The sequence below is a fragment of the Fundulus heteroclitus genome, unplaced genomic scaffold, assembly GCF_011125445.2.
Source record: "Fundulus heteroclitus isolate FHET01 unplaced genomic scaffold, MU-UCD_Fhet_4.1 scaffold_144, whole genome shotgun sequence".
NCBI classification, from domain to species: Eukaryota; Metazoa; Chordata; class Actinopteri; order Cyprinodontiformes; family Fundulidae; genus Fundulus; species Fundulus heteroclitus.
Genome location: NW_023396556.1, coordinates 341,265 through 413,353, shown reverse-complemented (window position 1 = coordinate 413,353; position 72,089 = coordinate 341,265). Strand labels below are relative to the sequence as shown.

The window sequence follows — 72,089 nt, the reverse complement described above, 5'->3', positions numbered from 1 at the left end:
GAGTATCAGAGCTTATCAGAAAGTTACAAAGAGTGGAGCACTAAGGGATTTGGAAATTGCTGTTTTGAAAGATTTTGCCATACTTTGTAATGTATTTGAAGTTGTATGACACATTGGTTACATTTTGAGATAAAATCAAAACAATGTACCATTAAGGAAGAAAAATATATTTAGATTTTTCTACATTTATTGATTCATCCCCTTTTAACTTACTTTATTCCTTTGTTTCTTAGAAATAAAATTATCTTCCATAATAAGTCTTCATAGGGCTTTAAGGGATACACTTCTTCATTAATACTTGATTAAGTATTATTTTGCCATGTTTTCTTCTCCCCCTTTAAAGGTTCACATTTAGGGAAATAGAATTGGAACACAATTTCTGATAAGGATTAAATTATTTTATTTTCCATCAAATAACCTTAATAACCACCTCCTGTGAAGTCCTACAGTCTTTGTCCGGGACATATCTATTAATCATTTACAGACACTTCTTGCACCAACTATCAGAAAAGGATCATAGAAAGGAATACACAGCTCTTTGATTTAGCCTTGGGCAATCTGATAGACTGGTGCCATAGCAACCACAAACTCAGCTCATAGCACTATGTCAGCAGACAAAATAATCTTGTTCAGTTATGTGAGTTTTCATTGAATTGGAAAGCGTATGTCTGCAATTTGTTACAATGTCAGATAACAATTTTAAACTGTGTATAGGGATCTGAAAATGGTTAATGAAAGTAATAACCATTGTAAAATGTTATTACGAGAGAGTGCCATTCCCAAACATTAAGGTGAAAAAGCTACAAATGAAGGAAAAGCAGGAGGAAATATTTTTTGGAGCTTTGATGTACATGTAATTGTTAGATTTGGTTAAGAGAGAAAATAGAATGTCCCTCAGCAAGCAAACCATCTCCTGATGGCCCCCATTCTGTAGTAAAAACACCTAATCAATTCACGTCATGGAAAAATACACAAATATGAACACAATTCTGCGCTTGAATGTCTAATACCACCCCTGTAAACACAACAACCCATGAAAGAAAGGTGGACGTTGTGTCTAATGTATACCTGATGCATCTTTATTTGTAAGCCATAACTGTGGCTCAGTAGACTAAGACGTGGTCTGCTAAGTAGAAGCTCGGAAGTTTGAATTGCTGTATAAACACTGCACAAAAAAATTGACACTTTGAAAACGCATCACATCTCAATTGGGAAAACATATCAAGATGTATATTCAAACAGAACAAAACGATGACACATCTTTTGATGAAAATGAAAATTATCAACCCACAGGGGGCTTATCTGAAGTCACAGAGAAAGTAAAACTGAAAAAACTATGCGGCAAGCTAGTTAAAGTTGCTGAAATATCAATGAAGCAATTCACAAAGGTACTCTGTGGTTTGTATGCCTCCCACATGCTTGTATGCAAGTTTGACAATGTCTGGGCATGCTCCTTATGAGATGATGGATGATATCCTGGGGTATCTCTTCCCAGATCATGACTAGGGCATCAATTCGCACCTGGACAGTCGGAGGCGGAACCTAGAGGCATCGCAATGACCCAAACATGATGTCCCAGAGATGTTCTATTGAATTTAAGTCAGGGGAGGGTGGAGGCCAGTCAGTGGTATCAATTCCTTCATTCTCTAGGAACTGCCTGCATACTATTGCATGAGGTCAGGGATTATCATGCAGGAACCCAGGATCCACTGCGCCAGTGAAGGGTCTAAGAATTTATCCCTATACCTAATGGCAGTTAAAGTGTCATTGTCCATCCTGTACGGATCTCTGGGTACCTCCACGGATCTCTTTCCCTAGCCAAACACTGATCCATCATCAAACCAATCATGGTGAATAATGTTGCAGGCAGCATAGCATTCACAGTAGCTTCTTCAGACCATATACCTTCTGTCAAGTTAGCTCAGAGTGTACCTGCTGTCATCTGTGAAAAGAACCGAGCACCCCATGCTGGACCAGCGTGGGGTGCTCTAGCAAATGCAAATCGAGCATCATAGCACTGGGCTGTGAGCACAGGGCCTCCAACAGGACATTCTAGAGCAGGGGTTTCGTTAGTGGGGGTCAGAACCCTCCGGGGGGTCACAAGACACTGTGGGGGTCATGAGATGATCAACTACCTTCCAGATGTCTGACTTTGCCACATTAGCATATCGATGTTTTAATATAGCAAATTTATGTCTTTGAGTGTGGAAAATGATTATTTATTTCTCATAAATGTATGACTTTTCAACATGAGAGCACATTAAACTTTTTTCTTGCAAATATTTTAAATGGATTTGAAAATGCCTCAGTTTTTCAGGGAAAGTTACTCCACTGTGGCCAATAATGGATTTTATTTAATTTGTTGTGACTCAAATTCGATTTTCAAAATACGATAATCAAATTGTAATATTAAGAGAAGCCTTGCATGTGCAAATGCTCAGTTATCAGGGTCATCGCAAAAGCAAGCAGACTTAAATAGGAGGCAACCAGACATTTGTTCAGTTCTTTCTCCTATCCAGGAGTCTTTGTCAATTCTGGTGGTTCACACTTGAGCATCACCCATTGGAGCAAAAACTCTCTGTTATCAGAACTCTGAGTTACTGGGCTGACAACATTCCCTCTGCCATAGAGGAGAAACAAAAAGAACACAAGCATAACAAGAAATCACAGCAAGCTTGTGGTTGCCCAAAATGGGTCTTTGTCAAATCAGCCAACAAAGCTGGCAGAAAAAACAACACATCATCAAACACAGAGGAGAAAACAGAGAAACACAATAACATTGTCATTCTATGTGTCAGGAGTTTCTGAGAAACTCAGGAGAATTTTCTCCAAACACAATATACCAGTAAATTTCAAATCTAATAACAGTCTTAGACAAAAACTGGTTCAACCCAAAGACAGAACACTCAAACCACAGCTGAGTGCCATTGTGTATGCAATCCATTGCAGCAAGGACACCTACATTGGAGAAACCAAACAACAGCAACATAAACGCATGGCACAGCACACGAGGGCCAGTAGCTCAGGACAAGTTTCAGCAGTCCACTTGCACCTCAAGAACAAAGGGCACTCTTTTGATGACAATGATGTCCAGATTTTGGACAAGGAGAACAGATGGTTTGAGAGAAGGGTGGAATAAGCCATCTGGGTCGAAAGAGAAAAGCAATCACTAAACAGAGGGGGAGGATTGTGCTTCCAGTGTTTACATCTCGGTCCTCCAACACATTCCAAAGAGATTACATCAGCAGTCTCATCATGATTCAGGTGACCAAGTATTCCACTCACACCAAGCAATAGCTTCTAACGACCCAGCACAATGGTAGGTAGGTCACTGATTTGCATCTGACTTAGAATGTGCCTAGGAGAACAGCCCTCTATGTACTTAAAACAGCAGCTCATCAACAGCCGGGGTGCTCAAGTGCAAGACACCAGACTTGACAAAGACTCCTGGATAGGTTTTTAAATGTTTTCAGAAAAAAACTGAACAAAAGTCCGGTTGCCTCTGATTTAAGCCCGCTTGCTATTAAGAGAAGTCCTAATAATACCTGAACAAAGCGGTAATATCAGGAGAATAAAGTCACTTACACAATAGTTTCAAAGTCCTGATGCTAATAATAATTTCAAGCTGAGGAACTACAAAGATTCAGTATTTCCTTAGATTCTCGTGATTCCCCCAGAAAAGACCGAATGGGGTCAACAGACTCTCACTGTCATTTTAGGGTTCGCGGGCTGAGAAGTTTGGGAACTCCTGTTCTAGAGGACTTTCATAATGAATTCTGTTTGTAATAGAGACAGTCCAGTAGTGGCCCACTGGAGGTCACTATGAAGGGTTATGGCAATACTCATCCTGTTCCTTCCTTCACAAAGGAGCACATACTAGTCCTGAAGACGGGTTAAGGACCTTCGACAGACATGTCCAGCTCTACTTGAGTAATCACCTGTTTCCAGGAATCTCCTCCATGCTCTTGAGAATGAGTTAGAAGACATGACAAACCTTCTGGCAATGGTACGTATTGATGTGCCATCTTGGTGGAGATGGACTGCCTGTGCAACCTCTGTAGCGTCCAGGTATCACATAGCTGACACTGATCAACAACCCCCTGTACTAGTTGACTGACCAGATTAATATTCCAGAAGATGAAAAGAGTTGATATTGTATTCTGATTAAAGAGTATTCCTTTAATTATTTTAAGCAATCTATTTTGCCAGTTTATTGCCATACGCTGATTTAATATACTTAAAGAGTTAAAAGAGAAGTTTGTTTTGAAATTGGTGACTGGGATGTTGATTGTACAAATGACAAGAACTATCATTACAATAGACAGACTTACCCTGTGTCTGTTTGCATTGCTGCTTTAGATTGATAATTCTCTGAAGTCTCCACCTAAGTAGTGCTCTGAAGAGCAACATTTTCTGTTTTGTTTTATTGGGTTTACAATGAATGAAAGAGATGCAGCACCATCATATAACTTAGAGCAACAATATGCAACTGACTTGGAATCTGTGTTTGTGATGAGATTGGATTGACTTTTTTTGTTCAATGTCCTGAGATACCATTTGTTGTGAAATGGCAGAATATAGATAACTGATCTGAGTTGACTTGAAAAGCTGATTAAGATTCATTAACATTTGCTCCCCCGTTACAGCCTGATTGCATAGATCACATGGATATGAAGCAAGTTTAATTTTGAAATGAGGCGATGGCACACAGACTCTTATACTGAGCCACCTAAGAGAAGGAGGGTGTAATTAAAATGTGGCGAATTTGTTTACATTCAGCTTTAATTTGTTAGTTAAAAATAGAATATGAATTAACTGCAAGTTTAAATTGTTCACATGAAGAAATTATTTTTGTTTCACTTTAAGTATATATATATATGTATATATATATATATATATATATATATATACATATATATATATGTATATATATGTATATATACATTCACTTTTTATACACTTTTATATATATATATATACACACAATCACTTTATATATATATATATATATATATATATATATATATATATATATATATATATAACCATTCCAACCCGCCTAATCCCTCATGGGGTCGCGGGGGGTGCTGGTGCCTATCTCCAGCATCCACTGGGCGAGAGGCAGGATATTTTAACCCCAGAAACTGTGATTACGTATAAAGGTCAACAGCCAATTTTGCCACAACAGTTACTCTAAGGTCAGTTTTTTTTAAAGACACAACTCACCCAAAGCCCTTTGCCACAAATCACCCCATCCCTACTATTTTGGAAATAATGCATTATCCAGCAGTTTTGAGAAAACATTATGCTAGCTGTATAGACTCATAGTGTAGCTTAAAAGGAAGCACTAAAATACCCAGAAACAGGGGGTAGCACAACGTATCCACTGCACAACGTATCCACTGGCACAAATCATCCCACTCTCCCCTATCTTTTAAGTGCAACAGATTGTACACGGCCTCTATTGTGCTATTTTTTGCAGATGATACTATAAAGCTGACCATTTAACTGCATGTCAATCTTCCTAGCAAAAAGTTTTCAAATATTAGATTGGGAACCGGCACTGTGACGCAGAAAGGTACCAACATTACTATCAGTTGTGTAATTCTTACACAACTTAATGCTTCACTGAGAGATCTTCCAGGAAGCAGGACTAGAAACAATACTTTTATAGATGGTTTGAAGCTTCTCTATTTCTATGCTGGTATAATATTGTACATTCTGAGTAAATATTGGTAAATATGTGTAGATATATACAGTACAATGATGCAATTCCCACCTTTTGCCTTTAGAGAATATAAAATGCACTTTTTCTATTTTGAAATGACAAAAAAGTTAACATTTCTTTATTTGGTTATAGAAATTTTACTGTTACAACTGAAAAGATAAGATTATTTCCTTTTTACCTACAGTATAGCATTTCAAAGGTTATACTAAACATTTAGATTTAGAATGTTTAATCGTAAGATATTAGTCGATCTTACCTTTCTGTCCTTTAACTATCTATAATATAATTACCCATTGTACTATTCCTAAGCATAATTAATAACTATGTATTAGTTAATTTAATAAGTAAAAGTTGTGGAAGCAAAGTTCTGTGGGGCTGTAAATAATATATTTTATATAGTTAATTTAAAAAAAGGACATGTTGAAGTGTCCTTTATATTGTTCTCAGTATTTATTGACATTAAAACAACCAAACCCTTCTTACAGTTGCTGATCAGCTTTTGATATGTTTTGACTGTTATTTGTACGAATTCTTTTGGTGATAACTTCTAGGTGATTGAGGTTAAAATACCACCTTTGCATCAGTCTAAACTCAAGCTCCCTCCAAATAATCAAGTCGGGATTTTGGCTTTGTCACTCCAAAATATTAGTGCAGCCTTCCATTAGAAAAAAACATATTGGTAAAGTTAGGAGTACATTAAACCTACATATGCCAGGGGTAGATGTAGGTTTAAAGTACATCTACCCCTGGCAAGTAAGTTCTGGTCTTGGCATAATGCTCAACTCACTAGAGTCATTACTGCAGAATAATCATGTCTATATTTAACAGATGGTAGCAGAAGTCTTTAAAACAAATACAGCCTGTACACACAACCATTACAGGACAATTTAATTCCAGTTTTTTTTTATGTTTTTGTAGGATTTTACAGTATATATTCCTTCTGTGGTTATATTCCACAGTACACGCTCTATCCTGCAGACCGTATCCTGCTGCTCCTCTTATTTGGCAAGTGCCACTCACACTGTGCACAGCAGGCTTACAAAAATGGGCATGTGCATGCTGATGTGACGGCATCCAGGAGGTCATCTACGGCAAGCATAAATTTGCCTTCCTGATGAATGACTGGAATAATAATCAGAGAAAAATTGATAGGGCGATCCCTGTTTTGATCCAGCCTTATATAGATAGTTTAGAAATAGCATAGTGGAACTGAAAGCGTTGAAAGTTCATATTTGCACTGAAGAGGATACACTATATACACCCCATGAATAAAGGACACAGGTTGTTAGTTTGTAATTTTGTCTGCTTTTTTTATTATTAAAAAACAAAGTATATTTTTCCATCGATGAAAGATTTTGGTATTAGACTGAATTCTATCATGGCTGTTGTAATGTTGCCCTTAGTTGTTTTTTAAGCTGGAGTTCTTGTTACCTCTAAAGTTTTTGGACCCATTTTCTTGTTGTTTACTCAGCTTCAAGATATTTTTGAGCTGTTGTGCAGGCAAGATTTGCATACGGTCTTTCACCAAGGTTCAAATCGGGGGACAGTGTGATTTCGAGGTATGCCTGGCACCATTCTCCTGTAGAAGCCAGTTTCATTTCATTTTTTGGACTGACTGCATAGCATTTGCATTCATAGTTTGTTGATACTTTGCGGAATTCATTACTTTTCGCCTGTGCAATGCTTCCTGTGCTATCGCCTGCTATAACCCAAAAGCAGGATGTTTCAAGTCTCATGCAAAGTTTTACTTTGCATGGTAATTCTTGCAACAAATGCTGATGTTGTTTTCTAAGTTTTCTACAATCTTGTATTGACTTTGAATGTTTTTTTTTTTAAACTAACAACACGTTAACCAGTTTAAAGCAACGTCTTGGCAAGCCTTCTAGGCTTTGTTTATTGTTATTTTTTGACCCTGTAGAAGGCCACAAGGCGAAACGCTTTGGTCTGTCAAAGTCTGCTCCTGAAACTTCAAGTGTTGCTGGAGTTTTCATTGACCAGTTCATTTATGCTCTTCGTGCACTTTAAAAGTGGGTGCAGTTGTGCCAGAAACGTTTGGATCTCTTTATTGTTATTTTATCCTGCTCTGACAAATTGCAAATGTTACGAGGACATTAAAAGTGTGTTTGTCTAGCTGTTTAATTATGATTAGCTCAGGAATTGTTTTTGACCTTCTGCACAACTCCTGTTGTGTCAGTTATTACCTTAACAAGCAACAACAGGTAACGAGTAATGAATCATTTAATTGCTTCTAAAAATATGCAGTAAAATTTGTGGACCTTCAGAAATGTCTGTCCTCCAGCCTGTCTTTAGACTTCATAGTAGCTGATTGCAGTACTGATTGATGGTTGTAGTTCTCTGTTTCATTCCAACACTTAACTAGTCACTACAGCATTATGATTTAAGTTTTGCAGCAGATTGCGATGTAAAGTCTACGTATTGATGTTGAAAATCTAGATGGAAGGATTTTAGCTTCCACCTCACAGGTACATTCAGCTGGATAGAGAGACATTGATTTGAAGGAAAACTAAGGGTGCTTGTTCCCGGCAGGTTACTTGTGCCCAGCTAACTGCCTCCTGAGCAGTTGGTTATGCAGCTTTAAATACATAACAAGGAGTCTATCTTTTACACAATGTCAAGGTAATCATTTTCTCAATAAAAAAACTGAAAAAAATACAAAATGTACCAAATGGAGCCAAATTGAAATCTAGATTTCATGAAGTGTTGGAACCTGCTAGTGATGTGTGCAAAGCTGCTTAATATGTTTCACATACGTATTTCACCAACAAGTGGGAAAGCAAAGGCAAATATTTTCAATGTATCTTTTTTTTTAAACTTTTTTTTCTTTATTCCTGCTCCCTTTGGGGTCTCCTCTCAAAAAAACATCTTCTTCCACTGCTACACAGATGACTACAAGATTAACCTGACTTCAACTCTTGATAGTCCATGCTCCATCCAATCCTTATTAAACTGCATTTAAGATGTGAAGGCTTGGATGGCTCTAGATTTTGGGAGCTTTAACGGAAGCAAAACTACGTTTTATTTTATTTTTTATTCAGGCCTAATAGTACCTCACCCAACCCTCTTATTAATTTTGGTTGGTCTGGGTCGTACATCAAACAGCATGTAACAAATTGGATGGTAATTATGGACTCTGGTTTTAAATTTAATGACCAGTTCAGCTCTGTTTTGCAAAAAAAATATATATATTTTATTTTTTTTACCCAGTCAAGGCAAATAAGAAAACCTAAGCCAGTTTTGTCGAGGCTGCTCTCTTTTAGCTGGTACACACAGATATAAGCACATCTAATTTATCTTTTCTTTCCTTTATTGGCTCCCTGTATGTCAAATAATTAATTTTAAAATTCTAATGTTGGTTTATAAATGCCTAAATGATCTTGCTCATCCGCAACTCTCTAATTTTTTGCAATCTTATCTGCCTTGGCAGGTCCTTAGATCAACCAGCTTGCTTCTTTTAATTGTCCCACAAACGAGGGGGAAGCTTGGAGATTGTGTTTGGCCCAGTGTGTGGCATGGCATGCTCTTCTTAGTTTCTCCATTTTATTTTATAAAAAGTATTTTAATATCTGTTTTTTATTTTTTATTTTTTTTTGGTTTGATCCCTTGTAATTATCTTAGTTGTCTTCTGCACTTTGGACCAACTTGCTGTTTTTAAAAATGTGCTTTAAAATCAATTGGATTTGGGACATCAGATTGCTGTTAATTCTATTTTCTGTTTTTCCTTTGAAAAAAAAATCCAAAAATGTAATAAATAAAAGAGAAGTTTTAAATATTGGTACATATAACATACTACAACATACAAAGATACACAAAGACAGCACAGAGTGGTAGAAATGACTAATGTTGCTTACTTAGATAAATCGCTCCAGTTGAAATCTTTAGCTCAAGATTTATTGTGTGGTGTCTTCTCGTGCCCTTGCGGTTTGACTTCCTCTCGCAGTGCTAAAAGCAGGTATGCAAAGTTAATGACAAATTCTAAATAGCGTTTTTTTAGTGACTCTAGCTATGCATCATGGTCTGTTTCTATGTAGGCTCTGTGATGAACGCTAAATTCTACCTAAGACGCAATCTGCCCATCATCCACACATAACTACTTCAGTTTGTTGGACCTTAAAAGTATGAACAGTAAGCTGGTCCAGTAAAAAGATAGAAAGCATATTGCTGAATTGTTTAAATAGATAAATGTTTTGTTCAGTCTAATTCAATACCAGTAGGACTGATGAAAAGTAAAGACAAGAAAGAACCTTAGCTTTGACAAAAATGTGTACATTAATTACAGCGGTGAGAACACTTGTGCAGTGACTCCATAGCCTACACCTCTATAACTTGTTACCTTGGTAATCTGACACAGAAAGACTGAGAGAAAAATGGTACTATATATATATATATATATATATATATATATATATATATATATATATATATATATATATAGACTGTGACTGAAAAGGTGGGATGAGATACAGACAACGACTCAGTGAATGAGCTAGCCCATTTATGCTGTACATAAATTGAATAGGAAAAAAATATATACATAGTGCTCATTAAGAATTTGTGTTTCATCAAGGATTTTTCCTTTATGTAGGGCACTATGATAAGGTTCGGAATAATATATTCCATGCTCGTTATACCCATTTGCTATACTAACACATCCATTCCTAGTTCAATTGAATAGTGGCATGTATGAGTCTAATGCAAAAAGAAGTAAATCTGGCAATATTCAATTTATAGTGTATAATGTTAAGCCTCTAGAGATCTAATGGGAAAGGGGGATAGTGCAGTTAAGATCGTTATCTTTATAATATCCCTTACAAAGCTGTGGAACTTAATTTATGACAGATGAACGAGGTTCAATAAGTACATTATTGAAGATTTGTGTTGCTGATATCAACTTTAGAATTTAGAGACCTGCCTGATTATTTTACTTGTCTATGGAACACTAACCTCTGTCTGAATATCCTTGCATTCAGAGGGAATTTTGTTTTGGTTTGTTTTTTAGCAGCTGATAAAAATTTGTAAATGCCTTAAAAATTAGTGTATCTCTTTCACAAAGTCACATGGGACACGCTCAATCTCTGGGCCTGTTTACTGAAGGACAGCCTTTATTTCATAAGGTTATAGTGTAGAGACAGGTGGTTTTTACACTTTAACCTTTAGCTTGATGACTGACATGGTGATGTGTTTTAGATCAATATTCTGTAGAAGTGCCCATCGACAACCAATTTTAAGTTTTCTGGTAAAGTCCACAAGTTTTTTTATTTAAAGAATCCTGGTGTTAAGAAAAAAAATGTCATGCTCTCATCATGCGACAAGACATCATGCGACAAGGTTCCCATGATGTTTGAGGAGAAACAGACTCTCCTCATCACAGATCATCATTCTTAGCAGTGGCATGAGGTACTTTTCCACAAATTATTTCTTCATGGTAGACTAAACTTATCTGGAGTGCTTTTTGCATTAAACTCAGCTTAGTCTGATCTGACAAAGCACTTAGTAAAGTCCCAACAAAACTGAGCAAACTCCATTTTTACACTTGTCATTTAGATCTTTTCTTAAGGTTGGTATGGAGACTTGGCTGTCGTTATTTGGGAGCAAGCTTTGTAGATGTATATATTTTTCTACATCGCCTGACATCTTCCCCACAATGTCTAAAAGAAAGGGGCTTCTGTGCCAGGTCATAATTACCCCAGGGCAATAGAAAGTCATAGATTACCAATTTGAAGTTCCTACAAATTATAATCAATTTAATGTATACATTTGAAAAAATATTTAGGTGACATTTAAAGACATTTTAGGTATATCAAAATTCCCCCACCAGTGAATCTGGTTAAAAAAGCAATTTTTTTTAGGTTTCTTCCCCCTCCCAAAGGTAAGATATTTCAATTTGAGATTGTTATTGTGATGAAACATTAATCTATTTTGAGGCTTTTTCTATGAATACAAGACAAACAAACATTTAAGAAAGACTATGTTTTTAAAACACCTGCAATGCAAATATACATAATCAAGTGTATTTTTCTCACCTTTCATCATCAGAGTTCCTAATTTGCATTTTCTCTTTAGCTGTTGTGTTCCATCAGCCACCAAAAAAGCTTATTTTAATCATTAAAACAATTCTCACTTTTTACCCAATTGCTTCTTTCTCCTGAGTTATTTACTATTTTTTTTCCAACTCAGCATCTAAATACTTTACTTTGTTACTTTTAGAAAACCTCTGCATTTTTTAAATACACAAATATCACATGAACAATGTTAAATAATATTTAAAAAGTCAGGGCAAAAAGACTGGGGAGGGGTATCATTCTTTGCAATTACATTTCCAAAAAAATATAATTGAAACTCACTTAGTTAGTGATATGCTTGTGTAATTATACACATAAGACAAAGACTGTAAATGAAGGTCCAGCTGAGTTTTCTCCCATGACCTTACTGATAAAGCAAAAGAATATCCTCGTTGGCATGCCTAGAACACCAAACGGACATTAAACATGAAAGCCATGGTAGCTGAAACAGGAAACAGCAGGTGGTACTGTGACAACATGTTTAGAAGAGATCTCAGAGCTGGTTGGAATGTCACCAAGAAGAATAATGAGCACAGACTTTACACAGGGTCAAATTTTAAGGCAAAAATGGAGAAAGACAACATTTGGGGGCGCAAGTTATTTACTACAACAGTGGCGCAGGAGTTAGGCAATTAATGAATTGTCGATTCGATCCCCCGCTCCGACCGTCTCAGTTGTTGTGTCTTTGGGCAAGATACTTCACCTGAATTGCTTTCTGACGGTGGTGAGAGGGCCTGTAGGCAGCAATGTATGGCAGCATCGCCTCTGTTAGTTTGCCCCATGGCAGCTGTGGCTACTAACATAGCACACCACAGTCAGGGTGTGATTGAATGGGTGAATGACTGACTGTAGTGTAAAGCGCTTAGAGGTCATCGGACTAGTTAAAGCGCTGTACAAGTACAATTTACTTTTACAGTTTTCCGCAGCTACTAATGCATACCTTTACAATAAAATATATACCTGCAAACACTGAACGTAAAGTGATACTTTATCTTTCAGTTTGTTTACCAAGTCCTCACTAACAGGCCTCCTACTGCAGTGTTGTTGATGCCTTCCTAGCATTGTAAGCAGTGTTCACATTAGCATGAAATTGACTTGTTTAAATGACCATAAAGCTCTCATGGATGCAGTGATGGCACTGTGGCCTCTCACATGGTTTGTCTTTTATCAGAAGATATGTCACTATTAATGTGGTGTGACTACAGTGCTGAATAGCAGTGTGAAGGTATAGCACTGTGATTTGTATGTTTGTCTATTTTCTGAAAGCATGGATCCCTGTGTCAGTGTGTTGTTGAGTTGTCATGTGGCGTTGAGGAATGGAGGAACCAAATTAATTGTGACTTGGGCCTGGAAACAGAGACTGAACAGGCGTAACGCTGATTTTGTTCAAAAATATTGAAAGATGCTGCAAGGCAGGAAGAAGAAAAAGGGCAGTCTGTTGAGCAGTCTGTAAAAAAATACATTTCAATTTGTTTGATCAGTTCATAGTTAATGTGCCAGCTTTTACATCAAGGATTTTTTTAACCAACAGAACAGATTTGTCAGACTGCTTTCACATTTATTGTTCATAATTTGTTTGAGCAACCATATATTTTTTGTTGCAACTACACATCACAGCTGTAACTTGGATTCTAGATGGATTTTTTATCTTTAAAATCACCTTTAGATATTTTTTTAGAAGGCTCATGCCATTTAGAAGCAAGGATAAAACAGATAAAATAATCTGAATGTGATAAGTTTTCCCAATTATTCAGGGAGTCCAAAGACAGATGGCAAGTATGATATTTAAATACATGTAGCTTGGTGTGCAAGGGTAGTTAAAATCTAGGTAGTTAAAGTCTAAAAAAAACAGAAAAAGAAAAAAAAATACAAAAATTACCCCCAAAAATATTAAGCAGAAATCTAAGTAATAAAAAAATGAAAAGGGAAGCATTTTAGGCAAGTGACTGTTTTCAACCGGTCTTCAAATCACGCTTGCACTGTCCATAAATATTTACACCAACCCCTAGCTCTTTAATTAGCTTTGTTAAAGCTTTGGTCTTGATTCTTCTTGTGGGTGTGGGCCCTGTTTTCTGTCAGAGTTCTAATTGGTGTAGAGGAGAAAAAAGCATGGTAGGACATCAAGAGATGGATCCACAATAATGACTCGCTAGAGAAGACTCTGGTGAGATGGTGACAGAGAAGGGATAGGAAGAGATTGTACTTTAAGGATAGATGCAGTGAAATGGTAGGAAAACTTTCAACCTTGTTTCCAAGCTTGAAATAAGTTCCATTACAAATTGCACACAGGCTTGGCAGAGTTTTTACGCCGAATGCCCTTCCTGATACAACTGGGATTTAGTTTTCCTTCCTTTTGCATTCTGACATATCATGTATGTTAATAATACAGTCATTAAATCCAACCAATCACAAACACAGACCCAGGAACACTCCGCCATCAAGTTACATCCTCTTCAAAGAGTTCAGATAGAACACAGTCTTCTTTTTTTATTTTTATTCACAGTTTTGGTAAAAGGTTGGTTGGATAAATGGTTAAGTTTGAATTCAGCGTTTGTGTGTTCTTTATCTAAAATTAGGTCATGAAGCAACAGCATAAAATGCCCTGGACTGCACTTCAAATATACATTTTGAATTTTTAGAGAATTATCAGTATCAACCAATATGATTTCTGTTCTATCTCCATATTTTTTTATATAAAGTCAAGCCCTATTGGTAACACACACACATTTCCATTGAAGGTCAGTTTTCAAAACCTTTCTAACTTAATGAAAATATTTTACCTTATTACTAAGCTGGCTTTTAAGAGAATTATAACTAAAACTGTGACTTTTTATAAGATTGTGTGTATAATCACGTTTTCCCCTTTATAACAACATGTAGCAATAGACCATTTGTGTCTGAATTTGGTCAGCTAAAAACATGCTTTTGTCATATTTACCCCAGTTAGAAAACATACAATTAGTCGCTTTTTTGGCACTATAGAGTTAAGTTTAACTTTACCCTGTGGTACAATACTTTTGTACTCAAACGTGAGTAACTTGAGGACTGAATTTAGGAGGTGAAGTCATTAATATTACAAATGTACTGCTACAGGATTGACTTTACAGGCATAAGCTATATTTGCATCACAGAGGGTCATGCGACCGGCAAAGTTATATCTTCTGCAAAGCTTATATCCAACAAGTTTCTGTGTCCTGCCTCATGTCTGGAAAATTTGCCAATTTCTTTTAATTCTTAAGTGTACTAAATGTGGGAGGATGATGATTAGGAAAGTTCATACTTGCAGTTTACACTGTATTTAATATATCTATTTGTTTCTCAAGGTTGACCCATATAATCCTCCAGTTTTTTTGGAGTATTTGGAACATGAGAAAAAAAGTTCAAGTAAGGAGAACCATATGCATACATTTTCTTGGATATGAGTTCCCAGTATAAATATCGCCTGGTACTCTGAAGCAGATTGTGGAAACTAAATAGCTAAAAAAATAATAATATTGTGAGGGGATTTACCTCTCTTTCCACAAAAAAGAATACGTTTTGAAATGTTAGGGTAGAGGCATTACAAGATCCAGAATGGCTGTGGCCAAAATAGTCTTTCATAATGACAAAAATAATAAAGCTTACAAGTAGCCTTTGCACAGGGTGAACAGGTCATAAAGCACAGGAAATAGAATAGGCAGTTATTGGAATCCAGAGCAGAACAATGGGAAAATCCAGCAGAGAATGCTGAGAACAAGTGCGCTTAAATACAGAGGCAGGGGTGGATAAATGACAAGCAAATGACAGAAGTTCAATCAGAAGTGATGTAGAACAGCTGTGGCAGAAGGAGAGCGAGGAGGCTGAGGGAAAGAGACTAAATAAATCTAAACATCACACAAGAATTGTAGAGAAATATGCTAAATGTTTATAAAGAAATCAATGTTTCACATCTTCTTGCCAAAAGAAGAAGAACTACAGTGACTGTTTAGAAAAGGAAAAGTATGACAAGAAAGCAGGTGATACAGGTAAATAATTATAGTATGAACCAGTATCTCCACTGTATCATTCTGTGGACAAGGGGAAGAAACAACTAGGAACCACACAGTGCAAAAGTATTTAAAATATCTGAGAATTTCTCTAAAATACTAAATAGTAGGAAAAGAAAATCAGGTACGTTAGAGAAAGGATAAAATATATAAAATGTTCTGTCAGCATAAGCCCTCAGCTTCTTCCTCTCATGATGGAATTTCTTTCTAAATACATGAACTTTGACTCAGTTCCGCTTGTACCTACATCATAGATGGTAATAAATGGAATGTCTGACACATCTGTGTAGTCCTAGTCCTGTTCCTGCATGCTGATGGCTTTTTCATAAATTGGCCCCAAGGCAGCCAGATTATCTGTGAAATAGGATAAAATAGCTGCGGGTGACATTCCATTTAGATTGTAACGTGAGCATACCAATCTGCTAATGACCAATACTTTATGTATAGGGATATGAACTGACCTCTGCTTAACAAGGGTGTGGCAATACCTAGGCAATACACAATACTGGGTTCATAAAAGTAAAAAAAATAAAATAAAATTACATATTTTTTTTGACAGCCAAAATAATCTCAGTTTCCTTCGGAACAAAGAGTAAATGTTTTGCAAGATGCGACAAGATGTATTTTCAAGAATGAACACTGGCACAATTCGGTCCAGGGTCAGATAGTCCATGAATTGTTGTTTAAATGCTTGTGTAATTCAAAGTTGGTCTTAATGCAAAAAAAACAAAAAGCATCAAAATCTTTTTTTGTGTTTCCGCAAAAAGGTTGTATAACTTTCAAAATGTGTTTTAAAGAATCTGTGGTAGTATAACTATCTAGTTATCATTATTGCTATTTTGTACCAGATATAACCAAATGCAGCCTAGGCTTTTTGACTGCATTAAAACCTGGCAGTAAAATGGGTTTCTATGCGAGTGATTCGGTCATCCACTAACTACAGCTTTGTACCCATTTAAGAAAAATGTATCATGTTTTTCCTTAGATGCCCTCCAGGGATGACCTGGGGCATTTGTAACCACATTAGCATGGTAGTCTGACTGCAGTCCATCCTTGGATGCATTACGGGATGCAGTGTGTTTTTAAATTCAATGTTGTCAGCCAGCAATGTCTTTACTAGCAAACTATCAACCCAAAGAGGTGCCTAAAAAAAAAACAAAAAAAAAAAAAACTTCCTTTTATACTTCACAGTAAGAGTTTCAGATATAAATCTGACAGGGTGCCATGCTTAAAGCATACACATTCACATCAAAGGCTCAAAATAGTAAGTTATACTTCCTGGCCCAGATGAACTCACACCCCGGCAGTGGCAGACAGACTTAATTTTGACTAGAAATGTTGTGGCTTCTCCTGGGATCAGATCTTGATACACTTCTACTGTTTAATATGATCAAGAAGATGAACATTTAATGGATGGTAAAGGGTGATCTTGTGTGCTCTCCTTAAGAATTTACAATAAAATTGTGTGTGAGTTAGGTGTGTTGGATGCCAAAGTAGACAAGGCTTGTTATTTTTACCTCAAGTCTCTTGTGTCATTACTGACAGCTTTTCATTGACAACACAGTTGCATTTGGTGGAGCACGTATGACCTCTTTGAGTTGAAAACTCAGCATTAACTCTCAGGACGCACTCAGAAATTCACAGTCATGCTTTTCCTGGAAAGATTACTGTAGGTGTCTCATCATTCTTTCTGAACAAATGTCCCAAATAATAATAATAATAATAAATCAAGGTTATGGCGGTTCTAAAAGTCTTCAGCTCCCAGGAGCTTGCAACGTTACTAGGGAAGGTCTTTCTGTTACAAGCAGATTACTCCTTCAGAGAACAGAGAGAGAGAAAATGGCAAATAGAACTATCAGACAGCAGACAGATGAGATGTAAAAAAAAAAAAAAGATAAATGTGGCATTTTCTGATAGTGATGAAGCAGGAAAAAAAAGGTTATGGGAATGGGATGAAAGGCTAAAGAAATGTAGCTGAGCTGGAAGGATGGAAAAAGCCTGAAGCAAACTAAGTTGTGAGGATGAACGGTAGCAGGACAGGAATGCTCCCATGTGAGATCAGAGTGAATGAGAGGGAGAAATAGCTGACAGTGTGTGTATGCCTGGAGGGAGTTAAGGGAAGTCAAAGAGAGGCAAAGACAAGAGGGAGGGAAGACCGTGGAACAAGTGGCAGAAGAAGCAGAGTTCAGTGAGCAAACAGTGGAAATGGGACACTGTGCATTATGGGTGACATGGAAAAAAAATCATTGATTCAAATCGGAGGCGGAGTAGATGCTTTCTTGTCCTGTTGTAAGGCATCTAAAAGAGCATTTAGCCCATATGGCATGGAATTGACCTGGGTAAGAACTGCAAAACAGTATATATTTGTAATATTTATACTACAAAACAGCTTTGACTACATCATGGCCTGGGTACAATATTTCTGAGGATTGTGTAGATATGCCATAGTCACAAAAATCCCAGCGGTCTTGTCTATATGCCATGGCACTGTCAGCCCATCCTCAGGGTCCTGTTTCTGAGTTTTCCGGTGACCTGGCTTCTTCTGGCACATGATGTGCTTAATCGGATTGGAATCCAGAGAGTTTGTAAACTCGGGTAAATTAAGTGTTGATTCAATGAATGCAATGTTGGAATGCTTTAGGTGGTGAGATCACAGGGCAGGATTGCAAGCAAAATTAATGACTCGTAATTGTCTGGTTTTCCCAGCCAACATTTTTACCAATTGGAATTGTATAATCAGCTGATTTAGATTTAATTTGAATATTTAATAACAATTCATAACAATAAACCTCTTCCATATGTACACCTTTCTGAATTTGACTGTATTATTAGATGTACTGTAAGTAAAGACATTGATTTGCATTAAATTTGGATCTACATGGATTCAGACTGACAGCATATGAATTTCACATGTTTGTAAAGTGCTTTGAGATGACACAAATTGCTACTATAGAACTAAATTTAGTTGAACAGAAAGCAGATAATCCTTTGTTACTAGACATAACAAAGACTACCGATAGCCTCCAAAAAACACACAAAAAAACTCATTTGTTCATCAGAACCACACAACACTACAAGTTTTTAGGGATGTGTTTTTAAAAAAGAATAATTTCTACTTTATAATCAATATATTTATATATAAATTACCCATCACATAATTACACTTTCAATGCAACCAACAGAAGACTTGTCGGGAAGACATTACAGGCTTTAACTCGCAAATACCAAATGTAGCCATTCTAATTACTTTTTGTACATTATATTGCAGCATTGAAAACATTTTTTAATCATTCCTTCCATAAGTGATTAGTACTTATTATAAATCGAAGCAGAGGTGAAGTCACACTGCTTCAGTAGAGAACAGTTGCTACAAATTGGTTTAAATCATGTTTATCAAAAAATACTAATTATAGAGTTTTACATTTTCTCGCGGGGGCAGATCATCTGCTATCTGATGATCTGATGAGCTTCTGTGCTTTTTTGTGTCTCTGCTCTGTCTTCTCTAACTCCCAGTCGGTCGAGGCAGATGACTGTTCACACTGAGTCTGGTTCTGCTGGAGGTTTTCCTCCCTGTTAAAGGGGAGTTTTCCACTCCACTGTCGCTTCATGCATGCTCAGTGTGAGGGATTGCTGAAAAGCCATCGACAATGCAGACAACTGTCCCCTGTGGCTCTACTCTCTTTCAGGATGAGTGAATGCTGGTTGTCAAGACTCGATGCAATCAGTTTCCTTAGATAGGAAACTTTTTGACCAATCTGGTTGGATGATTTGATTGAATTTGACTTTGTATAGTGCCTTGAGAAGACATGTGTTGTGAATTGGTGCTATATAAATAAAACCTTATTGAATTACATTTTAAACTGGCTTTAGCATCTTATATTAGCTATTATCGCTGGTAGTTTTACTAAAACAGAATGTTTATATTCCAAAAGGCTGCAACTATTTCTAAATTCAGTGTTGTCCATGACTGTTTTAGGTTAAAAGCTTTAAGGAATAAAAGAGAAATGGTCTACTAGAGACAGTTCACCCTTCCTTTTATCCAGTGAACATTCTCATCCTTATTTCCCAAAACAAACACACAGACATAGCTGCATGTTATAGAAAATGTATTTTAAATATCATCTTACACTTCTGTGCATCTACTGACTATTTTTACTCAGCTTGCTGGTACCAAAAACCATGTTTGTGCCTTTTTCCCACAGTAACAACACCCACACTGAAGAGGCATTTATTTAAGCTGACCTGATAGCACTTAGTATAGAAGTGGCCATGTTCAGAAAAAGAAGGGACTATTGAGTTTACCAACTTCCAGTCTAAGGTCTGATCACATCATTCGGCTGACAAATAAAATCTCAATGTAAATCTCTGCATAGTATAGAAATTACCTTTACTGACCCTAGGGAATTTCATATGTCCCAGCAGCAAATGGAAATGAAAGCATATATGTACACAAATAGGTACAAATATAAAGCAAAAACTCAAAATAGGAGTCTCTACAGTAAGGGCAGATTTGTGACATAAGAAATAAATACTTTACAGGTATTAGTTTAAAAAATAGCATAATCAAAAAATGAATCCTCCTCTTGTTGCTCTAGTGAAAATCTTCTAAAGAATTTTTTTTCTTATGACTTGACATCTTATAACTTGACATCTTATGTTAGAAAGATGTCTGTTAGGTGATATGATGAAGGAAACTGGACAAATAAGTCAAAATGAGGAAAAGGGATGGAATTCAGGAGAAATAATAATATGTTGACAGGATGTTTAACATGACGATGAAAAGGCTTTGCAAATTTCTAAATAAAGATACTGCTTTACTGATTATATCTCTGTTTTCAGGTCCTCTAAACAACACTATTTAAACACCAAAAGATTTGATGTTTCTTTTTCAACCAGTTATTATTTATTTCACCTTCGTATGCAAAATAAAACACTTCTCACAATCAAAATTGTGTTTAAAAAAAATATATTATATTTATTCAAATGAAGCCAGGCTTAAAATACATATTTTATTTGTAACTATTTCACTTTTTTACTTAATTTGAACTTATTAATGTTTGACATTATTGAATGAAAAGAGCTATTAAAAATGCTTCATGCCTGTATGTAAAGAATACAGATTTTCCCAACCGATACAAAGTAATTTTAAAGAGTAAAAAAAGTAAAAATTAGCATTAGATAAAACACAGCTAATAGAATAGTATAAATCATTCACCTGAACACACTACACGCACTCATAATAAACATAGTCTTGCGAAGCCACCTAAAAAAAATCCCACTTAAAACATGCAGATGGTTACTTCAAATCTTCCAGCTCGTCGCTGTGCAGCAATGTGTATCAAAGTTTTTGTTTTTAATTAAAACTCTTGTGTTTTCTCTGATACGACACTCAGTCGAGTGAATAGTTTCTGCACTGTTTAGAATCAGTTCATGTATTACACTGTACAAGTAGTGTAGAACATATGGAATGGAATGGCAGGAAGCTGATGGTTTAGAGAAATGGGAGGAAAAACAACAATGCTGACGAAATCAAATGATCCAAATGGAAAAAGACAACATTCATCAAGAGGCCAGATAATGCAAAACTCCCACAAAATGCTGTAGAATGGCTATCTTGCTGGAATGTAAAGTTTGTGATGAGGCATCAGTTTGCAGAATATGAAAAGATAGCAAGTTTTTTTTGTTTAATTTTGTTGTTGCAGTTTGCCAGATCTTTGATACATATAGACTTTGACGGTTAAACTTCTCGGTTCTTGAGGCACTGACATAATGAAAGTTCAAATTTGCAAACCAGTTAAACAATATTTTTTATTTTGTTGTCAGAAATGGTATTTATGTTTACTTTATCTTTTCCCACCAAACATCAATAAAGAAGATGCACCTTGATTCCATTATTTTTCTATTTGTGTGAAGAAAATGTTTGTTTTTTTTTCATTTATATTTAAATAGTTTCCATCACATTTTTTAACTGATGAAAAAAAACTTTGCTTAGTTAAGTCGTAGTCTTGTTCAGTCCTCTGTTATCTATTCACATTCCTTCCCTCTCAGTTTTGTATCCCATTCTTCAGGATGTGTTATTGATCTGATCTTGTCTTCTAAAACTAATGTCAGTTTTTATTTCAGTTCACGGTGAGCATTACCCATCACTTAGATGTTAGACACTAAACAAAAAGAATCACAATGGCCTTCCAAAGACTCAGATTCCTAACAGGGCTGTCTTAAATATGAATGGGTGGAGGGTCTCACTAACCTATTACACGCCCACATGAAAAGGTCAGAAGCAGAGGATCACCCATGCGGACAGCTACTCCTATGTTCTCATACACCTGATTAATTGTAGGTCTAAACTGTCAGTCTTGCTTTTATCCAAAGGAAAAAAAAATGAGATGCTGTTCCACATCATTCCAACACACCAGCTGCCCATGCTTCCCTTTCTTACAGCCAGATATTGTCTTTCATCTTTTTGGTCTTCTTGAAATGATTTATATTTCAAAAACAGAGACAAAGAATATAACACCTGTTTCTGTCTATTAAAAGATTCAGATGATTTTTTTTTCTTTTTTTTTTCTTTTTTACAATTTGTTGCTACTTTTTGACAGAAAAGAGGGCTTTTCACTCAAGCATGTTTGATTCACACTCTTGTATTTCAAGCCTTTTTTTGACTGTGCTGTAGTTTGAGCAGATGACGGCCGCTGTGAATGTTTTTTCAGCTGGAGAAATAGTCGTTTTTGACAGTTTTTTATGTTGGAATGATAATCACTATTATTCATAATCATCATTCAACAAACTGCCTTATTGATTTTCAATAAACAGAAGATGGAGCACATATAGAAACGTACATGACCCACCACTATTAATTTTGGACAATTGTCCCTTGGCACGTGGTAGACAACTACATCCCTTGTTTTAACTATGAGCAGTGTTTGACTTTTAAGCATATTTCACATTGTTCAAAACACTGAGGTCATCAGTCGTCCAATGGGCTAATGTCAGATGTCTTTATCCAATCCAAAAAGTCATTTTTATGTGTTTGGGATCATTATCTCGCTGGAATTGTCACATTTGGAATCATCTAGCTGGTGATTTGAAGAATTAGGCGACATATTTTTTTCTTCTTTATTACATCCACTTCACGCTGTACAGCTTTAGCACTGGCAGTGAGAGAGACACACCCTGGACAAGTCACCAGTCCACCACCGGGCAACCCAGACTCACACAGAAAAAGTCACCATGCACACACACAACATCATCACCATGGTGACTGTATCCAAACTTCTGACTGGCACTACATATCTCTCAAATGAAGCTGTAAGAAAGCTCAAATATTGTAAGAAGAATTGCAATAGACATCATCACAAGCCATGTACAGATATATTACATTTATTTGGATAAAATTACTAAAGGAAGCTATTTGATACCTGGAAAATGCATTCATTTACAACCAGCTTGAAGCTAGTATATGTATGAATTTTCTTTTTGCAAACAATAAATACTAAGATGCACAACATGAGTTATGTTTATGTTCACAATTTTTTTTCTTGGACAAAGATAAAAATAAACTTTAAGGCAGGTGAAGCAAAGAGCTGTGTGTACATAGATGCATTTTGCCACTACTCTCTGGAAAGGTTTGTCATGATCACTGTGGAAATTGGAAGAATTTTCAGCATGAATTTTATGCTCTAGCATAATGCTTTTCCAGTTCATGGAAAACCGGTTTTCAAGGCTGTACTCCAGAAGTTGCAAAGAGCCTTGAAGACGACAAAAGCTTTTTCAAAGTGAACTCACAAATGGTCCCAAAGTGCATTTGACCTTACAATGCCTAATGGCTTTTTCTTATTATTCAAGCAGTTTACTTTTTTACAAGCCTTTGCATGTCCTGCTGCAAGATCATCACCTAGATATTTTCGAGTCTTGCCAATATTGCCTGCAGTTGTTTGCATTCTTTTTGCCATTTTCTGGACAATCAAATACTTACATAGATAATGGTCTTTAGAGATAGAAAAAGGAGTGTCTTTCACCCCTGATATATGTTATTGTTACCTAGACTAATTGAATAGGTAACAATAAGATATATTTTGTGTCATGATTTGGGGTTTTGTTATTGGTTAATTTTGTACTTCTTTCTATTTTACCGATTCTGTCTTAGGTTTAGGTTCTGTTTTGGTTTATGGAATAGTTTGAGTTTTGTTGTGGTTTGCTTTTGTTCTTTATTTTATATTAACAGTCAGGGTTCTGCAAGCTTTTAGTTCAGTTCTGTTCACCTCCCTGTTTTCACCCAATCAGTTTGTCACTCCCCTGTCAGCAGTCACCAACCTATCATTTCGGTTCTGTCAGTCACTTCCCTGCCTCTGATTAGTTCCACCTGTTTCCTGTAATTAGTTTCTACTCAATGCCCCTGCTCACTCCCCTACTTATACCTGCCTCTGTCTCCTGCACTCGGCCAGATCATTGTTTTCCATGCCTATTGGTGAGTCTTGTCCAGCATTCCCCGTACTCTGCCTGTAGACCTGATCCAATTAGCCTTTGGAGTTCTGAGCCAGCCTGACCCCGATTCTCCTGTTTTTGATTTAGTCTTGCCATTTATCAGTTTTGGTTTTTGAGCTATGTTGTTCATGTTTTGGCTAGATGCCCATTTAAGTTCTGTCTGATCGTTTTTTCGTTAATAAATTTCCTTTAAATATCTGCTTGTCCGGCCTGAATACTGGGTCCTTCTGTTCCCCGTTCGTGACATTTTGAATAATATCATAGAATGACTGCTTTAACATATAACATATCCAGCTCTTGTTTTCTTCTGAATAACCGTTATGCAATTTTGTAAGAATAATTAATTTTAATTTAGTTAGTATATCGTGCCAAATCACAAAACGTATCATCTCAAGGCACTTTACAAATTTGATTCAGTGAAATCCTTGGTTGGTTAAAACATTTTCTGTCTGAGGAAACCCAGCAGATTGCACTGAGTCATGGATTGTTCAGAATTGCGTTCTCTCTTGTATCCTTTATTCCTTCTGTGCTTTCTCATAGCATTAAAAAATAAAGGGAGTCATGATGTATATCTCAATGGTGTCATCATGCAGTGTGGTGGACTGTATAACATACAGTGTAGATATGCCTCTCATAATATAGTTCTCAGAATAAGCCTCGCATAAACTGAAATGAGATATCCTCTTGATATTGTCATCAATGCTTGCAGAAGAATTAGAAATTTATAAACTTCAAGATCATATTCACCAAATGTTTCTGTGTGTGTCAAACACACAAGCACACAGCTGTATTGTGCTTTTCACACAGGAAAGCAGTTCTAAATATAAGCTCCTCAAATGGTAAATGGAGTGAACTTATACAGCACGTTTCCAGTCATACTGAAACAGAATCTAACCCACAACCTTCCCATTGCAAGACAACTGCTCAAACCATCGTTTTCAGAATGTGCAAGCTGACTTTATGCACATATTCATCTGCAAATGATTGTCTTATATTCCTTCAAGAATATGTAAACAACAGTGTCATATCCAGTCTGAAGTTCTTTGGGCATTATTCACACACTAATGTCTTTAGTCAAACATCACCCACAAACTGTTCTGGTGCCACATTTACAGAAAAATAGACCCTCAACATTAACCATGAGCAGACCTTCATAATGTGATGTATTCAAAACACGATCAGTATTGACAAGAAAGGGGAATGGGCCCACCAAATGGCATTTACAGTGTCTCCAACTAGAATAAAGACATTGTCCAATAAATTAATGTTGGCTATTCACCAGATAATTTTTAATTTGGGAGGGGAAATAAGTATCTAAACATGTTTATCCAATTATTTGGATAAACAATTGAGTGGATGGCACTCTATAGTAAAAAGTTAAAGTAAAAACATGAGATACACAAAGTCTTAATGACTTTTTCTTTTCTTTCTTTTTTCACATAAAATTATCAAATAAATTATCAATGAATGCAGAGCCTTCTTAAATGGGCATCTAGCCAAAACATGAACAACATAGCTCAAAAACCAAAACTGATAAATGGCAAGACTAAATCAAAAACAGGAGAATCGGGGTCAGGCTGGCTCAGAACTCCAAAGGCTAATTGGATCAGGTCTACAGGCAGAGTACGGGGAATGCTGGACAAGACTCACATCTGAGCCAAGGCTCAGATGTGACTGCAGAGTTGATTGACGTGAGTAAAAAACATAAATAAAAAATTTGTTTAGGACTGCTTTTGACTGTTCTACTGAAACAGCATTAGTTCAACTTTTTTAGTCCAACTGTTTATTGATGTTCTATTTTGTTTCTACATTTTATTCCTACTTGCTTATATTCTGTTTTATTTTCCTGTATTTTAATCATGTAAAGCACTTTGCATTGTCTCTGTACTGAATTGTGCTATACAAATAAATTTGCCTTTGCCTTAAATGTCCTTATTAATACTGTGATAATAATAATAGCAATGCTCTTTTTAGCCTCTACAGTCTAAAGTACAAACAACATTATTGATTGATTGATTGATTGATTGATTGATTGATTGATTGAGTGGTTCTTCCCTTGATGCTGTGTCCCTGTTTCCGTTTATGAACGGGAATTTTCTTTCTCTTTGATGTTCTGATATGAGACTCTTAGAGTTGTGGTAGATTGGTTTATTTAATACGGACTGGTCTTCAATTATCATGCATATAGCATATTCTATTATCGTGCGCTGTGTAAATAGTCTGGAATTTTTGTACCACTGTTAAATTTTTTTGTGTTATTTTATATTTACTTTTATCTCCTACTCTTGGTGTTTCTTTAGAGCTAATTTTAGGTTGGACTGGTTTGTCCTTTTTTTCTTTTTCTTTTCATTGCTAATAGTTGTGTGTAACTCTGTGTGTTTGCCACCATATCACCCGAATTTCCCCATCGCGGGACAATAAAGGAATTCTTAATTCCGCCATTCTTTGATGAAACTGCAATTAAGGCCAACCGTAAAAAAACAGTTTGCATAACAAGATAAAGACAGATTTAAGGTGAAAACCCCTAAGTTAATTTGAATATTTAGTTAATGTGCTTACTTTGGATCAGGTGGTTGTGAAACGTGAGCCTGAATGGTCTCTTGAATAGGCAAATTTGATCCAAGATGGTAACGACAGAGAAGTAACAGGCATTTTTGTAACAGGCATAATTGTTATGCTCCATTTAAGGGGTTCTAAAAATCTAATACAAAATTATCTCACACCTATTTTAAATAAATTTTGTACATTTAAAGGAATTCAAGTAATGTGGAATAAATGTTCATATAGAGAGGTTTAAGTTTTAATTGTGGGAGTTCAACCCTCACCCCTCCCCCATTCTTATAATTCACACTGACCGACTCCTATAACCAAATACTTCAACTCTAAACATGAGAGGAGCATAAAAAGAAGAAGCACAAAGTTGAAACTATCTTTTGTGTAAAGACCGTAGAAACATTTGCTTTTAGCGATGTCTGGAATAAAAAAGGGACTTATTTTTTTCCATGTCTCTTCATTGCACTGTTTTTACCTGACACATTTCTTCCACAATAGATTGTTTACCCCAGAGGGTAAGTGGAATATGTGGTTCCTTGGCAAATTGTCTTTATCAAGATAAGTTTCCTCAACATTGATTATAACTATTTTCTCTTTTTTGCTTGTGTCTGTCAGTTTGTTAAAGGAGAGGATGTTTCATTCTCGGTTGCATTGAATTCCTGCACTTATGGCCAATTACTGTCTATTAAACAGAGATGCACTGAGTTATTACCATTAGTGGAAGGTACTGATTTAAAATTACACTACTTCAGGTTTTCCACATTCACGATAAATCATATGCGTTTTAAATTCACACCAAATTTCAGGTATCTGTATTTCATCAGAACTGAAATCTGTATTTGATTAGGTTAATGGGTGATTCTTTCAATTTTTGTCATGCACAGCTGCTAGTAGTTATTCATCCACTTATCCATTTGCACAAATAGCAGCATGCTCTCATTTGCAGGCATCTATTTACTACACTATGAAACCAATGGAAATAGAGACGCTATTGAGAAGTATTTTAAAGGATACAAAACATGAAGACACTGATTTGCTTTTCCAGATTAAAAAAAGCTAGCACATTTAAAATAACGCTGGCTCGTGTTATATGTACATCATTTCTGCAAGGTGAACTGAAGAAACAGCCTCAGTCAACAGTTCCAGCTTCTGAAGACTTCTATTTGCAAAAAGATTCTGAACACTCCTCTTTCTCTGAGCTTTCAAGTGCTCTGTTTTTTAATCAAGTGGGAACACACCTGCACTTGATTGGACCAAACCACAATTAAACAGGGAAAAGGAAAACACAGGAAAACTAAAATTAAATTATTAATCTGATTTACAAACTCCTCTATATAATAAAATGGTCTGCAAAATAAACCATGTAATACAAGAGAAGTCAAAAAGTTACTTTAAAGAAAAACAAAGCAATTCCCCAAAATAAACCCTCTAATTGGTAGAACCCAGCCAGACAATCAGTGACATCATTCAGACATTTAAGCAGGAAGTACTGGGCCGGCCCCTCCCATACGCCTGCCCTGCTGCAGATCTACAAGGGACAAACAATGGTGAGTAAGAAGGAAAACAAATAAGAATATACTTTGAAACCAAATAAACAAGTTCAACCAATAATCCAGTAGTAGCTTTAACCTGAACGTATAGATGGAAACTGCAACCTAATGCTAACACAAACAAACCCGGGATAGTAAGTGGAGCAGAGCTGCAAACTAATGTTTAAATTTAAGCAATATGGCCAGCTACAGAAAAGAAATGAATCAGAAATAAGAATAAGGGACAAATGGTGAACACCAAACTGAAGCACTTTGTCACAATTTCTACATTTATATTTTTTTCTTGATTTGAACTGTGATCTAAAAAGGAAACTCTCATTTAATTTAAAAAAAAATGCATAACAAGGCCAGTGTGAATGGCAAGGACATCAAACACTCAAGTGCCCTTAATCTATTATTGGTGGATAACTGTATATTTAGCTGTATCTATATTTACAGCAATTGCTCTCACTGAATGTGTCATTGTACTCTCGACTCACAAATGCAGTTTATGTGACATCCTATTAAAACTGAAAAATAATTATTCATTACTAAATAAACGTCCAGGTCAAATAAAATAGTATATAAAAAATAGATCTCATTCTTCTGAAATGTAATCTGAACTAATTTTATTCTTGTAAATCCAATCAGTTATTTGAGAGATTCAGGTTCTTGAGTGTTCTCTTCCTGTTGAGCAACGTTTTTAATTTTGAAAATTAACCACTCTCAAAAGCTGTAAAAGGAATCGACTGATTTGATCTTTCACACCTTTGCATGCTAAGCAAGTAATTCTCATTTACAGTAGAACATCCACTCTATTCACATAATCTTTTTCAGTGTTATTTTTGCTCCACCAGGGCCTGTGCTTCTATCTAGCTGTTTATTGCATTTCGTTAATCCAGCTCCCCCCTGAGTAACGGAGCTGCTATTCACTCTATCTCCTTACCACCCAACAGATAAAGCTCTTTTCACCGGCTTGTATCCAGGATCTCCCTCTTTTGGTTATGATCCATATCTCATGACTGTTGGTGGGGGTCAGAATTTACACAGACCAGGAGATTGAGAGATTTGCTTTTTGCATCAGCTCTTAGCTCACTGCAACAGAATGAAGCACCGCTTGCATTACTACAAACGAGGCCCTAATCTGTCGACATATCGCCTGCTCAATCACCATCACTCATGAATGAGACGCCAAGATGGCTGAACCCCTCCGCATAAAGAGGAGACTCTCCCCTAACCTTGAGCAACGTGAGCAACACATAAATTGGCAAACCTGCCCTAGATTAGAGGGGTTGGAGCACCCTCACGGAGCCAGGTCTGGGCAAACGCTTGGTGGTTAAGCTTTGGGTCCTGTGATTTTGCTTTTCTGGGCTCATCCCAAAAAAGCAACAGGAGGGCCCTTTTGTGTGTTGCCACCACCTTAGAGTGCTAGCATTAAGATCGAGTGCTATATGAGCCGGATGGCAGGTGACGGTACTGTCCTGGGCACGCTGCATAATTTAGTTCAAGGCATCTGCTTATGTCTCTGAAATAATTGAAACACCAAATCCTTAAGCCAAAGTAAAAGCATTAATTGTTTGTTGATTTTCAGTGAGTACAAGCATGGTGTGTGGGTGCATGTGCACTTGCACATGGCATTTTTTGCGGCTCAAATGCAGTTCTGTCTTCTCTGTATTCAATGCAATGCATAAACCTAAAGTGAGGTAACAAATGCATGCACTTGCAAACATGGTGACACAGCACAGAGGGGGAAAAAAAAAACTACAAACACTGTCTGCCTGAGCAGATGCCAGCTCCACAAATTTGATCACAGTGTCTTCGATGGGACCAAGCACTAACGTATCAAAGAGACTGAAGGGCTGACAGCCAACCAAATTAAAGCATTAAACCTTAGCATCTGTGTAGCTGTTGCACAGAGCTGGCCAGGAGAGTCGAGTGAGTGGAAGACAGATTATGGAGGAGAAGATTTAGAGAGGGGACAGACTGATGGAAGAGAGGGAAATAGACAACTGTTGCAGTGTGAGATGAAGTGGAGGAAGGAGAAAGCAGAGAGGAAGGCAGTAAGAAGTGGGCGTGAAAAGAAATGAGAAAAGGAACTAGGTTCAGAAAATTCAAGAGATTTTTTTTTCTCTCTCTAAATTCCACCTTGTGTAGCAAATTATAGAAACTGTTATAACAGTTCTTGTCTGTACACATAACCTTCTAGAAATTATTCTACACATGCAGTAAGTAAATTTACCCCTGCCGTTCATTGCATACATAATGAGTTGTTATTCAAGGGTGATTTAAGTATTGTGAATATTATACATATTACTGTTATTTAATTTCAACATGTAAAAGTGACATAAATATTTATGGATAAAGAAATATTTAGTTGTGGTTTTTGATGTTACATAACCTTACATGCAAGGCGTTATTGCTTCAGGGAGGCACACAGGCATAATGCCTCCAATGTTAAAGGCAAGTTAATGTTATGCATTCTCATTGTGACTTTTACAGTTTGGAAGTGAACAACTGTACAGTGAACTCTTGAAATATCACATTATTTAAAATGGTTAAAGGCAGCATTTCAGAGAAATAAATATACAATATAAATGCCTTTAAGAACTGTATACAAATATTTATTACTGCATAATTGTATATTGTACAACTCTTCTGAGATTCAACAAAGTATGACTGAAGATTAACATTGTATTCGTTAATGTTATTTCTATGCTCTTTCATTGTTTAATTATGTTTTTGGAAATGTCAAATGTATTTTTATATTTCATTTACAATATCATAAAGGCTAGTTTTATTGGCCTGCTAAAACATATAAAATGTTTAAAATTTTATAGCTATGTGTAACACCAGTGCAAGAAAGGTTTTGTGAGCTGCAGCTTAATTTTAGCTTACTCCCTTAGTTTTGTATTGTCCTAAAAAGATGCTAAATAATATTTACATTAAACAATTGCTATGTGCAATATAGCAGACATTAAATAATTCAAAAAATAAGTATTTTCTGGCCTATTTAATAAACCTGTCACTTGATCTGATTTTAAACGAAATGAAATGGCTTCTCTGCTTCCATAAATGAAAAGAAAATATGAAATGTTTTGCATTACTCCAACTTCAATAAATTTACTCTTTGATTGTGAGAGATAACAAATGATTGAGGTCCAAACAATTTATGGAAAACTGTTATTTACCTACAAATTATTTAGTAGAAACAGAAGTTTTAAAAGATCTGAATATTTCATTATTGGGTTTGCCGGTGGGTTTTGTACTGAAGTACAAAGGTTCTTGGCTCTGTAATCAGAAATATATGGATTTCATAACAGGTGGGAACTATAGTTAACATCTACTGTGGATTTAAAGTGCTGAAATACCAAGGAGGTAGAATATTTTTTTCTGTTTCATTCCTAAATTACAAGCATTATTATTGTGCTGATTTCTTTTGATAAGTTATTTTCTATAGTGAACCATCCCAATCAGGCATTTCTGCTTTCAATTATTTTATTTTTCTCTTTCATTTCTCATTGGTAAGATATTCCGGTTCGTGCCTCACCACAGATCACACAGTACGGGGCTTACTGTTTCATGTGGCTTTCTCTTTTCAAACCTTTTAGGAAAGGCAAGGCAAGTTTATTTGTACAGCACATTTCATTACAAGGACAATACAAAGTGCTTTACATGATTAAAACATAGGAAAATAAAAACAAGAATAAAAGCAAGTAAAAACAGCAGTTGTAATAGAATGTAGGAAAATGTAAACAAAATAAAACAAAGATAATGGAAACTAAAAGAAAACATTAATGATTTTAGCAGTTGCACTACAGACTTAAACTAATGATGTTTCAGTTAAAGGTTTAACTAGAACGGTCAAAGGCAATCCTAACCAAATGTATTTTAATCTTGATTTAAAAGAACTCAGGCTTTCAGCACATTAACAGTCTTCTGGAAGATTGTTCCAGATACGTGGAGCACAGGAACTAATATGAGGGGCCGTAAGGGACATTATTCTGAATTTGCTCTCACACACAATACTGAAACGCTCTTATACATAGTACTGAAACACTATCACACACACTACTGATATGCTCTTATACTGTACATACTACTGAAATGCACTCACACACACCATTGCAATACTCTCACACACAATACTGAAACGCTCTTATACATAGTACTGAAACACTATCACACACACTACTGATATGCTCCTTATAGCCAAGATCTCAATAACCTATTAGGGTCATTGCTCAGAAGCTTTTCAAACTTGCTTCTCGAATATGAAGCCAAACGACAATCCAGTACTGTAATCCACAATTTCCTGTCGCCAACTTCTAATAGAAATGTAGGTAGACCCATATATATCAGCTGAATAGCTATACCTATTATATTCTATTTTTAAAATAGTATCATGTAAAAATAAAAACAATGCTTTATTATTAATATTGATTCCATGTCTGTTCCTAACATATAGTGTTTCAGTAGTGTGTGAGAGCATTTTAGTACTGTGTGTGAGTGTCTCAGTAGTATGTATGAGTATTTCAGTAGCGTGTGAGTTTTTCAGTAGTGTGTGTGAGAGCTTGCAGCATTTCAGTAGTGTATGTGAGAACATTTCAGCAGTGCAAGAGCTTGTAGCTTTTCAGTGGTATGTGTGAGAGCATCTCAGCAGTGTGTGTGAGAGTGTTTCAATAGTGTGTGTAAGAGCTTGTAGCTTTTCAGTAATGTGTGTGAGATCAAATTCAAAATAATGTCTATTATGGCCCCTCAAACTAAATGCTGCTTCTCCGTGTTTGGTTCTGGTTTTGGGTATGAAGACTAGGCTTGAATCAGAAGACCCCCTGAGTGGTCTGGGAGGTTGTTACACTGAAATCTGTAACGCATTTAGGAGCTAAGCCATTCAGTGATTGATAGACGACAGAAGTATTTTAAAGTCTATTCTCTGAGAGACAGGGAGCCAGTGTAAAGACTCCAGAACTGGGCTGATGTGTTCTACTTTCTTAGTTTTAGTGAGGACACGGGCAGCACTGTTCTGTATCAGCTGTAGCTGTTTAATTGACTTTTTAGGCAGACCTGTAAGGACACTGTTGCAGCAATCAATTTGACTAAAATAAATGCATGGATGAGTTTTTTGAGATCCTGCTGGGACATTAGTCCTTTAATCCTGGACATATTCTTCAGGTGGTACAAGGCCGACTTAGTAACTCCCTTTATGTGCCTCTGAAAGTTCAGGTCTGCCTTCATTATGACACCGAGATTTCGGCTCCGATCTGTAGTTTCTGGCTGTCATAACTGAAGCTGTGTGCTAACTCTAACAAATAGTAATTCGATTTTGTTTTTATTCAGCTGAAGAAATTTCTGCCACATCCATGTATTGATTTGTTCTACGCCAAATGCCAAATATATTAGGCAATGCTCTATCAGGTTTATGGTTACCTGGTGACATTGTAATGTATAGCTGTCGTCCACATAGTTATGGAAACTGATCTTGTTGTTTGTTATAATCTAAGCTAAGGGGAGTATGTAGATATTGAATAGGAATTGTATAGTGTTCTTTACACTCTAGTCTCCCATCCTAGGTTTTTTGTTTTCTAGCAGAAAAGGCAGAATCTAAAGTACAGAAAAAACTGATGATGATAATAATAATAAATATCACACAAAGATGTTTTTGTGTGTGTTAAAAGTATTGAACATAAACTTGCTGATGATTTAAGGTGTTGTGCCATTATGCACGGTTTTAAGTTATTTAATGTTTAATGAATAACTCTTGGTTTGTTAGGTATTGTCAGTTGAATATCAACCCAAACAGCTGATATTTGGAAAAAAGTTGAAAGGAATGGTTTGAGCACTGGCATTCTTTTAACAGCAAACTCTGCACATGTATAGAATAAAGGAGTGACAACTTCTCTTCAAGTTCAAGAATTTATTAACAGAAATAAATCAACATCCAGGGAACACCACCATAATATACTGTTTATTTTAATTAACACTATATTTCAATTAATAAACCCTCTCCACTAGGCTAGTGTAACTTAACTAAACTACTAAGCAAAATTAAGATGCAAAGAAGCTAAGGAACTATGTACACACAAAATAAACAAAAAAGGATAAAATAAAATAGCTAAAAAACCATCACAATAATAATTCAGTGAATCTTGGGTTCACTGCAGATCCAAGAGAATCAAAGTTCATCTTAAAAAATATGGAATCAGGTTAAACTATCTTAACACATTTTAAACATTTGGTATGCTCAGCCTATTCACAATGCAAATCTTAGTTATGCCAAACATTGAGGAAATAACATTTCAAAGAATGATTTGGTATGTAAAAATCATTAAGCTTCAGTACACTTGATTGCTATTAATATAATTATTTCATTTGGAAATAATTCAGACTCAAATTGATCATTTAGGAAGCTAGAGGGTGCTGTAGCGGATGATCAGCTGGAAATGACGTGTCGGGGCACTTCCTGTAGCCATTGTTTAGATTAGCTTGAGTTTACCTTAAAGTTATGCGAAACACCATTAAATTGACATTAATGCTCATCATTAATGCTGTAATAATGACCGTAGCACTTCCAAAACAAGGGTGAGCTAAAGGAAAACTAGCATTATGTTTAAAACAAACCATAGTTATGTCTAGTAGGTGGTAGCACTAATGTTACCCAGGAGGCTAATAGCACTATGCTAGTTGTTATAACTAAAAACACACTCAAACACGTCAGCAAAGCTGTGTTTCAAGAATGCTAGCGGGCAGCTTAGCCTGCTTGCTCCAGGTCTCAAACCTAGTCAAACCTTAAAACATAACAGTAAAACACTTTAAAAATAAACTATTTTACTTGTCCAGCCTAACTCTGCCAAACCTATGCCTCTGTGTGAGGTCGGCTGACTTTGGTCAAGTGGTTCTCCCTGCCTGTGAAACAAGAAACCTGTGAAAAGGGGAGATGGGGTGCTGGAGGGGGTCGCTGCACAGCATTTCCAAGTGGCTGTGTTTGTTCTCTTGAGGCTGGAGCGCACTCATCTCGATCTGTTGCAGGAAACCGCTCCACATAGTTTTATCTAAGCTTTCCTGCAACAGTTAGCTCCATACCCAGTTGACCACGTTTGTGGGTATTCAAACCCGTTCGGACCTTGGTGGCTATTTCCCCATTGTAGCTTTTGACGAACAGTCTGAAAAAGAGAGATAAACCTGGGCGGCTGGTCTTTATACTGTGGCCCCCTTTGCTGTGAGGGGCAGTTCCTGGGTGCCCTATTAAAGTTTCATGTTTCATGTGGCTTTCAACTAAGTCTAATTTATCCCACGTGGCTGACAACAAAGGTTAAACCAATCTTGAGAAATATAAACTGTGTATAACAAATATGAAAGTATTTATAGGGAAACTATTTCAGTAAGTAATTATCTGTTTTAGTGGTTTCATTAACTGCTCCGCTAAATTGTAGTATTTTTTGTTTGGGCAACAAATTACAACGTTGTTTTACTGCACACAAACAATGCGAGTTCAAAACTCATACAAAATATTCTGCCAATGTTCCACAAACTCTATATTTGTAATCACAGTTTTAGACTAAAAGTCAATTAGTTTCCTTCAGGGGGTGACATAAACAAACACTCAACAATGTACTACTCATTAAAGCAATCACTATTTGTTAACACATCAGATTCAAATTAATTTTTAAGAAATGAAGCACCAAAAAGACATTTGTTGTTCCCTGTCAATACAATCCATGCCACATGTAGATTTTTATTTTTCATTTCATTTTTAATGAGTCTTTGCTATCCTTGTGAGGAGTAATAACTGTTTTCCATTAACTCACATGCATGTGGTTGTGTGTCAATCTATCAGTGCTTGTGTTTCTTTAGCTTTGTGGCACTCGGGGGCATCCCTTGTCCCATTTCTATGTTGTTTGTGACACTCTGCAGTGTGTTGCCAGCAATTGTTCTCAATTCCCTTACAGCACATCAACAATCATACATGCAGATCAAGTAGCAAAAGTAGGTTTTCTGAAAGACATAATGGCCCAACACACTTTATGTCATATTATAAGTTTAGTCATGGGTTTTAGCTAAAGAGTTACCTTACATTTTGTCCTAAATTTGCAGAGCATGTGTGCAAATATGTTTGTAATTTTGAGCAATTCACTGATCCTTAAGCTGAGTATTCCTTAGGAACATTTAAGAGTTTATTTTATTTATGTACAGCTTTTCTTTTTCAATAATAATTGGGGTTTGGCTGATATGTTAATTTTAATTTCCAATATGTATATGCAATATGTAATAAACACAAAAGAAATAGCAGAAAAATATTGTCCAGTTTTTTGTTGTTGATTTTTTTTTTCATTCTTTTGTTTTGTTCCCCAGCTAAAAAACAATCCAACAAACAAACACTGGCCACACCCTAGCCCCCCTGGTAAATTTGGTCTAGAACCGCCACTGACTCTTGTGGTGATGTGAACTGGTTTGCTTCTGAAGTCAGATTTTTCCCAACTGTGCCACTTTTGGACTTAAAGTTTTTGAGCCATGCAGTTGTTTTATGAAATAACCATGAGAGAAAAAAAAACGTCTTGTCCAGCTATTCAATTTTATGAATCTCACCTATTTTTCATATATGTATGTAGCAGAATATTTGGGAATAGTAAGAGAGCTCACTAACTTTTTTCAGAATAGAAAGTAATTGGCAACACATATTTCCACTAGAAAAAGTATTTTGTATCAACAAAATATTTAAGTTTAAGGGAAGTTGCGCTCTACTGTTACATTATACTACATCATTATTCAAATATAGAAGTGCATTCTTTCAGACAAGCAGGGCTTTAAATGTATATAAAGTAAAAGAAAAATTATGTTCTATTATCATTTTGTTCAAAACAAAACATTAAAAGGCTGATTGTGGTTTAAGGTTTAATGTTTGTGTTTTTCTGGTTCTAAAATATGACCTTTTAACACCATAATTTTTTAGAAGCAGCAAGTTTGGTTGTCTTAAATTTTTTTATTTAAATAATAAAATATTACCGTCTGTCTATCTCACTCAATGCTAATTTTATATATGAGAATGAATGAAATATGCCACAGATTTTTTTTTTTATTTAGCCCACAACCAAAGACTCCCTGTGAAGAAAGAGTAAGACTAAAACACAGTAGGCCAACAACCTCAAGGGGCTCTGCACAGACTTTTCAAACAAACTGCTGTCACACAGATCATAGCACATTTACATTGCAATCACTAAAGCCACAGCTGACAGCTACTTTAATGAAAATCGATATCTATCATACAAACCCAAAAGGAAAGGAACATAAGAACACAAAACATTTCTGTTAATGTTTTCAGGCTTCTTTATTGGCTGCAAACACTTGCTCATTCAGTAGAGGATAAACAAAGTGACAGAAAAAGGAGCTTTAGTCAATGCTTGGAACGCTCTCTGCTGTCACTTTTTAACTTGAAATACATCAGCCCTTTGCTCCTCTCCTCTTTCTGAGTCGTCGCAGGGGGGCTGCCATCTGTCACACCACAGAGTCACACGACATACACAGCATGTACAGTATATGAGCGAAGAAACACACCAACATTAAAAAGACATCTTGGAATAGGCAGTGGAACAAACATTTTCAGAGAGCAAAACGTGCAAACACACTAGTGTGCACAAAGTGTTTTCTCACTCTGAGCTCATTCATTCTTGTTACAGCAACATAAAAGTTATCAAGCATGCTGTCAGGGGAGAAACAGGGAGACAAATGCAGGCAGGGAGAAAGGGAGAAATAATGGCACAAGTTTGGCTTCAGTGTAACTCGTGTATATTTTCCTTTATTGTGTTTTCTGTGACACATGGTGTGTGGACATGGTTGTATGTTATCTGTCTACAAACCCAAGTGTGTTCTAAGCTATTACTGTAGGTAACAGCTGTTCAGACAACAAGTACGTTCCATGACCTATAAAATGTGGGAGTCTCTCTTTTTGAGTTGTTCCTTCTTCAGGGAACACCACAACAGTAGTGGAGAAAGTGTGGAATAAGTCAATGAAAGTATATATTCAGTTTTTGTGTACAATTTATTCTGTGCAAAATATTGTAGCTAGACCTAAACTAGTATACAAACATAGTTGATTGAATCAAATGTAGTATAATGCTTGAACAGTGTGTCAGTCAAGTTTAAATGGACTGAAGCAACTGGGAAACAAAAAGTCTCAAGGGTTGGGGCAAATCCCATATGCCATGGCTGACTGTTCAAAGCCCTGGCCGCTCCAAAGGCTCTGTAGCCTCTGATCTTCAGCCTAGTCTTGATGACTTCCAGCCAAGGCTGATTGGCCAACCTGAGCATTCTGGTTGGGGCAAGTGCTAAAATTCAGTAAGATACAGAGGTGCCAGATCATCTAAGATCTAAACAAATCCAACTATAATATCAAACCTATATCGCACTGCTACCCAGTCAAAGCAGGTCCATATGGAAATATGTAACCATGCTTTCACTTACCAATGAGAAATCAATTCAGTTTAACACTAACTCTCAACATATATCATCTCAAGGAATTTTACAAAGTCAATTCCATCAATTTATACAGACAGATTAGTGAAAAAAGGTTTCTATCTAAGGAAATCCAGCAGATTGCACCAAGTCATTGAGAAAAAGATGAGCTTCTCCACAGAGACCAGAATTTCGAGACATCAGTGGCATAAAAGTGAAAACCAAATGTTTTTTTTTTCTTTGTTTGTTCATTTGTTTTAAACAAGCAATTGGCAAGATACAAGAGCCCAAGGTGGAACCATGAGGATCACTAGAGATTAGCTAATGAACAGAATTCATCTAACTGAATGGAGAAGTTCTGATCAGCTACGTATGAAACATTGCTCCAGAGCAAACATAGCATAATAGGGAAACAGACGTAAACTTTCACATTTTCATAAATTTCCTCTAAGTTTTTTATAATCCATCCACAGCTGGAATCATTTATGTGGTGCCAGAGTGGAATCTTACACAAGTGTCACATTGACAGGCTTGCAACACTGTCCAAATATTGTGAATGCATCAAAGGCGAGATGAACATCTCTCTCTGCTGCTAGTCTGGATCTGTCAGTGTTCAGTAGCTCCTGCACTTGACTGTCTTCTTTTCCCTCCAAGCTGTCTCTTTCACCATCGTTGTTCAGAATTCACTCTTTCTCTGTCTCTTTGCATCTCATTTTCTGCGTATCTCCCCTAACACCATAACTTTACATATGCTGGACTGCATTAATACTCCCACAACACACTCCCTCTTTTTCTACTCTTCAGCTCACATGTACATATGTCTGTCAGTTTTTGTTCCTTCCCCTTCTCTGCTCTCCCTCCATCTGGCTCTTCTGTAAAATAGAAGGTGAATATCGCTTTTGGCTATGCACAAGCACTTCAAAGCCCTCTTATCCCCCCCCTCTCTCTTTTCATCATGGCCAGGTTGAGTACATTTATAACCCCAGATAACCTTTTTCACCATGTGGTCTTTGTGTCCATCTGAAACTCTAAAGATGGCAGTATGGTAGACTTTTATCTCAAGAGCCACATATTTGCTGTATATTCACAGTGTATAGTATATTTATCTTTGACAACTAATACATTAGAACATTCACTGAACCTATTTAGTGTGCTCCATTAAGAAATAACAAAAAAGCAACCCAAGAATGATTTTGTACTCCTTTTTCTAAAAAAGCAGGTTTGGTGTCATAAACATAAATAAATAAAATATAATATATTAGTTATATATATATATATATATATATATATATATATATATATATATATATATATATATATATATATATATATATATATATATATAATTTCCAATAAAATTAATACACTGGGTACAATTAAGGTTTATTGTAGGCAGCAGTGTCACTGTTCTCATTCTCTGCAACAGACTTCAGATTTACAGCTATCAGTTAGCCATTGATGTATTATCACATTTAATGCCTATGAAGGGAGCACTTCATTAATTATGCATTATTATAGCACTCTGCATAATCTGTTTGCTTCCAACAAATTAACTAGCTGTGGTGGTAATGATGTCAATTTTCACTTGGTATAACACACTACCCACGCTCTCATGTTTTGCACTTGGGTGTCAGTTGACATTTAAGGCTCCTGAATTGCTGCAAATATCCTGACCTTCTTGTGCTCTTCACACATGCTCATTTGTTTGCAGACAAATAAACGTATAAAGGGATGGTGCACATAATTCAGCATTTTTCTCATCATGACTTCTCTATCTCTCAGTTGGTCAGATTTCTCTTCACCCCTCCTGAGGTGAAAATAAACATAGAAGTGCTCAAATTAACATGCCTTTGCTTGTGTCAGTGTACACAGGCAACACAGATGGAACTAATATGCCTATTAGTAGTTTCAAAAGGTCTACACACAATGTTAAATTGAAGTAAGGGAGTAAATTTTGTTTATACTACATCTTGCAGAGAAGAAGATCCCAAATTGCTGCACAAAATAATAATAAAATATTAAATTATCATGAATATAAAGACTAAGTGATTGATAACTAAAATAAGTGTACAATAATATTCAAGGAAAAACATGTTTGAATAAGAATGTATTTAGCTACTTTTTATACAAGTCAAGACTGTCAACAAAATATAAAAAACAAAGGCCGCTCATTCCACAGTCTGGTGTAAACAATCTGAAAAGAGCAATCCCCTCGAGTTTTACATCTGATCCTTGGGACTATGACTCGATTTTGGTTTAAGGAACCGAAAGTTTAAAATTGAGTATGTGGCTTCAAGAGTTCAGGAACAAAAGAAAAAGCTTGACATTGTGGGGTCCTTAGACTTAAAGTAAGAATAAAAAAAATGAACAGCTTACCAATGGCAAGATATTAAAACAGGAGTTATGTAAGCTCTATTTGTTACCTAAAACTTTGGACCACCTGAAGGTGATCAATGTATTTTGTGTTGTTACATGTGAAAATGCACTACAATAGTCTAGATGAGAAGAAATACAAGCAAATTTCTGTTTTGACAAAAACTTTCATAGTTTAGAAATATTTTTCAAATGATAAAGACAGTTTTGGAAATGCTGTTTTGCAAGGCTTTTGTAGCCTTAGAAAATGTGACTGTGATAAAGCCTTTCAAAACACTGTCTAAAATAATGTGATGTTTTTCTTTTACAGTGCAAAAAAAAAATAAAACATACAAATCTGTCCGAAGTTATCAGAATCAGAAATACTTTAATAATCCCAGAGGGAAATTATTTTCGTTACAAGCTCCAGATCTACAAACAACATATGTATATATATATATATATATATATATATATATATATATATATATATATATATATATATATATATATATACAGATCTAAAATATAGTGATAATGACGATGTGCAAAACAGTGCAAAAGAATGTATAAATGTCAATGATTTTGAGTCAGAATAAAATAGGGTGGGGGGGGGGGTCTGAATCTCTGAGGGAGGCGTTGTAGAGATTGATGACCACAGGCAGGAATGATTTCTGTGGAAAATGCTGTGGAAACCTTCTCCTGACTGATACTTTGTACACAGAGACTCTTTAGGTCCTTTGAAACTGCTTTGCAAACTGTGAATTTAGCTAAAGGATGTACTCATGGTAAACTCAAGGTAATCCCACTAGGACAGATGCAATTTATTCCAGTCTTGTCTGATTGTTTCTAATTGGTAGCAGTTGGGAGTCGAAGAAGACAAAATGCTGAAAATAAATATTTGTGAAGCTTGAACGTATGTGGATGACGTGGTTTGGGTCATATTTGATTTGGCTGCATGACGAGCATTGAGGGAGGAGGAGTTGATTGTGAAATGGCTGAGGGTGAATGTGAGCAAGTAATTTTATTGGATCCTTTCTTGTCGTGTTAAGGCTTCAGTTCTCCATACATGGATGGGGATGGCGGACAAGACTGTTGAGTTATAGCGATGTGGATGGAGGATAAGGACCACCAAAGCACTTTGCATTGTCTTTGTACTGAAATGTGCTATACAAATACATTTGCCTTGCCTTGGCTTACCAGTAGACTCTTGTGAACAACAGTTTGCATTCCAGCGTAGTCTTCTGAAGTCTGTTTCAGTAGACTTAGTTGGAATAGAAACAGACTTGAAACAAAGAAGGTGTGCTACAGTGGGGTTAGGGTCCTAGAAGGTTTATTTAAGACACAAAGAAAGACACAGGGTAAGTAACAGAATTATATTTTTTTAAGTTGTACTCAGAGAGCTTAACTGACACAGCCTGTTGAATAATCAACCCTGGAATGAAAGTCTACCTGGTCCTTTTATGCTGTGGCCGGATGAGATGAGCAGAGTCAGGTGTAGCCTCACCTCAGGAGCAGCGGCAGGCACCAAAAAGATCGAGAACAAAGACCATACTGTACTTAACAAAAGTCCAAAGCCATCCTTTAGACTCAGTGGAAGTATTTAAGCAAAGTATGATATTGCAAACCAGATGCTGTGATGTAACTCATCATAGCCTGTATCCACAGCTCAATGTTTATTATGGTATTTATTGGTTTATCTCGAATTATTTTTGTTGTGTTTACTTGTATTTCTTCTAAGTCTCCTTAGTTTGGCCATTTGGATCATGTGTAAGAAAAAGCGCAATCACAGGTTGATAAACTGACCTGTCCCACTTTCTCCCCTTTTTTGTTATTTTCCCTAATGCATTTTGTTAGACTATTATTTTGTGTTTTATGTAAATATCTTTTAAATGTAAAATAAATAAATAAAAAGACCACGGGGTAGTACAAATGGCTTGTCTACATATCAGACAGCTTAGAAAGGAAAATGCATCTCTAGGCACTTTTGTCTGGAAGCCTGTCACAGAGAGGGAGATTGTTCCAATTTCTTTAGTCAAGTTTATGAAAATAGTAAATATGCCACAACTTGACAAGCACAGAATATTATGATAGAATCAATAGGATGATTCCCAAGAAGCTATTAGCTAATAACTTGGCATATATCAGATGATCTACAGAAAGATGGTGTATCTCTCAAGTTTTTCCTTGTTGTGCTCTTCAGCTGTTGACAGTTTTATGCCCCTGACATTTCGTTAGTTCTATGCATGTTTATTTTTACAAAACAGTACAAACACGCTGTTATACAGAGGTTACAAGAGCTGGGTAGGAACAGGCCAAAGTACGCTTTACACAGTAGTGTTTATGTCTGCAAGTTTCGTTGAATAACAATACTTTTCACAGAGTAGTGAATTGGTTAATTTAGCCTGACCACTTATAAACATTTTTATTACCTTGTTGGATTACAATAATATTTGGAGAATTTTTTCCGAGGTTTAGAAGCTTGATAGTTTATTAATCATAGACACAGTCATTTTGGAGGGAAACCTGAATATAAACATTTTCTTTAGACTGTGTAAACGTGCTTGATACTATATTTTGGTGGCCATATTGTTTGGGATTGTCTGGCTTCTTTTTGTCTAACACTGGCTGGGAGCCACATGGTGCACAGCACCCCAGGACACAAATTAATCAAATGACCAGACGTCATTCAGGGTCCTTCAGGAAACTGTTGTCACCTCATTCTGAAGGTCACTGTGACTGGGTGCTTATTTCGGCAAAAACTGAAAGGTCATTGTATCATTAGAGAGTGATGGAAGCGAAGAGTTGATGCTGTTTGCTTTATTGACCACTCTTGCATAAATAGAGAGCTAGGGAGTCTGCAGTGACAGCGCACTAGAGATTTGCTGGCATGTTTTACTGGATATGTGCCGGGAGAAAAGGGGCAACAAATCCCTTTACGGACTGGTGTAGCAGTGCCAAGATTTGAAATTTGATACAAGCAGTCATGGACAGCTTGTAGCATTCAGTAACTCATTCAGAGCACAAACGTTTTTGAGTTGTTTTTTTTTTTGTGAATCCCATCCCAACTGACTCATTGCATTGATTATGAATACAGGTGAGCTCAGTTCCTCTATTTTCAATTGGAACACCTATAGCCTACATGAGCCTATTGTGGCAAGTCGTTCCAACCACCAAATGCCTAATAAGTTTATGTTGGTGATGGCAAAGGTTTACATGCATGCAGATTATTTTTTCTATCCATGTTCAAAGTTTGAATAAGAATCCTAGGATGCAATATACCTGAGCAGTGGGGGGAAATGTTAGAAATTGTCAAAATTATTTTGCTATCATATTAAAAGCAGTATTAAGCCACTTGCTTTGAACTTTTAACTACTCCAGAATTAAAAGCACCTAAAAATACAGTACTTTGAGTCAACCAGCTCCACGGTATTGTTAAACATATGGTTAGGGTTATCACTAATTGACTTTTGTTTTTCACCCCATCCCAATACTTGGCAGGAAGTGGAATTACTTATTTTTCCAATTAGAATTGTCCCAAATATGGATGAATTTTATTCTTTTGTTCTAGAGTGTATCCATTTATAAATGGGCTTACATTAATCACTTTAACATTTTGCTAACATGCATGCATGTCAGCTGTCATTATATACTATACTTTCACCTGTATTAATTAGGAAGTAAGGACTTTCATTCTTATTGCAGGAACTCTGACAGAGTCATGCATCATTACGGAATTCCCCTCAGTGTCTTAATAATTAATCCGTCTCCTTTGCATGGTAATTTGCATTTGTCTGCATACGTTCTCTACAAGCTTTGATACTCTCATTTTCTGGAGCTCTTTGCTGCAGTACAATGGTTGAAACATTTCTTTCTCGCACACTCTTTCTCCTTGTCATTTCTACTTCCCCTCTGAAATGGATGTTCTCAACTTACTTTGTAAAGATGAAAAAAGTTGTTTTAATCTTTCTTTTTTCTAAGAATTTTACATTTAATCCATTAATTTATGACCTCTTTTTTCGAATCTATGGTTGTAACCACAGCTGATTTAGTTGTTCATCAATCACCAAGTTGCTGTCTTCATGCACAGCAATACAATACATAGAAAGAGGGATATACTTTCCTGCCAAAAAAGAATAATAACTTCTAAACATGATAGTGTTTTCACTAGAACTTTTCAAACTTGAATGACAATACCAAGAAAAAAAAATACTCTGTACTTTATTTCATTTTTATTATTGTGAGATAATTTGTTGAAGGTCTAATAGTTCTTTTTCATAAAGATCAGAAAAATATCAATAACATTATGCCAATAGTTTTTGGAATAATGTTAGTGTTCACACTATTTTTCTTAGTATGAACCCAGTGAGAAATTTGGCCAGTCTACAGATATTTTGTTATAAATGAGAAACAGCAGCTAAGTGAACACTTTCTAGAAGCATTACTTCGATAGAAGTATGTACCTTGGATTCAGTTAAACAAGTAATTGGAAAACATGTTTCTTAACACTGTAAATAGGAAATCGGTCTGTAAGGTTTGCAGACAGACGGAGAAACCTTGTGGACTTAAAAATGGTCAGTGAAGCACAGAAGACACACCAAAAGAAGAAATCAGACTGGATCCAAACATTGTAGAGCTCTGTTTTCATATATATTTCCAAAAAGGGCTGTTCTTGCATTTTAAAGCAGAGGCGCAGGGGTTCCACTTTCTTCAATAACAGCACAAGAACATAAAAAAGGCACAACCATGTTTAAACAACCCAGCGTTTAAAGCATCAGCCTATACCATCTCTAATTACAGGGGTTGAAAAAAAGTTCTTAAAGTTACATCAATAAATACAAAGACTTAAACCTTCCCCAAATACTATTTTTTTTAAAGAGGGAGTAAATCCCTTACATGGTCCATGCAAATGTATTTAGCTATATTCTCTAAGTGTGTTGTTCTTGACATTTTGAGTCATAAATTCTTAAACTAGAATCAGTAGGACAGGTCACTTTTGATTGATTTCTGGTCAATTTATGTCATCTTCAGTCTGAGCCTTTAAATAAGCAGAACTCTAATAAGAACCAAAATGTAACCTGACAACATAATTTTATTGTTTATGTTGAAGTGTGTAGTACATAAGTTATTTTTGACATTACTTGTTTCATTATTAGAGAGTGCTGCTAAATGCTTTACCAGTGAAGCAAGAAGTAATGGGGCATTGCTCTTGTCATTTTGCCTCTTAACCATTTCCACTTTATTCTGGTACATACTGGACTCAATAACCACTGGACATTTCCAATCAACCATGCATTCTTAAGACCACATGTCAATTTGCACCTGATAGCGGGACAGAGCCTTAATGGTGCTATCAACAAGTTACTAGTATATAAACAGACATTAACATTGTTAACACTTCACTATTGTAGGAACATGACATTTATCGAGCTTTTTAGGTTTATTCAAACACCAAAGTATCTTGCTCTGTTGGGTGTTTGATGGACCAAAGCACAGATGGGGTTGTGGGATGAGCATAATGAAGATTTAATGATAAAAATGGAAAAAAAGTACAAAAACAACACTGGAAGAACAGGACATCGAGAAAGGGCAGACAAATAAGGGCAAAGGCAATGGAACAGAAGGCAGTCCAACAGAAGAATCCAGTGATGAGCAATAGTAACGAGTTAGCTTACATAGAGGCAGAAGTCAAGAGCTGACACTGAACCAGAAGATGGAGGTGGAGCAGAATAAACGCATTGCAGCCGAGGGAGAGAAACTAATATAACGGAGGATGCTGACTTAAGAACTGCAAACCAGGGGTAAAAGATCCCTAGAGATCAAGCCTTGAAATAATATAGGAGGACCTATAAACACCAGGGATATACTAAAAACACAATCAGAAAACAGAAGGAGGTGTTGTGATTCTGGCCTGTCTGTCTGCATCATGCCGTTCATCTTCTCCATGCAGTCAATAACTACCATCTGATGTACCTGTGAGCCACCTCGTTTGGCGGTGCAATCAAGCTCATCTCTTCCACCTTTTCCTCTGCCTTTATGTACCAGACTCCAGCAGACAGCCACTGCCAGACTATTGGGAACCTTGAGCTAATAGATGGTCAGCCTTTTTCCCCACATGTTCTTGACCAGATTTCACAGATTTCCTCACCTTGCCTAACCCTTGTCAGACATCTAAAGCTTCTGTTTACTGGACAATGACCGGGAATGATGGCTCGACCACAAACCTTGCCCTACTCATCTGTCTGCCTGTCGGTATATGACCCATATCTGTCCTACAAAACAGATAGTTGCCTCTGCCATCCTGACTATCAACTCCGTGAGCTGCCTGTTCTTCTCCATCAGGAGCTTCAGCATTCTCCAGCAGAGTTGTTCATGTCTGCATCTAGCCTCAGATTCCTTTTCTTTATTAATCCTTCTAAACGCAACACTGTCTGGCTGGAATATCGGGTTCTCGGTCTGTCAAGTTCCTAACAGGAGGTTAAGGAGACAATAGTAACAGCTAAAGAATTATGTCATATTTGCAACAAAATGTTATGCTGCATACTCACATTTGTAACCACAATTTAAAAAATGGCAAGTTTTTTTTATATTTTAAACTGTTAGACCAAAGGTCAGCTAAAGGATCCCCCAAGAAATAAAACATGCAAGTGTAAAGATGAGAGGGAGGACAGATGGACAAGGGCGTATCTCTGTCCTGGCAAAGCAATAGTAATAAAAGCCCCAAGCCGTAAATAGAAAGGCTCTGGATTTTCCCAGGGGACATGTTCATCTCCTTGACTTTACAATGGATTGAGTTGGGACACAAAGATATATAAGATGTCAGGTCTCTTTGAACGGATTGAGGGAGGATGGAAAAATAGCCAAAGGAAACCAGAAATGGGAAAGAAGATAAACTGTTGAACTGTTAGCTACTGTGGGAGTTTTATTTACACAAAGTCTAATTTCTTATCTTCTGTGTCTCTCTATATGCCTTCTGCACATCCAATAAAACATCTGTGACATATGAAAAGATGTAATTTTTCAAATATAGAATGAAAAGAAGAAAGTTGTTTTTCCAGTCTCTGAAACGTATTAAACACTTATTAAAATAGCAAAACAGTTTAAACAAATTAGGAAAAAGTAATAGCCTTATTTCCTGTCTATTTAATCTTTGATTTCTATTTGTAGAAAGCTCCATATAGTGGTATTAACTTAAAGGATAAGGGAAGCAGGGAAAGGGGTTATCAGGAGAGAGGAGCATAATTTCTGAAAGCAGTGAAGCAGCCACTGCAGGGGTGGGGGCGGGGGGCTTCAGGGGTAGAGGAAAGCTGCAAAAGATGATTTAATTGGATTTAACACATAATTGAGTTGATGGATAGATGGATGAGGGAATAGATGGATGAAGGAACGGGGAAAAGATGAACTGATCTACTTTAAATGCACCAATTTTAGATACAGTAGAGGAACAAGCCGAGACTAGATGGAAGACCAAAGGTGAAAGAAAAAGAGATTAACAAGGATTGGAAAAGAGAAGGCTAATAGAGAGCGGGATGATAGAAAGTAGGAGCTCTATTTTGTGCACAATAAAACCTGGAAATAACATTTAAAGTAGTGATTTTCTATGGGAGTGTATGGGGTAGTAGGCGGGTAGTTGGCTCACAAAAAAGTACACTTATGAGATCCAAAAGGTAGGACCCCACCCCCCCCAAAGAAAAAACAATTATATATATATATATATATATATATATATATATATATATATATATATATACTCCACCTTCCTCCCACAGTCCAAAAGCATGACTGTTAGGTTAATTGGCTTCTCCAAATTGTCCTTAGGTGTGAATGGTTGTTTGTCCTGTTTGTCTCTCTGTGTTGTGACACCCTGGACTGGCGACCTGTCCAGGGTGTACGCTGGAGATAGGCACCAGCAACCCCCGCGACCCCATGAGGGATTAAGCAGTTTTGGAAAATGGATGGATGGATGGATGGATATATATATATATATATATATATATATATATATATATATATATATATATAAACAAATGGGTAACGAGGAAATTTGTTTAGTTCAATTGGTGGCTGTGTGAACAGTGAATTCAGAAACTGTATACCTTTTGAACTGAGTGTGCAAAATAAAGGTTCAGTTGGAGGAAACAATGCTGTTACGTCCAACAAAGTTAGGGAGTTCGTCTTGCAATTACTAGCTTGCCGGTTCCATCCCCCTCTTTGACCATATCAGTTGTTGTCTCCTTGGGCAAGACACTTCACCCAAATTGCCTGCTGCCGGTCGTCAGAGGGTCCGCTGGCACCGTTGTATGGCAGCCTCTCTTCTGTCAGTCTGCCCCAGGGGAGCTACTAACATAGCTCACCACCGTCAGGGTGTGAATGTGTGTGTGAATGACTGACTGTAGTGTAAAGCGCTTTGGGGTGGTCAAACTTGATAAAGCACTATACAAGTACAAGCCATTTACCATTTACCAAACAACAAAATAGAGGGTGTCTCCATCTCTGAAGAGAAGCCAAAGTAAAGAGACTAAAGGTGAAAATATGTTAAATGTATCGAGCTCCATGGTTCTAAGTGTGGTATATTAAATGTTAATGAGAAGACTGCAAGACGTGTGAAGTCATAAGGGACGTAAGGAGTAGGAACAGATTTTAGATGCAAGAAATAACTGGTCTTGTTTAGTGTTCAGTCAACCAAAATAGTCAACAGTCAAAAAATGATGCAGATACATTTCTTGATAATTAAGTCGAAAAGGCCATGCTATCTTTAACTTATTCCCTTCCATTCCTCTCTGACCACATTAATTCAAGAGTTAGTTCCCTCAAGGATTGTATATCAGCAAACAGCAGTCAACAAATCCACACAGACACACGGTGAGGCATTTATAGAGTGAGGCGTATTTTCAGCCTGCCAGCAGTATGAGTAAGCATCTCATGCTGCCATTCGATGCTTAGCTGTGCGTATGTCATGGTGCACGAGAGCAGATTTAAACTGTGGATCTAGAGCAAGACACAAAACAATTCACAGACACAAGTAGGTCATCCTCACTCTCATCCAACAGAGTGAGTCTTTAGACATGGAGATAAAATCCTAAACATGAAGTATGGATATACAATCCTGGCAATAGTAGGATTTTGACAACTTGTAACACATTGTCTCTCAGGGAATTTCTAATCAAGTGCTACACATTCATTTTAGAGTTAGAAAATGTTCTGTGCCTTTCTGCGTAGCTTGTTGTTTAGATAAGGAATTTGATGATGAGTTTATTGGAATGACTGTTAACTATTTTAGAGTTTTGAAACTTTATTAATATCAGAATGTACAACCCTTAATATTAAAACTGCTGCAATTTGCACCATAAACAAACAAAGCTCATTCACATCCTGCACTTTTATTTGGTTTTGCTAGATATGTATGTCTTGTTTTTTGAAAATATTTTCAATAAACACTGCAATATTAAAGCAAGTCTTCTAAATTTGTATGAAAAGTCCTTGTTAAACTAGAAATGCTTACTAATAGAAACTAAAAATATGATGTTTGCCATCAACAAAAGGCCACAAAGATGTTATCACAGTATCGAGTCTATACATTAGTGCAAAGCAGAAAATCACAATTAATGTTTTGATAATCTTGCACAAATACTGAGTTGTAATTTTGCTGCTTTTTGCACCAAATCTTGTTTTTTTTTTTCATTAATGAAGATAATTTTTAAAGCTACTGCTTCCTTTATACAGATGGTCTGTCCAGAATCATGTCTAGTTGTCTTGTTAAAGACACAGCAACCTCCATATCACATATGAAGGAATATTAGATGTCCCTGTTTAAACATTTAGAAAACTTTCACAACAAAACTGAAGTGGTTTATCATCTTAGTGGCAGCTTATCAGAATCATAGGAGCAGCAAGGAGGTGCTTGATGGTGATGTTGGCAGCCTATGCCTTATAAATGGCATGCCTGCAACATGTTGGACTTGTCATCAGAAGTAGGGTTATCCATACTGGAAATTATGCCAAGGCAGCAACCTCAGCATGCTCTCATTCCATTTAAGTTATTGTAATGCTGCTTTGCACCTCTGGAGCATGTGCGTTGTGCACTGCCGTTTTGGCTAAAACTACCAGACTGCTTTCAACAACTGCAAAGAATAATCAAGAATTTACATACTAATAAATTTAATACATTTAAATGATGACATGCTTAGCTAACCTTTAAATAGGGGTTCAAGCCTGGGTGTAGTGCCCAGACATCCAGATTCAGGTGCTTACTAGGTTCAAGCCTGTTAAATGTGAGGCAGTGATTTGGAGTCTTACAGGCAATAACACCTGCCTGTCATTTATGATATAAGAGTTTTACACGCTTTGTAAATATCAAGGACTTTGTAATTTTTACACTTATTTAGCAAACAATGAGTTCACATTTGAGGTGGTGTCATCATTTCCTCCTCACATTATGCAGTGTTACTCAGTCTTCCTCAGTATTTATAGTTCCTCTATGAACTGTAATATACTTTTGGTTATCTGACATTTTTTTTCAAGCACTGCAAACAAATGCATTATACAAAATTAGGAAGTTTCAAGGACAGAAGACATTTAATTAGCTTTATATGATCCATGTTAAAATATTTAAAAAAAATGTTCACTGTATATAACTTCAGAGATGTTCTAGTGTTACGGACATACACTGTTTTATTGGTTTCTTTCAGGTATCGATTTGCTTGTTTCCGGTCTCGCTCTCTTTCCTCTGATTTCCACTTTAGGTCACCGGGCCACGGAAACTGTAGGACAGTGTCTCAGTGTGATAAAGAGTGTATGGTGGGTGTCAGTGTGTGGTGGTTGGAGAACTGCCTGGAGAGAAGTATAAAAAAGTCAGTCACACATGAGTACGAGTAAGTGCTTGTAGCCCATTTATTCTGACAGACTGACAAACGGAAAGAAGAGTCCCAATAATATGCTCTGTTGCAGGACACATGCATAATACACACTGACATACAAAACATACATGAAAGTGTTTTGTAAGAGCACAATAAATTGGAAAATAAATTTTAAAAAGCTAATAAACCTTGCTAGAATCCCCAATATCAACAGTGTACACTTCTCAATGAGCAAATGTTGATCTGAATGACTGGCATTTCTATTCGTAAAATAAACACCTCCGGATGACCACTTGACAAGTATTCGCTACCAAACATATGTTTAGAATCTATCTTTACAGTAGATGTGCAGATATGCATATATGGTTTTTTTTACAGTGTGGTTTGTGTTATTTAGCTGAACGGGCTGTGGAAGTTGGAGATGATAGGTGAGAGATTCCAAATGGCTACATTTTCTCATTGTTTGCACTCCTACACAAATGTCTGCCTAAAAGCCCAAACTTGCTTTTGTACTCGGAGTGCAGTCACTGTTTGGGCTTTATTTTATTTTCACAGTGACAATCTGTGTATGCCATCTTGCAACACACAAATAAGAGTGGACTATTGTGGGTTTTTTATCCTTTATTTCAATATTCACACTTTGTAAAATCTTATACCACAAGTATATTTCTGTCAAACTTTTCAAACTGTATACCCTTTCACTTTGCTGCAGCTGCTCTCACTTCTTTTTCTCCTTCAATTTTGACTCTGATTAAACTGATGCCTACATCAGAGTGATGTAAAGTTGGCCTGTTTTAACGCAACGGGCCCTTTAAGTCATTAGCAAGGAGTATTAATGAGCCGCGTGCTAAGAAGCCCCCCACAGACTAAAGAGTGTGTGATGTAGAGGGGATGAGGGCACTAATTCTCCAAAGTGCTCTCATAAATAGCGGATTAGGGAAGCCTTCTATTAGCCAAAGTCTTGATAATGCTAAGCTAATTCACCATTGCTTGACTAGAGCAATGCTGCTGAAGCATTAGTTAGCATGACCGCTGTAATACGGAAGTGGAGTCTGGATAAAGTATTTCATGAAAGGTGGCTCGCATAGTCACCTCTGACATAAAGAGGAATGCACACTTGCACAAAGAACAGAAATTCACACCTAATGTTAATCTACTGGTGGAATTTCCTCCTCTAGATGCCCAAAAGCATCTATGTGCTTAATTATTAAGTTACTCCTGGACGGAGGAGGAATACCGAGCTCATTTATTTTAAGCATAATCACCATGACCAAGAAGTATATTGCGATTTAGTGAATGTTAATCATATATTGTTACACTTTAATTAATTCCTAAGAATGTGGACCTTAAACAATGGCCTGTTATACTGAAACTGCTTTAGTCTATACTCATCAATCAACTACATCAACGCCCAGGGAAATGGATGAATAAACTAACTCTCTTCAGGTTTTGCTCATGAATCATTCCTCACAATATTATACTAATAAAAGCATAATAGTTTTGTGTTTATATATTTAAAGACATTGCTCCCATTTTAGCCAGGTTTCACTAAAGACCTAGTTCATTGACAGCTGAACCCACTACACCTTTTAAGCTGTGCTTTAGTTGACTGTTTCTCTTATGAATTTTAACAAGTTTTGTCGGTATGACTGTGCTAAGTAAATTGTTTGATGACTTTACTCTACATGCCAAGTGTTTAGAAGCAAAAGCCCATAGTTTCTTTAAGATGCAGCATAAATAAACATAATTACTATATATGAATATATTTTATTGTCCAGATACAACAATTTCTGTTCTTTTGTCTTTACTTCAGCATTTACATTTTTTGTTTGGGGTTGTGAGGGCAGGGTGCACCTACCGGGCCGGTGGGGACCATGCCTTGCTCCCTAACATATGCAACACATCAGTGGGGTCAAAAATCAAGAATCTTTATTATTAGCACATATTACCATTGTGAAATTTCTTTTTGAGGCAAACACCGGCTCAGGATGTACACAATAATATATAAAGGGAACAGACATAGTATTTTCACCACTTCATATATATATATATATATATATATATATATATATATATATATATATATATATATATATGTCAGTCAGTTGACTGCTCTGGCCAAATACAATTCCTGAGAATTGTACTAAGACTCCTACCGAGTTCCGTCTTGATCTATTGGAGGATGGACATTGCAGGCATGGGAGAGCACCATACAGTTGCCCCCATCCCCCGACAGACACACACCCCAATACTGAAGGTTTGAGGTGAGGTGGGGGAGACTACTTCCAGCAAGTAGTAGGGTTTTGCATACCCCTGCAGTAACACCAATTTTAGGTTCAAGGGAGATGGGTTTTGCTCCTGGCTTCGCACCTGTACAGCCACAATGTGCTGTTGTTTGTGTGCGTGCACAGGTCACATGTGGTGGATTCCCATCTGGTGGACCGTGGGCATATGGGTTCATAAGCTACCAGGTGTCTTGTGTCCTTTGGCCTGGGGCTGCTGCCGTCTTCCAGAGCCAGGTTCACCTGTCCTTTGCTGCTCTTGGGTGCTGTGTGTTGCGTGTTCTCACCACTCTTACAATTGTACATCTACATTACCCACACTCACCCACTCAACAAAACCACTTTCTTATACACACACACATACACGCACAGGACTGACACACAAATAATCTGTACGGTTGAAGGTCATACAAGCACAGGTTACTATTACATCAATGTGGCCTGCATACTTTGATGTTGGATCCAGTCTTAATTTAATAAAGTACATTCTGTAATTAGGATTCTGTCTTGAAATATCCTTTTAGTAGAGCACATCTGCCCTGGCACATGTAGGCAATCAGCTTCTGTTTAGGATATGCCTGAAATGTCTTTGCAGGAAATGGTAAAGAAAATCAAGTCTGATCATGTTCTGAATACATTTCATAGATTTCATAAGATGGCCACAATGATTGTGTTCATGTGGGATATGGTCTCTACGTGTAAGTGTTTGGATGTAGACGTGCGTAGGCACATGTCAATATGTATGTTTATATGTATATTGATTTGTTTACATAATTGACTTTGGAGTAATATAAACTTAGTTATGTTAAGGACTACAGGAAGGAGAAGCTGTATGATTAAATAATTTTTACTTATACCACAGACATGCTCTAACTTCTAAATAGCATAAATGAATATACATTTAATATTTGATCGTCTTAAATAAATTATTCATTCATTCAAGAAAGGCATTGTAAATAGAAGCTTGAATTTGCTTCTGAATCTTCAGTCTGTTTTGACCTTACTTGTAAACCTTTTTTGCCTGAGTATCGGTGTTGTGTTGGACATCTTGAAAAAAATAAATACAATGAGTCACTCTGTAGCCTATATGGATTGTTTATAAATCCTGAATTTAATAAACAAGCAGGGGCATGTATTAGTTTCAGTTCACACAATTTAAAACTGAATTAATTTATTCTCATAGTTCACCACGTAAATATTAGGAACATAATAAACTAGTTAACATTCATTTATATTTTTAGGTTCTTCATGAAATAAAGCTATTATTAATATGTAGGTTATGGCATTATATGTCAGTTAGCATAGTGATTATTAAGTAGCATTCGCAATCTGTGATTTGCTTCTTATTTAAGATAGGTTAATTCTCTCCAGTTCTACATGAACTCAGTTTTAGTTCATCAGTTCTCCACAATAAAGCATCTATCATTTGCATATTTTACAGTTTTAATATTCAGAAAGAAAAAGAGCCAGAAAATTTGAAAGGAAAATAGCCTGTTAAGCTGTATTTATTTAACTGAAGGATTTTTTTTTTAAGAACTTCGGAAAAAAATCTTGATCCAGATTAAGCCCACAACCTGACCAAACATTTATGGAAAATAAAGACATATGTGAAGTTATTTTAGCTATAGCACATTGCCCTTTCTGATGGTCAAAATGCCAAACTAAAAATGACAGAATATATTAAGCACCACCTTGCCTCCTTTTCTTTTCCTGCTGTAATTTCAAACCACAGCTGGCCTCTCTCCTTGCCTGCTGCAGGCTCCATCTCTGTAAAAAGAAAAAATGTGCCAGAAACAGCTTGGCAAAATACATAATTGTCAAATATTAGTGCATGAGATGCTTTATTTTTTCAGTTCAGAGCAACATATTTCATTAATATATTTCATTCTCTCTTTCCACATAGAGAGATATATTGTCACTCTCTCTCTCTCTCTCTCTCTCACACTCTCTCACACACACACACACACACACACGTGCACACACACACACACACATTGCCGAGCTCTTGCCTTGGAGGGGAAATGTTGCAACTCTTTTCTGCATGAAGTAGTAAAGGTTTTCTTAAAAGATGCACCGTTTATATCTTTTGCTCACCCCTGAACAGAGCGTTGTTAAATGATGCCAGGGAGAACCTTGTTCAGGTATATTATGAAAGAAACAGAATTGTAGAGTTCAGTGCAGTCAATGAAAAGAGCGAATGCTAGTCATAATTGCGCTAAATTAAATACGTTACACAACACTGAGGCATTCTTTAGTATTTGTGCAGCTATTTGGCAGAAAACTGTGTTTCCCAGCTGCTATAAACATCAATGAAATTTAGCTAGACAATTAGAAATCTTCACAAACGACCTTTAGTTTGGCTGTTTTTGTTTTGTAAACCAGCTTCCACGGGAGTTGTCATTTTTTTTTTAGCTCTTGTGTGCTCTGCCACACATGAATAAACATATACAATGTTTTATTCTGCCTCTCTCAGCATCGTAAATCTGTCTCCCTAAGCTCTTTCTTTGCGAGATTTTTTTCTTTGTTTTATCTTTTTTTTTTTGGTCTTTTTCTTTCTTTTGGCAGGATTTCTGCACTGTCAACAGAATACTCCCAGTGGCATTAAACACTTTTGACTGTGTGTTTTAAAGTGCTTATATACATTGAGACAGCACGTTATGTGTATCTATGTGTGCCCAGCTTTTGTGTTTTATCTGGTGTCTCTGTGACAAGCTTTTGTTTTACTAGAAGTTAGAGTAACACTTTTAACAGTGAAGGACACAGTCAAGAGCAATATGGGAGAGGAAGTGAAATAGAGATCAAGATGGATGAGGGTTGGAAAGCAGGGGCAAATACATGAGGACAGAATATGGGAGGTCGAGTTGTTGGAATTTTTGAACTGAAGACATTGAAAAGTAAGAGGGGTTATAAATCAGAAGGAAAATGTAGCAGCAGAATGAAGCAAGATCAGTGGATACTGGTGTTGACAAGAGAATAAACAGGAGATGACAGTGAATGGTGTTCCTCAGTAAGGATCATGAAAAAGAGTTGGGAGTGGAGAGGGATACAATTGTGAAGAAAGTGCTTTAAAAAGAAGAGAGGATGTGTGACTCTTGACTGGGGAAAATTCAGCGTGTTCTGTGGTGCTGTGGGGCAATCAAAATGAAAATGGCCATTTTTATGACAAGAAAAGAGATAACAGTGGTGTTGGGAGGAGGTACAGGTGTTCTGAGGGCACTGCAAGCCCAAGAGGGAGAAAGAGGTAGGACACAGTGTCTCTGAGATGAGAAAGATTCAATCAGTAGAGCACAAACAACTGAAAAGCTGATGATTAAAGCCTGGCAAGAAGAAAATGCAATAACTTGACTCTTAAAATGAAAATTTGTGTGTTGGTCATGATGAAAGGTTTAGGAGCATTCCATTGCAATTTCTTAGTTTTCCTTGCAAAGCCCTTTATTGTCAACATGTCCAAGCCTTCGCCCACTGACAGAATAGTTTCACAAACTTCTTAGCGAAAATTATTCACGATGAACACCAGACACATCTGATTTTATTTTATAGTTATAAGTTATTCATATCTTTTGAGCTTTTAGAATTTTTATTCCACCAATATAACTTTTTTGTATTGTGACCAACACAAAATAACATGTACTCTAAGTGTGATATGGAATAAAAACTACTTTGCTAAAATTTTAATATGTAATATTAAAAAGGGTTTCAACGACATGTAATCAGTTTCTATGAGTCAAAACTTTGTCGAACATATCACTGCAGTTACAGCTGCACATCTTTTGGGGTATGCCTCTACCAGCTTTACACATCAAAATGTTTTTTGTCCAGTTTGTACAATCAAACTGGACAAAGTCAAATTCATCATATACATACCTGACAAATAAAGTCGATTCTGATTTTTCCAGTTGTTCCACAAATTTAGAACTGGATTTAGGTTTAAACTTTGCTTTTGCCCTTCGAACACATGGGAATGCTTTAATTAAAACCACTCCATTGTAGCTAGGGCTGAGTGTTGAAGGGTTTTGCTCTAATGCAAGGTGATCCTCCATTCTAGTCACAGTATCACAGGATTGCCTTGCATTTAGTTCTATATATCTCACTATCCACTAAGACCATCTCAAAGTCTCTACATATGAAAAGCACATGCAATCCCAATGACATACGTTAAAGTTTGTGGTCTTAATGTAATGTGAAAAAGTTCAATCGGCATGAACAAGGGACCATTAAACTAGGACCCAAGCATGGATTGATGCATACACTTACATTCTACAAACTCTTAGAGAGCTAGTCAGTTTACTCACACAAAGAGTGAACTAGACCACAAACAGCACTGTATAGGGGACATCTATTTTCTCTGTCTCTCTTGTTGATCTGGGGGAAGTTGAACAGGCCGAGACCAATTTAGTTTTTAAAGCACATATATAGTGAATGTGAAAACAAGACGGAACTACATGCTAAGCCCTGCCTCCTCAAGTGGCTGCTACACTGTAATAATATGCAGTAGCAGAACCAGAATATCTTTAAACAGCTCTTAACACAGATAAATATTCAAACGTGACAATTTGTGCTTTAAAATAATGTAATTATAGAATATGAAATAACCAACTCTTCTCGTGTCTTCTCCTTCCATTTTCTCCTCTCCCCTCCAACCAGCTTGTGAGCTGATGAACCGTGGTATCCTGGCTCTGGTCAGCTCGATTGGCTGCATGTCAGCAGGTAGCCTTCAGACACTGGCTGATGCCATGCACATACCCCATCTCTATATCCAGCGCGCCCCAGTGGGAACACCCCGCTCGACATGCTCACCCACCAGTCGTATTCCTGGAGCCGACGACTACACCCTCATGGTCCGCCCACCTGTGTTCCTCAACGAAGTCATCATGCAGGTGGTGTCTGAGTACAGCTGGCAGAAGTTTGTCCTGTTCTATGATTCTGATTTTGGTGAGTCAATAAGCTATGTCTGTCTGCCTGTTTGTCTTTTAGTGCTAAGCCACCTGCCCCCCCCCCCCCCCCCCCCCCCCAAAAAAAAAATATTAATGGTTAATTTATGGAGGTGCTATGCTGGGATTTTTGTTTCCTTTTTGTTGTTGTTGTTGTTACAATCGTATTAGTAATCACAGGTCGATACTGTTGTATGCTTATATTTACACACAGTAAAAAAATACAAAAATGCATTTTTGTTTCAGTTTCATGCCAGTTTGCCTGCTTGTGTATATTATTTCTCATTCACCCTCCTTCTCTCTGTCTCACTCTCTCTTTCCAGCCCATTAACTCTAACATTAGGCCACAAACGGCCTATGTCCCATTTATAATGTGACCCTAGTGCTAGTGAAGCTTCGCAATACACAGTATAATTTTGCCATTGTTACTGTTTAGATGCCATTTAAAAGCCCATAGGTGTGCCAATAGGTTGTTTATCTCTGTCTATTTCATGTCCTTTCCAAGCCTGGTCTTCCCAATTCCCTGACTTTAAAAAAATGTAACTGGATCACAGAGTTTTAGTCAGGAATCCCTGTCTGTAAATCAAAGGCTGTGAACTGATTGAATTCAGGTACAGTGCCGTCGTAGTGTCAAGTTTCCATCTTATCCTAATTTATTCCTTTCATTAGTAGAGTGGCTTGTTTTCACTCTAAAACTATGGAGTATAGGTCCAGGTTTCAGCCACAAATTTCAATGTTTTATATGGATGTAATGTGATATGCTAAAACAAGGGATTGCATTGTTGTAAAGTGCAAGAAACGGATTCAGTTTTAAAAAGTTTTTTTTTTTTTTAAATCATACAAGTAAACTTAAGTGACATACGATTAGTGCCTAAGAGGTCAATACTTTGGAATTACTTTACAGGACCATTTTTTCTGCATTCACATCAAGTCTTTTAAGGTACATCTCTATCAGCTTTTGACGTTGAAATACTGAAATGATTGTCAAATCCTAATATTCATATAATATACAATTTGAAAGGGGTGCTCATGTGAAGATCAATTTGCTATGCCTTGGCACAGATTCTCATTAGGATTTAAGTCTGGAATTTGACTTAGCCATTCTCAAAACATGCATATCCTTTGACTCATAGATTTGGGACTGAGAATGGAAACGTTCGTGCTAAACTAGACTCATTTGGGCTACAGACCACAGAGCATGCAAAGGAGCTGGGTGTAATTTTGGACTTGGGTCTTAATTTTATTTAAAAAATAAAGTCTGTTACTAAATCTACTTACTATCATCTTAAATATGTTGCCAGAATAAATGGTTTTCTGTCAAAAAAAGTTGCGCTGAAACGGTTTTTACTGATCTCTGGGAAAAAAAGCAATCAGGCAACTGCATGTTGTACAAAATGCTACTCTTAGAGTACTCAAGGAAAACTGATCATATCACATCAGTTCTTAAATCACTAACGTCTACCTATTAAATAATATATTTTAACATTATGCTGTTGAGTAATAAAGTACTTAATGGTCTTGGGCTGAACTCCATTTTTTTTTTGTTTACTGCACCTTTTGATCCAACAGTCTGACTAATGAACATTTGTTACTTTTGTGCCATTAATATCTGTAATTCAACATATTTTTCCTTATCATAATACTTTCATACAATGAAATCCTGAGCAACACAATGGCTCCTTGGGTTATTGTCTTGTACTCATGGCCCTTGAAAAATCATACTTCCAGTATAACACATACTCCTGATTTCTTTAGACAGTTTATTATGATTTAGCAGCTGTTGGTTCATCAGGGGCAATATAGGGGCATGATGGTTGACTTTGTGGACTGGAGCAACTTCCAACCACCTTAAGCTGAACATAAGTAAAAACAAGGAGATAGTGATCAGTTTCAGGAGTGAGAAGTACACACTGTCTCCAGTTACCATTCAAGGCAAGGAGGTGGAGGTTGTATTCAGCTACAGGTACCTGTGCGTGCAGCTGGATAACGAGCTGGACTGATTCACATTAGTTTAGTATTTGTTTTTGGTGTTAAATGCTGATTCTGTAACAATGCAACTTTATTTTATGTTGTTTCTGTCTTCCCTGTGATATCCTGTTAAGCACTATGGATTGTGTTGTTTACAAATGGTGCTATATAACTAAACTTCCTTGCCTTAATCAAAACCAGTGGTTCCCAACCCCCAGCTATGGACCAGTCTGTGGGCTATTTGGCACCAAGCTACTCTTAAAGAGTAAATAACTTAAATAATCTCCATTTTATTTATCTGAGTTTGAATAATGTCTTATTTTGAAAAAATGGCCAGACTCTATTCCATTTCATCCGTCTATGACTCATGCTTGACAGATGTCAAAACCCATGCTTCGGTCACATCAACAAATGTACTCACAAAAAGGCACTGATACCATCATACCGTCTATAAACTGAGATTCGGTTGCATACAGGTAAACTTAAAATTTGCTATTATTCTGTCAACATTAGAAACCACTATTGAGCATAGACGACTAAGATATCATTTGGAGGGATGATCATTTTACGCTTATTAGCTTATCAGGGATCAGCGGGGGGAAAAAATATGGTTAAATTTCCATTCTGACCCTAGTGCTAGTGAATGGAAATAATTTGGCAGAGAAGAAGATATGAAACCCTGTGTCTGCAGGAGCTTAGTGTTACTAAAGTTACTAATTCTCTCTCAGATTTGTACCTAACAATCTTGAGCCTGCAATATTTTCAAATCACATTTTAGGATCAGCAAAGATTGCTTGGAAGCTCATCCAAGGTTACCATTTAAAAAGTACCATGGATAAGCTTATATCTGTGCAACAGAAAAATCCCAGCAATGAGAGTGTGATTAAGTGTAGCCACAAAATGATATATAAAAGAAGCATCTGAGTCATACAGGTGAGAACACTGCTGAGCCTGTGCTCCTAATGGGTTGAAGCTTTCCAACACTTTACACTTTGAATCTCACTTGAATGACTGATGGGAGTGTAGGTGCTTTGCTGCATAATGGAAAACACTAACCGTAACACCCCACAACAGTAGAAGGAGAGAAGAATAGCATACCTTAAGTTTCAGCTTTTAAGCAGTGGAATGGTTTTCTGCCTCAGGTGAGCTTTCTTTTTTTCTTTTTGTTGATTTCTCCCTTTTTGCCATAATGAAGCAACATTTCACTTATTGGAGTCAAGTAACACAATCAACACATTGTATGCACTGCCCTCCAATTGGATCTCTGCATTGGATTTGTTTACCAATGCTTTCTCCAGACTAAACCTCAAACATTTCAGACATTAAACCCTTTTAGCAGTGTATTGAATACCCAAGTCATCTCAAACTTACTGTGGAGCTCTAGCATGCAGCTTTTATTGGATAGGCATTAGGTTTTGCTATTTTCACCCCTTTGGAAATTCTAGTTCCACTACCCAGATGTCACTATAGTAAATGTCAAAGTTAGATCAACCCAAAACAACTCTGTGTAAAGGATGTTTTACCTTATGTGTATTTTAATTGTCATATTGTCTCATATTAAGAGCCTATTGCTATTGTCATTCCATGCTCTGTGCCACCTCTAGGCTTTTGCAAATAACTCAATGTTTTTACGTTTTATCAGGTTACAACAAAATTCAAAGGATTTGTGGAAATTGCATGTAATACACCAACACAGAAATTCATAATTTAGAAGTGGAAGTGAAAAATTGTAGGCTTATATAGTCATATTGAAACTCAAGTCTTTTGGAAGTCTTTCTACCAGCTTTGGACATCTAGAGACTGATATCTTTGCTCAATACTCTTTGTAAAACACATCTAGCTCCTTTAAACAGAGCAAGGAATGTCTATGAATGTCAATTTTTTTAATGTCTTGCTCTTTATCAGGCCCAAACTTTGACTGGGCAATTTTAACACAAGAATATATTTTGATCAAAGCCATTCCATTGGATGGTTAACCTGATCCTGCTTTTAACTTCTCCCCAAGTTTATCCCTTGCGTGTCTGGTGTGTTCATTGATCTTCATAATGTTATTTGTTCACTAAAATTCACTAATAGTCCTATATAGAACAGCTCAATTGACGTTATGATTAAATAATCCACAGGTTGACTCTTATTATAAATCATAGGTGACTTTGAGAGCCATGTGGTTCAATGGATTTGATTTACAGGTATCAAATGAAAGGGGGAATGACTAGATATGTATCCCACAGTTTTCAGCTTTTTAATTGTAAAAAAGAAAGTGATAAATCGTATACCATTTTCACTTCACAAGTATGTACTAATTTGTTAAGGTCCAAATAACAAAATCCCAATAAGATACACTGACATCTGGGGTCATAACATGACAAAATGGGAAAAATGATTAGGACACTGCGAGACACTGTAATGTGATGTTTTTATATATTCTGTAACCAGTAGAAGCTTTTATTTCAACATTTTGTTTCTTTCTTTTGCACCTAAATTAAAGACCCTCCATTATACACTGTGAGGTCAACTTTAGAATTTCATTTAAATCACCAACATATATTTAAGCCTTCCAGTAAAGGATTGTTACCCTGACCTTTACTTTAACTAATCAAGTGTAAAATTAGGAACACCTTTTGTCTGTCTCCAGACAACCTTCAGTAACCTCTTTTAAATCCGGAATTTGCCCCACGTGTTGTGGCTCAACCTAATATCTGCACAATCCACTCAGCCACATATACACGAATGCACACACGTATTTGTAACCCACTTAAATTCCTTTATCCCCTCTGTGCTCTGTGACCACTGATTCATCACTTGGATCCTGTGGGTTTTGCCAATGCTGTTTTCTTAGCCACAGAAGGCCCTTTAAAGATATCACCATTTCTCCCTAATGACCTCACCCTCTGCTCAAGGAGGGAGGAGAGAGTTGGGAGCACCAAAGAGAGAGAGAGAGAGAGAGAGAGAGAGAGAGAGAGAGAGAGAGAGAGATAGGGGAAGAGAGAGAAAACCACAATGTAGAATAGAGTAAAAGACAGAGAGGGTCTTTTAAGATGATAGCAATGTTCCCAGAAGACCTCGTCTCTGTACAAGGAGTTCTTTAGAGAACAGACGGTCGAGTGTGTCCTCTCAAATGAAGCTACAGTGCAACTGTCCCACTCCCTATTTTCAGCTCTACTGGTGCGTCCCGGACACTGAGAACACATGTTTTCAGTCTACCCCATCTTTTTCTCTACTCTCAGTTTATCCCTCCTTCTTTTTACTTGTATCTGCTGTTCTCAATTCAGGTATTTCACATTTTCCCTTTTTTTGGTTTTCAGTGTTTTTTTTTAAACAAAACCTGAAAACATGAATGACTAGTATTGTTACCTGCTGCTTGACCTTGCCCATAATCCCATCAGAAACATGAAACGGTGCTCTCACGGACCAGAATGCTGAGGGTACCACTTACTGTTACTCCAACACTGTTGACAATCAGAGGATGGGTTCAGTTTCTCCATGGCTGGGTTCTCTGTTTGTCACCCCGTTTCTGTCACAGTGTCTGTAAGATTTCAGTTTATTATTAAAAATGCTTAAAAATCATGACAGAATATTGCTCATGTCCCTGGTCCAGTATATTAAAAAATAACTGAGGTGGAATCTCAACACCCCTGCAGTTAGCATTGTGGTAGGTGTTGTTGAGGAGTAATATAGATGTACTCAAGTTTATACTGATGGAATCTGTGATTTAGGCAAGAATATGCCTAAATAACACCATATGCCTGGAGCACATTTTCCCAGACTATTTAAAATCCTTGGTAAATTCCAATAACAATGTTTCAAATTCCTTTTTAAATTAAATATTTGTTAATTCCTTTAAATTCCTAATGAGAATTATATGTTTCCAAATTAGACATTTAGCCAAAAATATTCTACCCTAGTAAAGAGGAGAAAAAGATTAAACAAACAAACATAAAACACTCAGTATAAGATAATAAATACCCTTATTGTCCTCCTATGGGGAATTTGGGTGTAACAGTGGCAAAAACACACCGACAGAGTAACAAAGTGGATTAGTAATTTGACAAACGAGCTGACCTATTGTTAAATTCTAAAACAACAGAGAATGTCCTTATCAGATAGGCTAAAACTATAAGAAAAAAGTATTGCACAGTTATTGATAATATGCCATAATCAGATAAAAATGCAATGGTCAAGGTATGCAGAGGAAATGCAGCAGCCGATTTACCCAATAATATGTGAAAAATATGCAATATGCATGATTGTAAAAGCAACAACCCAGAGTAGCTAAAGTGTGTACAAATCGACATTAACATCTGTTTTGATAAAAGTTTTTAATATAACTGTATTAAAACTGGTTACTGATATGTTGCGAGCAGATTGTTTTTATTTACTGTATTTATGGAACTATGAACAAAATAAAATAATTTTAATGGTGTCAGATTGCAGATGTAAAATCCATAGGGCCCTTGATCTCTCTGTAGGCTTCATGTAAAACATCAAAGTAAAGGTAAAGATCAAGAAGGTGTTTCGTGGACTTCTGGGATATTATTTTCTCTGCTGAATAAAGGAATCTAGAAAGTGACGGAAAATACTGACAATTTATTTATCACTCTCCCTTACCCCCCAAAACTGTCTTGCTTGACAGGTTGGGCAGCACACAGTGTATATAAGGTAATTAAATAACATAAAAATAAGCCTTGATTTGAAAGCATATCTATTAAATAAATATACAGAAAGAAAAAAAATATATTTTTAAAGAAAACATGTCTCCACCACTCATGTAAACTTTGGTAGAATAGATGTCATCAGTGTATGCAATTATGGCCATCATGTTTTTAAGCCCCGTGAATGTTGTCTCGCTCATTCTTTGCTTCTTCTTTGTCTAATTTTCTCACATTTCTTTATGATTTACTGAAGTTCAATAGAAAAACATTTTATTATTTTCAAAAGGTGGTATTGCTTTGATATGCTCAGTGTCAATTATTCTTTCTTAACACTTTCAGACTTCAGCATCTGGGACAAGTTCTATTTAATGGTTGCTTATGCTTACTTTATGAGAGCTTGGAGTTGTCACAATTTATTTGCTATGGCTCTTTTAAGTGGTGTTTCAGGTTTCATCATAAGGGAAAATGTGTGGGGTTCCCTGCTCTTGGACTATACATGCTAACATTTTGTTACCTTTGTAATCAAAGGGAGTGGTGGGCAAGTATATTAAATAAATATACAGAAAGAAAAAAAATATATTTTTAAAGGAAACATGTCTCCACCACTCATGTAAACTTTGGTAGAATAGATGTCATCAGTGTATGCAATTATGGCTATCATGTTTTTAAGCCCCGTGAATGTTGTCTCGCTCATTCTTTGCTTCTTCGTTGTCTAATTTTCTCACATTTCTTTATGATTTACTGAAGTTCAATAGAAAAACATTTTATTATTTTCAAAAGGTATTATTGCTTTGATATGCTCAGTGTCAATTATTCTTTCTTAACACTTTCAGACTTCAGCATCTGGGACAAGTTCTATTTAATGGTTGCTTATGCTTACTTTATGAGAGCTTGGAGTTGTCACAATTTATTTGCTATGGCTCTTTTAAGTGGTGTTTCAGGTTTCATCATAAGGGAAAATGTGTGGGGTTCCCTGCTCTTGGACTATACATGCTAACATTTTGTTACCTTTGTAATCAAAGGGAGTGGTGGGCAAGTATATTAAATAAATATACAGAAAGAAAAAAAATATATTTTTAAAGGAAACATGTCTCCACCACTCATGTAAACTTTGGTAGAATAGATGTCATCAGTGTATGCAATTATGGCTATCATGTTTTTAAGCCCCGTGAATGTTGTCTCGCTCATTCTTTGCTTCTTCGTTGTCTAATTTTCTCACATTTCTTTATGATTTACTGAAGTTCAATAGAAAAACATTTTATTATTTTCAAAAGGTATTATTGCTTTGATATGCTCAGTGTCAATTATTCTTTCTTAACACTTTCAGACTTCAGCATCTGGGACAAGTTCTATTTAATGGTTGCTTATGCTTACTTTATGAGAGCTTGGAGTTGTCACAATTTATTTGCTTTGGCTCTTTTAAGTGGTGTTTCAGGTTTCATCATAAGGGGAAATGTGTGGGGTTCCCTGCTCTTGGACTATACATGCTAACATTTTGTTACCTTTGTAATCAAAGGGAGTGGTGGCCAAGTGGTTAGAGCAGGGTCCTTGTGGGTTGGAGAGGCCCCAAGTTCCTCCCACAGAATTCCCACAGACTGCCACTTTGGGTTACTGAGCAAGACTATTAGCCACCAGAAAGCTCCCCGGGTGCTACACAGTGGCAGACCACTACTCCCTAAAGAAGGGATGGGTAATATAGTAAAATTTCATCAGAGAGTATGTTGCCATGAAAAATACAGATGATCTTTAGTATTATTATAACCTAGTGCCTAGACTATAACCTAGTGATTGTTCACCTTGTGATATGAGACTTAAATAATTATTCTTCATCCAGTTTATCCGGGATCATTGACCAAAATTACTGCTAGAGAATATTTTGATGCCATTATTTATTCTTGGCAGTGTTAGGTAAAATTGTGACTGAACCCACTCCTTTGGACAATAGGCAGCCCAAACGCCCTCAGGACCCATGATAGTTAGCTTGATACAGGTCTTGTGCTTTTCTTTGATAGGCTTATTTATTTATTTATTTTGTTTTTTTACAGATATCCTAAATTATCTGAAAGGGTTTCATTGGAAGAAAACAAATTTGCTTCAGTAATTTGCAGTCCACTCATGGTACTCCCTACAGAGTGTCAGTCTGTCATTGGTATTGTTCTTGGAGAGAAGTGACTTCTTCAACACATTGATTTCACAGGTTACAGATCTGATGAAAATCATTTATACTCAGTTGCAAATATGTGCATTTGTACACTTCAACCTCTAGGGGGCTGTCTGGTTAGACACCCATGTAAATTGCACAATTCTGAGTCTAATTTATTGCACATTATTGTAGACTGCTGTCTGACATATTTTACTTGAAAATGAGTCCATTAGCTGCTAAGGACTATATGTCAGGGCAGTCAAAAGTAGCCGGTCAACGGCGGCAAATTGCTGTATATAGCAGCTCTTGCCGCTGCCAACATTTTCCCGTTTATATAATGGAGCGATATTTGTGCCTTCTGGTTGAGCACGCAGGAATCAATCCGAGCTCAACTCTGAAAAACTCTTCTCGCGCGATGCTCGCGCAGAAACAGCCAAGCGAGCGTACAGCACAGCTGGTGTTGAGCATGGAATGAGCAGGTCGAGCGCGCACGAGACCGGTTTTGAGCGCACACGTGTTGTCTCACTGCGCGCTTGGAAATTAGTAAATTGTCATATATTCACCTAATCTGATCTGTTTTATATGGTGCTAGTAATTCAAATTCAACTAATTTTATGCAAATTTTATCAAAACCTTGTTTTTAAGTTTACGCTTTAGAGGATTTATTGAATAGTGGAGATGACTGAATCTGGGTTTAGATAGCTGGGATGTTCAGGAACGGGAATGGGCAACGCAACTGCATTGAGTGGAGACAGAGCGATTATAGGGAGCAACAGATGAGCAGAAAAATGTTCGATCAGGGGAGACAGCTTGCCGCAGGGTAGTTGTTTCACCGCTTGGGGGGAATGAGTGGAATCAGAGGAGTGGAGCTGCTGAAGGTAGAGCGTGGAGGTTGCGTGGTGGAAATCCTCTCCGGGACGGGTTGGTATGGATGGTGGTGATGAAGTAGGGAGGCGGAATGGTGGAGGGAGAGCGAGGTTCGATCGGGAGGAGGAAGCTCTTTAGGAGTGGGATCAGAGAGCTACCAGCCGGGAATCAAAGAGAACCGGGTTACGCGGCGAAACTTGAGAGTGGCTTGAAAAAAATGTGGCGGGTCTTAGGAGTGAGAGTCCAAACTCGAATGATACCTGGGAACAACATAGACAGGGTGAGTAACTCAGGAAGCTTGAGTTCTAACGAGCAAAAGATGGCTGAGTCCTACCACAAGGGTTAACACTCTGGCTGTGCAGTGCTGGCAGCAGCCTCCTTTTAAGCTCCTCCTGAAGAGCGTGGGATGAAGATTACCTGTGAACCTCAGCCTTCCTGCTCATCAACTGCCACCTGTGAGGAGAGAGAAAGGGAGCAGCAGCGCACAGACGGGGAGCCACCCCTAGAACCCGACAAATTATGTGCATTCTGAGCCGTTGTCTGGCTCACCAAAAAATGTCATTATGGTAACAAATAATGGCAATAAAGCATTTTGATTCTTGATTTGTTGCATTTCAGCTGAATATTGGTCTTCCTGACCCATTGCAATCATAAAAGCTTAATCAGTAATATAAGTGAATTAGAAAACGTCTGTCAGAATAAAAACTTCTGGGTAAAAATGTACATCTTAAAAAGATTTTGAATCTCAGCTTAGTTAATTTTTGCAGTCTACTTAGTAAATATACCCAGGTGTTTTGGTATGAGAATGCCTTAAATCTATCTCACTTTTGTTAGTAGCTTTAGTTTGTCGAACCGGATTGGCCACCTCCATCTCTGAAGAGCTAGTATACTGCCCTTTTCCAACGCACCTGAATGAAATGACCAGCTCATTGCAAGGACTCTGCAGATCTAAGGCTGCATCTGAAATGGTCTAAATGGTAAAGCAGAAGTGCATCTGCAATCACCATGGTAAGTGCTGTCCGAATTGTGCAGTCAGAAAGGAAGGAAGTAGGAGAAGGAGTCTGTATGCTTCCTGTCATAGTTCCTTTAGGATAGGAAGCTTGCGATGTTCCTTACTGGCACTAAGGAGGTATAAGGCATCCCACAATCCTTTGCGTGACATGACGTATAACCACAGCCCACCTCATGGAAATTAATGAAAATGTCCATAGACAAGAGAGCGCATGTTTTGTAGTTCTTTTTTGTAAAGCTGTAGGCCTGGATTTGGCTAGCATCATCCCTGTGTGTTTCCATCCGTATGAGTTAACACTAGAACTCCCAAGGCAGTCATTTTGACTGTTTTCAGATTTTGACGTGTAATAACTTTTTTTACATGAGTCTTACATTATTTCATGCTAGCTGACTTTTCCTGTATCTGTGTGTCCTTTATTTCCATATTGTTTTTTAAATAAAATAAAAAACCAAATAAAAAATATTGTTACTTTACCTTTGTCTCCCACACCCGTCATTTTGACGGCTTCGTTAGTTACATTCTATTTTATTCCCGCGGTTGAAACACAGCGGGATGTTGCCTAGCAACCAGCATTCTAGCTAGCGCACCAAAGACACGCTGGTGTGCGGCGAACCCTCCTCAGTGGAGGAACCGCCTTTATTTAGGCAAAGAAAACGGTGTTAGGTGCGTCAACACTGTACAAAAAACCCGCTCACATGAGCCTGTCACAAGTGCAAAAAGGTGGTGTGCGGGAAATGCACGAGAGATATCGTCTGTGACATGCAAAAAATGTGTTGATCTGTTTTCTAATCTTGTAAATATATCGTTTTGTGTAGTTCCACTTGTAGTTTTATTAAATATTTAGATTTTTAATGTGTTCATTACAGTTTTAGAACCATTTATTGTTTTCAATTGTAAATAGTGATGCCATTTCTTGTAACTTTTTTTGGTAAATAGTGTGTAATTTTTATTTCTGTTTTATATATAGTCTAATCTATTATTGCCACATTGCATTTTCCGAATTTATGTAAATAATTAAACATTTTAATTATAAACTTTCTTGCAAACATTTTTTATTTACAGTGTTACTTTCAGCACCATTTACAATCATATATTATAAATAATCCAAGGAACAATTGTTGGACGTGGTAAAAATATGTTTTGGAGCTAATTTTTAGGTCTACATATCCACAATGGGCTTATAAAGCCCACTAGAACCATTACACAAGGCTGTCCGAAATTGGCACGGGCTGTCAAAGCTCCTTTCCTACCCACAATGGAGTTCTTACTGTTGACCTCATGAAAGGTTAAGGAACAGGAGCTAGGAGCTATAATAAGAAAATTTATAATGCAGCCTAAATTATTTGCTGATGAGGGAATTCAACCCTTTTATTGTGCTGTTTTTTAGAAGGAGTGCTTCTAAATGTTTTAGGATAGTCACTCTCGAGGACTGGAGTTTGGACAACTGTGAGTGACTAGTTTTCTTTTATTTTTAAATAATGTAAACATTCAGTTCATTCACACTGATTACTGGGAACATGACTTCTTGTCTCAATGGTATTTCCATGTGCCTAAAAAAGTGCTTTAATAGCTATAAATTAACTGAGACTTATAATCTAAAGTTTTACTTTAATAAACTTGGGTGTCCAGCTCAAGTCCTGAAGGGTCCATTCCTGTCCTGTAGGTTTTAGATGTGCCCTTACTCCAACATAACTGGCTCAAATGGCTGAATTACTTCTTCAGCTTGTTACCTAGCACCGCAATGAACCGCTAATGAACCATTTATCTAATTTAGGGGTGTTAAATCAAGGCAACATCTAAAACCTGTATAACGCTGGCCCTTGAAGACTAAATTTGAACACCACTGAAGTAACACAATACCACATTTGAAGAGATGACCGTATCTTGGTTAGTTCCAAATGAATGGATCTGATTTTTATAGTAATTTAGATCATTATTGCTGGTTGTACTTCACTCAAAGCTATAATGAAACATTACCACATCTGCAAAGCGAAAAAGGAAAGGATGGGATGGCTGACAAAAATCTCTCTAAATCCATAGGAAATTACAACTGTACTTTCCATGAAAAGCTTTAATATTTGAGCAAGTCAAAAATTAGATAAGAGAGAAAGGACAGACAAGCTTCAACAGCATGACAGGCTTTAAGCTGTTGGTGGGTATAGTAAACAGATGTAATAAATAGAT

The 72,089-nt window shown here is 36.8% G+C and overlaps 1 protein-coding gene across 1 annotated transcript; it reads left to right on the top strand.

Moving 5' to 3' along the window:
- The first annotated feature begins 28,389 nt into the window (after positions 1-28,389).
- LOC118558674 (glutamate receptor ionotropic, delta-2-like) lies at positions 28,390-61,263 on the top strand. Its single transcript, XM_036129182.1, has 3 exons — positions 28,390-28,417; positions 58,977-59,264; positions 61,184-61,263. Exons 2-3 carry the CDS (start codon positions 58,988-58,990, stop codon positions 61,261-61,263), a joined length of 357 nt encoding a protein of 118 aa, XP_035985075.1. The 5' UTR covers positions 28,390-28,417; positions 58,977-58,987.
- Positions 61,264-72,089: the final 10,826 nt, after the last annotated feature.

Excerpts from the sequence above, each read along its gene's own strand:
- LOC118558674 (XM_036129182.1), top strand. The coding sequence starts at position 58,988 with ATGAACCGTGGTATCCTGGCTCTGGTCAGCTCGATTGGCTGCATGTCA. Across the intron at positions 59,265-61,183 it reads GTTCTATGATTCTGATTTTG|TTACCATTCAAGGCAAGGAG; the intron begins GTGAGTCAATAA and ends CACTGTCTCCAG.